Source organism: Strigops habroptila, chromosome 1 (assembly GCF_004027225.2).
Source record: "Strigops habroptila isolate Jane chromosome 1, bStrHab1.2.pri, whole genome shotgun sequence".
Lineage (NCBI taxonomy): Eukaryota > Metazoa > Chordata > Aves > Psittaciformes > Psittacidae > Strigops > Strigops habroptila.
In genome coordinates, this window is record NC_044277.2 from 112,411,375 (window position 1) to 112,483,463 (window position 72,089).

The following is a 72,089-nucleotide window of genomic DNA, read 5'->3' on the forward strand; positions in this document are numbered from 1 at the left end:
TCAAATTTCTAGGATAAACTAGCTTTTATTATCAAAGAATTCAAGTTGAAAAAAGAAACAGTTTAATGTGTTTGATTGTGTAATTGAGGCTACGGATAAAATGGGATCAAATCGTCTAAACAAAGGCACTTCCATGTACAGTAATATTTTCTAAGCATAAAGATGACATCATCTTAGAAGTAATCTTAGAGATATGTATTTCATAAGGCTTGGAAGTTTGCATTCTATTTATAATTGCATGTCTCAGTGTGATAAACCTATCTCTTAAGGTATGCTTATACACAGATGAAGCAGACCAGCCACATCCAAAATCAGAGTAGAGATAATATAGCACAGATAAATCTGAAGTTTGGCATCTCTTATGAGTTCAAAGCTTGTTTTATTCTTTAGAGTATTTAGTTTGTGGTCCATTGATGTTACCAGTAGAGCAGACATAACTTTCCATTTCAAAAAATGCCCACTTTAAAGCTCGAGAAATTTGGCTCATTACTATGGGAATAGCTGTTGCTTTAGCATAGGAAATTGCCATACAGAGTTAGAACCAGTGGTGTGGTTTAGTATTCTGTTGGCAATATGGTCAAAATGAAGAATTTCACCAGAAAAACTTCCCAGGTTTTGTTTGATTTAACATTCTGCTCTACAGAAAATTAGTATCATTTGTACCTTGGAAAATAAAGCATAAGGTAAGGCTCAGGAAGCATATTAAAGTGTGCCCAAGAAATCACATATCCCATTCTTCATTTCCATAAACAACCTCTTTATTTGTAGGAGCTGGCAGGAGGGGACTAATGCACCAGCAAATGCTCCTACGTGTTTGTGTGGGGAAGCACTAGCGTAGCCTTGATGGCAACGATAACCACTGCCCCTCAGGGTCATGCTGGCAAGCAAAAGAGTGCCGAGTCCCTTCTGCAGAAGGCTTGTGTCACTGTGTGTGGTTTGGGGAGGGCCAGTAGGAGGAGAAGATTGCCCCAGGATGAGAAGATGGATGTGGGTAAACACTGAACAATCCTTGAGAATGAAAATTAACAGCCTCTGTTGCAGTTTCCCTGGCGCCGATGGTCTTCCTGCTGGAGCACAGCCTTTGGCAAGCCACTGGGATAAGCAGTTTGTCAGACTGCTTGTCTTGGTGTTTTGGAGCAATGCCTGACTGTGGCTGGCGACGGCAGCCAGATGCCATCAGCCAAACCCTCTTTCAGGCATTCTTTATATCTAGTACATCAAACTGTCCTTGCCTCTCTCATGGATCAGTCCTCCCAAACTACTCACCAATCATTGACTCTTTTTTTCCTGCTGTTCCTCTATATTTGTCCACCGGACCACGTTTCCTATTGTGCTTCTAGTTTATGTTGTTGTTTCTCTTGACATAGACAGAATTGGCATAGTTAAGGTGTCTGGTTTAAAGACTCTTGAAGGCTCAAAAGCATTGCAATGGGGTACAGAGACTTGCCTTGAGGATATTTGTCTGCTTTGCAACACAGGCCAGAGCTTTGTAACAAAGGACATCTTTTAGCATAAAAGCACACAGTTGGTCTCAAGCCAGGTCCTGACAGACATGGATCATCATTATCATAAAACCAATCACCACAATTGCAATTAACTTGGACCTTTGTAAGCAGACACATGAGGTTTGGTAAGTGACACAACCTCAGTCCTGGAAAAAAAAACCAAAAATGTGCTTTAGTGCTCTGCATTGAAGATTAGGTTTCTAACAAAGCCAACACAGGATGTGATAGCTCCCTTTCAATGGGAATCTGCATTTTCATTTTCCCCTTCAAATTTAGTGGTACTAAAGTGATTCTGCACCTTTGCATCACGCAGGTATAGGAAAAAAATTACGTGTTTTACATAAGTAAAGGCACCAAAAAGATGGGTTGAGTGATACACTAAATCCAGCTGTGTAATTACCTCCTTGCTGATGGTCTCAAAAAAAACTTCCCACAGAGTAAGTCAAGTGATGACAAACATGATTTCTCAGGGACATAACACCTTCTTTCATTCCTTGCAAATCAGAGTGACAAGTGAATTATACGGAATTCTCCATAGAGGAGAAGAAATGGCCTCAGAAGGGATCCACAGAAAAGAAGCAAGCAAGAAGACAAAGCAGTAAGGAAAACAACATGCACAAAAACTCTACCGAAGTACCAGAAAACAAAATAATCTAATTGGGATTAGGACCCAATTTGCATACGACACTCCACGCTGAATTTGTAATGAGAATGGGAGAAATCTTGCTAACCCTTGGGCACCTTACACTGCTACCAACGATGATCCCAGTACAGAATGAAAGAACATGCATGCCTGTGTCATGTCTCAGCAGCAAGAACAATTTGGTTGGAGGTGCTGAACGTCTTCAGGTCCTGTGGATACTTGGGAAATTTTACCTTTCAGTTACACTTGGTCTAATAGATATTATGATGAAAATACTTGACTAGGATTAGGTGCAGAAGATAACCCAGCTGGTAACTTTCCATCTTCTCAGGAACATTAAGCTCATTCCCTGAAATAAATTGCTTGTCCAGTCTCAGGTCGCGGGGGCTAAACACCCTTTTACAGTAAGATGGAAAAAGGCAGATTCATCAGCAACCACAGAGACCAGGCCCAAAATAATTCAGCAGAGATTAGGCCTTAAATTGGCACAGTGCCTGGGAGTGAATTGTATCCATGCCACTGGACATAGTGGCCTTTCTCATATGGCCCTTACTATATATTCTATATTCTATTACTATATATTCACTACAGTGACTTAGTATCTGGCTCCTTTTATTTACTCTTTCTCCTTAAATATTTTCAAAATACCAATACTGTAACTATTAGAAAATTTCTAGCGATGACATGTTTGGCAGCCAGAAGGCTCATCCCTCTAATGTAGTTTTGCTTTTATGCCTCTCTCTGCTAGTCATTTTGGCTTCATTTTGCTGTTCTCTTTCTTCCCACTCTTATTTCCTGGTACAAATTTCTATCATTTCGATGTGAACATGGATGTTTGGCCAGATCTCAGAATTGAGAAGACTTCAGTGAAAGTTCAGGAAAGGGAAATGTGCTTAGAAAAGCAGAGCAGGGATCTTTAAATCTGCCTTCTGCTTTTGTTAACTTGCAATTAACACTTTGCATTTGAAAAATAGATCTTGCCATGTGCTTCTACTGGTCTAGTCCTTAGGCTGAACTCAAGCAACCAAAAAAATGACAAGCTGAAAACAAGTAAAACCCTCACAGCTTGTGCCCTCTTGCTCTGAGCCAGGGAAGTGTACACTTCACAGTTTTTCAAAGACTTGAGGCATGCTTCTTAGCAAGAAAATCCCTGAAAGTGAAAATTCCCACATAACTGTAAGATTCCAAGAATCTGTTGGAGAAAAAAACCTGGTGGTGCAAATCTTGCTGTGAACTGGGGGCAGCTGATAACATTCAGATTGCAGGAACCCAGAACCTTGCTGAGCCTGGAATGTTTTGCTTATTTGTGCTATGTACAATGACGACTACAGGCAATGTCTAGCCCATCTCCATCCATTCAAAATATAACTTGACTGCTGTTACAAGTCAGTGATGGTGGATTTCTGTGTCAGTTTATAGATAGGTCTCTTGAAGGACAGCTGGTTTTGGCTTTTGGACAACAGCCAGCACTCACTGAAAGCTCTATACAATCAGTTTTTAGTGAAATGGCTGAGGAGGTTGCCCATCCTGTTCTCAGTGCACACTATCTTTACCACCAAATGCTTGACCACATTGGCAGTATAACCAACTTTCAGCAGGAAAAGACTGAAAGACTATAGACACCAAATTCACATCCCACACTTGGAAATTATTTCTGCCTAGCAAAGCTGGACATAAGAGTTGTGAAGTGCACTGATGAAGAGGGCTGCGCAGCTGCTACCCGTACTTGACATTTCAGTGGAGGAAACCTCACTCCATAGAAGTCACTCATGTCCTGAGCAGCTTTTTCAATGAGGAACTCTCACAGAAATTGCTGGAGCATTAGAAACAGCCTTGGTTAAAGGCAAAGGACAGATGTTTATTAGAAGTCGTCCTAGATCCACTGAAATTACTTGCAAATTTTCACTGATTTCCATAGGATGGGATCTTGGCCACTTTCGATGGAGAGAAGACGAACTCCATAGGATGGTGAGTTGTTTAACTTTTCAGATGGTTTAGTGCAGGAATTTGAAGAAGGCCACTCTTCCTAACACGCACATAGTGAAGCTAAGTCACTGTTCTACTGTTCCAGCCTCTTTATAGCCTATAAATTAGGCAGAAATCTCAGCTGCTATCTGATCTCACATGTTGTCTTTGATGGCCAAGTCATATTACATGACTGAAGAATTCAAACTCATTGGTAATTACAAATTAATTGACACAGATACATAAAACAATTGGGGTTTATGTCAGTCGAGAAACATCTTAATGTTAAGTTTCAAAAATCCCAAGTGACTGTCCACAGTAACACGACTGGAAAGCCCAGTTTTTGCTCTCACCAGTGACAGCTTACAGACCTTTATCCTTATCCTAAGCCTGGTCACTCTTCCTCCTCAGGTCTCCTCATGTACAGCATGCCTTTCTGAAGTCAACAGGCCTCCACATGTGTATCAACAACTGTCCTCCTAGCCTCAACTGCAGAACTGAGCCCAAAGAAAGAAGGAAAGAAAGAAGAAAGCAAGCTGTTCATTTCTGATCAATCAAATAGTCTAATCAAATATAGTGAGGAAAGGCCCTGCAGAAATGTATTTATAACACACAGGATGTTAAAACAAACAAGTCAGTGATAGAGGGAGAATGACTCAAGCAAGATAAGCGTCCAAATAATGCATCAGGCTTTGAGTTGGCAAGAACGCTACAGAACCAGATGTAGGCTGTGAATCAGCAGCTTTGGAATGCCAGCACAGAAAGAATGGCAATAATGATCCAAGGGGACACAAGAGGCATGCAGAAACAGTTCCAAGACCATTTTAGCAAAAGCACATGTTTCTAATACATATACATATATTCCTGTGATGGTAACGTCTCAAACACTTACTAGCTTTGTTCCCCAAGGCATTAATTGAGGTCCAAAAATGTTCCTGAGATCTCGAACAGACAAAAATCTTCTGCTAACCAGACACTAAGGCAAAATTTAGAATAAAACCCCTTGCGCTTTAGACAGGCCTATTTGCTGGAGGGTGGAGGCAAAATGCTGAATTACTGCTGTTTAGTATCCAAAAATCTGAATTTCATGGGCTGACTTCTGCCCTGGCTGGCACCACAATGGGCTGAGGACCAAGAAGAGGGGAGCAATCCCGTGCTCCTGGGAATGTGGCGCCAAGCACAGGATTCCTTTCAGCGGGTGGGGATAAGAGACACGCTGTGGGCAAGAGCAGCATTTGTCCCCAGCTAACTTTGGCTGTTTGCTAAACAGTCTCAGGATAGATGCGGTACAGCGGGAGGGCTTGGCATGTATCCCTACCCTCACCCTGCTGATTGCGCTCTCTCCTTGGTGATGAGGGATGCAGGATTATTGCAGCACTCAGACTTCACTAAAGATCTTTGGGACTCTGTGAAAAGACACTCATACAGGTCAGTGAGAGTCCTTATACCCATTTCTTTTTGGCAGTGTCACTCATTTCTTCTCTCCTATGAGGGATATCAAAACACCATTTGGCCTCCTTGGTCCATCTGAATGCATAGGCCCTGTGCACCCCTAGAGAAAAATCAGATTGGGTTCACTAGAGAAAGCAAATGAAGTTTCTGTTTCTGGAAATAGGAATAGCACATGATACTGCTGGAAGAATTACCTTTCATTTCATGAGATAAGCCATACTTCAGGAAATTTTGCAGGGGTTAGAAGATATCTACTTAACTTCAAATATCACTTACTGATTTGATGATTAATTTTCATCTTCTTCCCTTTTTCATATTGACCATAAAACACCCCCCCATTTATTTATAAAATTGTAAAAATCACCTTTCCTCCAACTTTCAGCCTAGGAAAAAAAAAACCTTTATAAGAATTGGTTACCCCTATCAGCTGACTGACTGAGAGTATCCCCTGCTCTGCTCAGCGTACAAAGAGCCCATTGTCAGTATTCAGAAAACACCTCAACACTTCAAACAGAAATCACATGAAAGGACCTTCATGGTGACCAGATGGGTCAGTTGGCAAGAGGAGGACTGACAGCAATGATAAGCCTACCCTGTGTGTGTTTATAATTACCACAGGCCACTCAGGATATTTTTACTTCTTTTTTCTTGTGGCTCTGCTGTGAGCAAAGTCAAACATCATCATGGCTTCCACAGTCTACCTGAAGATGCATTTTCCTTGAAATCCATTTCAATATTATGAGGGAGGAATAACCCTGTCACCAAGGAAGCAGTAATTAGTTTTTATTTTCAGTTAAAAGTTAGTTCTAGCTTTGACTAGCTCCTCACATTACTTTGGTCTAGTTCAGAATAGTGATGCTGAGTTCCCTTAAGAGATCGGCATAGTAACTTTTGTTTTGTCTATGCTACTGAAATCTCTGGATATAATCTGGATGAAAACAGGACAGGAAAAAAATGAAATACGATGAGAATTTCTAGTGTTCCATTCTGCTCCTCAGCTGGAAAATCCCATCCAAGATGGTAACGCACTTTACCATGTGTTGTAGTCAGGTGGAGAACATTTTTTTCAGAGGACAATTACACAGCACTGTTCGTTAGGCTGGCACTGTACTGTGCTCTGAAGCATACAGTTAAATTACAGTCTTTTCAGTCCCACTATGCCCAAACTAAGACTTAAGGGAAACTTAATAACAGCCTGTGTGGGCCTTCTGCACCCATTGCAATTACAGCTGCAACTGTGTGACTGAAGGGAGCAGCAGCAGCAGCATTCTCCCACTGCAAATGGATCTCAGTCCTGACTTGAAAAGACCACGGGTAGGATGAGCAACTTCTGTCACTGTTCTGTTCATCCATTGGTCACTGCTGCCCAGATTGCTTGCCAAATGCAATGCCAAAATGGTAGTTTGGGGACTGAGGAGAGGCAAGTCTGTGCTGTGTACTGGCCTACTGCTCCTTGCAGAACACTAAGCAAATACCTGGCAGTAACACACTGCTGATGATGGAAGAGTTGACCTGAGCTGTGTGTTAGAAGCATAAGGTTATGCCTCCCACTGCAAAGCACCTGGGCATTTTACAAATTTGGAATAGGTTTTTTTGTACTGTTGAAGCATGAAAGGAAACTGCTCAAAGCTCTGCCTATTTTAGTTCCAATTACTGAATGGGGAGCCTAATCTTGGCCTTATAATGTAAAAACAAAAGCTGGTTCCCATTCAACACCTTTCCTCTGATAAAAGAAAAAACCTTGAAATAATATAAATCAAAATAAATAAATCAGAAAAACTGCCAAGTGTATTTCACATGCAGCTGACCCTGCTATGCCCTGTAAATACACACAGACTGTGTGTGATCTTCTCTGAATTCATCACTTGTTTAGTGATACTTTGCTCTCCAAAGTAAAAGGCAGAAAAGACAAAGTAAAAATGTAAAAAACCCCCAACAAACTCTATGCCTAATGGCTTGTATTTGCAGGTCAAATAAAACAGAACGGTTTGCAACTATTTCTGGAAAGTTTATGGGTTTGGATATTATCTCACTGAGTGGAAAATCACGAAGAGATGAAAAAATGAAGAAAAATTTCATCTGTGAAAGTATGAGACTTCAATAAATGGATTAAAATAAGATGATCTGCATCTTGAACTAGAGATCAGGGGTGTCCCTCTGTGTTTGATTCTTTGCCAGTTGTGCCACTGGGACTTTGTCTTTGCACTTGTAACCCAGGCAGAGAAATGGCATGCAAGGAGAAAAGTGCCGGAAGGCTCATTAATGCCTATGTAAATAGCAGCTCTGGCCTTGTACGGGCACTGGGAAAGATTCGGTGAATACCCCAGCAACCTCAACACTGAAGGACACTATATTGCTTTACAAACTTTATACAGACATACAAGGTAAGATTAAAATGCATCTGCAAAATAGCTCAGACTGTTCTGCAGATAGAATTACCTGATTAATTAACATTTTGATATTGAAAGGTTTTTTCACGTGCACCCCAAGCTAACCACTAGCTGTAAACGCCAATAGTTGGAGTCTGTTGGTACAAAAGACAGCGGATGCAGAGCAAACACAATGATTATGAGTTTGGCTGAGTCTGCATGTTCTTTCCACAATTTTACCTGGTTACATTCCCAAGATGAATTGCAAGATCACAGATGACAATAATTTCACACTGAGAAGCAAAAGTACATCCCTTAAGAAATCAGTTCGTACTTTCCAATATGAATGAAAAAGGTTTCTGCACAGACTCACAGTAGTTTATGCAGAATTGCTCATGGTAAATTGTCAGACAGGCAATCAGCATGTTGTAAAAACACTATAACACAATCAGTTGTACAGACCTGATGTTTGTGATTTAAAATGATATAGCTTGCTAGGGCAAATACTTTAAGTTTTGTCAATAATATATTTGTTCCTCTGACAAAATAATGAAGCATTCTGTTGAAAAGGGCATTTTATTGTGGCAACCTCAGAGATATCAAAACATTTATGATCGACATCCATTGTGTTCATTTGCACAGTTGAAAGGCAAATCATCTGTCATCTGATTGATTATCTCTGTGACAGCCCTGAAGCTCCATTCAGATACATTTCATAGTATCTGAAAATATAAGCAAGTGTAATGCAGTCAGTTTGATTTTTGGCAGTGTGTCATTATACGCATGTCATGTTAAGAGATTATACTTACTCTTTAGTCATCAATTTGACTCATCTGAAAACACAATATGGCAAAGCAGAAAAAAAATCTAAAGGAAATTCAGTCAATCTAAATAATTCTTTCATATTTTTATTTCAGCAAATAAAACTTTCATAGTCATCGTCATCAACTTCCTCCAGTTCTTCAGAAAATTGTAACAGAGTTAAAACTGGACAAAATAACCATAGAGATTGTTTGAATGAGGGCTATTGCATATTGATCAATCAGTCTAGGAGCACTTGCTTCAGGAGTTTGGTATTAGAATACTAAACCATTTCCTATCTTCAAATTGTACATCTTGAATGATGTGGAATTCATTACTTTCACTTACAACTCAATTGCAACAGTGAAAACATTCTCTTACTTGGAAAAATGAACTTGAAAAGATTGCAGAAATTTTCAAAATATTGATACTGCTCTTCTGTTAAATTTAATTTTGCTTGCACATGCTGAGAGTTCTGTGATTTGATTCTAAGTTACTGAAATACATTAAACGATAATAAGGACAATCTCATAGGCTTTCATAAGCTGGAGCTTATCAAAATGAACCGTGTATTTAGATTCAAAAAGAAAACAGCAAAAACATCACTACCATAACATAGAGCAGCTTATTTTTCATGCGATTGTCTTTATTGTCCCTATCAAAAGATGATCACTGATACCTACACAAAACAATATATAAATTAAAAGGAGAATTGTATGCTGTTCTCTGCCAGCGGAATGTAGATAAATTTTTTTAACCCTCTGTGGGTAGATAGCTTCACTACACAATTCTGTACTTAGGGTTTGTTTTTATTCTATTTGACATGCATTCATTGATAATGAGGTTTCTGCTCTCACCTGGTGTGAAAAGCACACAGAAGCCCATTACTGACAGGCTCTTCAGTCAATCTGTAAAGGATTCCATTTTGAAGCTTCTTTTCCTTCAAATATACTGAAGGCATTTGCCCAATTTGTCTCTTTGACGTCAAAGTAAAATGCTTTTTTTAAACATTTAAAAAGCCAGTTTCATTTGGGTTTTTTTAATAGTGAAATAATAGGGTGGACAGAAAAATGGAGAAGTCATGACACAGGGGGAGGCAGGGAGGGATGTGGCACATGTGTGCCAGAAGTGCAGTCATCACAGAATCCCAGAGTAGCTGAGGCTGGAAGCGAGCTCTGGAGATCATCTAGTCCCATCCTCCTGCTAATGTGCCACTCCTTTCACTACGTACACAAATATCATTTGGTAGCTTCTATATGCTCATAACTCATGTCACAGTTTAATCAGCCCTTTCAGAGGGCTAATGACAGAGCTCTTATAGAGAGTACTTCAGCACAAAGTTTGAATCGATAACATTTTAATGGATTCTATTTGATCTTTGCAAAATACAGAGAACCAATCTGATCCTACATCATCAGAACACTTTCCTTCAAATGAATGCCAAACAGCCTCTGCTTTGGAAAAACTGTTCTAAAAAGCGTACTAAATATGTGCAGCACATCCAAGTCTGTAACTACAGGCACATAACTAAAAAGGATGTTCTGAGACTGATACATTGCTGCTATAGGCAGTTTTGTGGAAATGTCCTTAAGGTAGACTCAAATTTACATTTAAGAGCTCCATGAGTAAATTTAAGCATCTGAATAAAAATCCCCTGCTTAGGAGCCCAACTCAGTATTCATCCTACCTAAGCTTTAGGCATCTAGGATTTCACTATGCAAAGCTAAGTTAGTTTCCTTGGGCTCTTTTAGAGTCAACAAGAAGTATATGTCCAAAGGACAATTTATCTGATCTATCTTACAATGACATAGATCACCTTATTGGTGATTATATTATATAATATTACCTTTTTGGGTATTTAAATTTGTCTATATACAATAAGAAGAGAATAGAAGACTAGACTAGAAGCTAGATTAGATTCTAGATGCTTATGAGAGGTTAGGTAAAATCTGCTCTTGGTTTTAACTGTTGTGGTTGTTCAACACTCTAAGAAGCCTACTGCCCAGACAAAAAAGAACGTAACACCTCTCTGGCAGACAGAACTTCCATCTTTTTCCAGTCCAAATGCTGAAAAGGCTCTCCTGGACACCATCCAGAGTAGAGACCATGGCTACCAAGGTTCCTGTATACTACGGTATATGATGGTTCCTTAGAAAATATGTTTTCTCTTGATATTTCTCAAAACCAGAAAAAGGCTACAAGCAGAAGAGCAGTATTCTCAGAGATAAAAGCTTACTATTTTGGCTTTTTTTTGTTTGTGGGAGCAAAGTAATCTGGAAAAAAATAATAATCAATTAACCAGTTGACAGCAGGTTTAAAGTCTCGTATATACGATTTTGTTTATTTTTATGTTGATCCTTGAGGAGAGATCAAAGCCATGAACACCAGTAATCTCACGGGAAGCCCGTCTGAAGCAAACCAAACCTTTGCCCCTTTTTCAGTGTTCTCATGAAGTTACATAAATATACTTGCTAGCAATGCAGTGAATTCTGTTGACCATGTATAGAAAGGAACAGAATTCAGCTTATTACCTAATACATAATTACCATGTCTAACTAGAATAAAAAGCAAAGCAAAATTACTTTTGACACTTGCATATACAGATAAAATCCTTACGGACAAGGAAATGGATTTACTAAGTAATAATCTGTTGTGTTCACTTCTTTTTTCCTCCGGACAGAAATGTTATTTGAAGTTAGAAACATCTATGCTTCAGAACACACTGGTGTGAGGACTCCACTGTACTTGCATCAACACATATGAGATTTTCTGAAAGGGTTTCCTCTACAATCTTGTGTATTTCATAAAGCCTTCACTAATCTTAATAAAGATTTATCCCTCATTGGATTTTATAGTTAATTCTAAAGTGATGCAACCAGCATGCTAATACTTGTCTTTTTTTAAAGACCAAGTTATGCTGTTATGCTCTGAGGTACAAGAAAGAAAGGGAATGCCAGCCTCCCAGGCAGAGCTGTGCCACTTCCCACATCTACATGCCAAAACAGAAATGTACTTCGGACTGGTATTGCTCTTGCTACACATTCAACATCCACAACATGCTCAGTTGAGATTTCTCAAAAAATCTTTTATTTGGCCAAGAAAGAAGTGGTTCAAACGGCCAACCTTCCAACCTTAAAAGCACTGCTTCTCATTCTCTGGGTTCAGATCTTATCACAGTCTACTGAAAGAGACTACTTAGGTCACTGAATAATGTCCCAGGCAATCCAAGAACTGCCACAACAGATAGTTCATCTTAAAAGAGCCATACAATCATTATATCAACACATCCCAGGTGCCTGTAGACCTGAGACACAAAGGACAAAAGCTGTACCTCTGATGCACCATGAGAAGAAAGCAGGAGTGATCATTTCCCAACATCCTTACATTAGTAAGAATTGGAAGTAAATTGACCAAAAGTTTCTAAGATGTTCCAAGATCTTCTCACACCAGAAGTAACAGCTGCACATCTTGCCAGGCACTAAGCCCACCACCCGCTGCCTGACTCCCATATCTAAGCAACAGAAGTCCTGTAATGGGAGGCTAAAACACTGCAAACACACAGAATCTCCTCTCTAACATGCACTTGGGTATCAGCCCTACTAATAAATTGTATACAAAAGAACACTTATTTCAAGCTTTAATTCTAACTTCAGGGTCATTCTTATCTGGTTTTGCGATCGTCATCCATAAACTTATCAACCTCCATCTTAAAACACTTTGAGTTTCTTATAACAATGTACCATTGTTGTCTACCTTTTCCCAGGGAAATCTAGCTGTGGGTAATACAACAGGAATCTAATGCATTTTTTTTCTATTAAAACAACATGAATTTGAGTGTTAACCCTTACATTATTCTGTTAAAATTAGACATCTAAAATAATAGACTGGTCCTGTAGACCAGGCTGTACCTTCCAGCAATGGAAGCAGGATTGATGTATCTGTAATCAATGTAATCTGTAATCCTTGCACAGAAAGGACAGCTGCTCCAGACAGTCTTCCATAAAACACTAATACAATTAACCTTGTAAATCCTAGATTAAATGCAAAACACATATATGAGTAATTTTTTTCAAAGCATATTAGGTCTGGTTCTCACCTATGCCACTGAAAACCATGAGATGCTGTTGATGTTAGAGGGGGAAGATTTCCAGAAATTGTGAGGGATTAAAGAAGTATTCTTTCCTCTCCCATTTTTAAATTATTTACTTTGGAATAATGACAAAGGTACATGACAATAGAAGTGGAAACTTTCTGCACTACAATTACTTCAGTGTATTGTTCGTGCTGTTGATGATGTCTCTATCGTACAGGAGGATTAAACTGGTGAAAATGGAAAACACCAACAGTATTGACTTGGAAGTAAAAAGGAAGATTATGTTGATGAGGCTTAGAATGAACAAGTAAACAAGATGGAATTTTACAACTAAAATATAGAAGGATCTGTTCTAGGGAAAACACCTGAAAAAGGACTGTGATATCCATACAGATACTTGTTACAAGTTTGCTCACTCTGGCCAGCATTAAGAACAATGTAAACTGGGCCTACAGCATACATGGGCTGTTGATGTCTCATACTAGAAGTCTGACGTTAACTTAATCAATTTCAAATACATCTTCACTTTTGAAAATATTCCGAAGAACTTTAAAGTCCATCTATTGAACTATTTTACAAGTTATTCTAAAAGTAATTCCCTGATTAAGGTGAGTGAAAATATTTCCCATCGAAGTTTCATTTAAGCTTTTTCCAAACATTATAAATTTATCTACATCAAGATGCTCCTCCATCCCTTTGGGAGCCAATATCAACACAAGATACCAGTACTGGAAGGAAAAAACCATAATAGTTCTTATGCAAATGAAAATCTCACTGTAAGACTTTAATTTCTGAACAGGCTACAAGCCAGTGCTCACCTGCGCTATGCTGCATATTTTGAGTATGCATGTATATACACCTCAAGTATGTGAGCAGCAGCTAACTTGGATACCCCGAGCGATTGCAGTGTGACAGCGCAAGCTCCATGCAAATTATCCTGCTGAGCCACAATCAGGTAGAGGTCTGGCGGATGAGGCAAGAGGAACTAAAGGCCACACAAGGCTTCAAGTTTACAGTGGCTTTAACAACCTTTTACAAGCTGATCTGTAAAGTTGCAATGGCCAGCGAACCATGTGCTCCAGCTGCCTCCCTCTCAGCTACCAACTCTCTTCTTTTATCCTAACCCTCACATACTCTTGAAGGTAAGGATCCTGCATCACTGAACTGTATGCAGAGGAATGGAGAGAACTATCAGCCATGTGTGCTGTCTGTTAAATGCTTGGCCAGTGCAAAGGGCATATAGAAAATACTAATTTTGATCACATTATGGTATGTAATTTCCAGCTACTGCAAGGGGCACTGTTTCCCATTTAAAGGACATAAACCTTAGTGAAAGCTTTATTATGTTTCCTTCCCTTATAGTTGGTGGCAAGTCTAATGTTTCTGGGGATTCCAAAAATGGAGCCTATACCAACTGAGGAATCCATTTCCTTATTTTTCCATCTAAGTACAAGCCCTGTCTTCACAGCTGTAACCACGGAAGGAAGCATTCTCTGCCAGGAATGATGATACTATTGTTTCTGAAAGAGGTACAATCAGAATACAATTATTTAAGAGGCATGGAAATCACAAAGGCAATTTCAGTTTCACTGTTCTATTTTTTCTCTTTATTTCTGGCAATGCTTTATAATGTTCTCCAAAAAATTAGGAAAACAACAAGGTTGTTTATGTCTAGTGAAGAAGAACTACTTAGAAGTACTGCAGGCAAAAAGATTAATAGCTTTGAAGATTAATCCTTGTCTTCTTAATAAAGGAAATAAAAAGAGTTTCAGAAATTGTTCTCACTGGTCTTTTGTCCTTGCCCACATTATTTACCATTTTGGTAGGCATCACGACAGAAATATTTCTTCCAGACGATTTGACAGCTGGAGTGATGCAGTAGAAAGTATTGTCATAACTCTGGGAGAAAAACTGTATCCTGACATCAGTACCAGAGAAAAGAGGACATGAGAGCCATGAGCACTGGCAAGGAGAGATAAACAAACAGCGACAAGGTCATAGAAATCATGGAATGCAAAAACAATGATCTTTAATACTGTGAAGGTACTTAAGGAAGAGTTAATTAAACATAATCAAAGCAAGGAGCAAGGGAGGTTATATTAGTAGCTATACTTTTTTTGAACTGCTTGAGATGCCTGCTGGACATTGGGAAAGCAACCAATGTACTAGGGAATACCATTAGAATGCTGGATAGATAGGGCAAGGCTATATAAAAGCTGAAAACTGACCACCTGCACGAATGAATATGGATGTGACGGAAGTTTACTTAGGATCACAAAAGTTCTTTAGATGTTGCCAGAAAGTGATTAGTACCTGTCTCATCCCTTACCTGATTTTCTTTTCTTTACTCAGCCACTCCTTAGTGTGCTAAATCAGCACTTTAGCACCAAAGCTTCTGAATAACTACCAAGAACTGCTGCTTTCCCACATAGTAACTCTATGCCGTAAGATCTGGCAAACATCCAGAGTAAAAAAACAAAGACAGACTTTTACTAAATGTCTCAAAGAGCTGATGAAACCTCTGTACTGTACCCAGTGTAGTAAATGAGCTTGATGAAAATGTGACTCTGAGCAGACAGAGAAAACGGTATGAATTGCACTATGACAAATACATGTGCATGCATGCACACCTCCCCCCCCCACTCCTTCCACTTAGGGCAGCTCTCCAGCTAATGAAGACTCCCTAAGTTTTCTGTATGCAAGGCACACATCCATTTATGGGAAGAGCAGAAATCAGGATGGTGAGTCTGTGTGAGGTCAGCAGGAACTTAATATTAAAGGTTGATTTTGAAGCACAGTTGTCCCACCCTCTCACTCCCCATGAGTGGTTTGTTTACCATTTCCAGAGAAATTTCTTCACCATGCAACACGACAAAGTAATTTCAAACTGGGCTCTGAAGGTCAGCTCTGTTCTGCACATCTCATGTGCTGTCACCAACAATAAATGTCATATTTTAGATTATTTTCTTGATAAAAGAACTAGAAAACGGTTTGAATTCCTCTCCTTCAGCATTATTTCTGCAGAGCTTATAAAGTAGAGAGTCATTAAATATATTTTGCCAATAGATTTCAGACATGATTTTGAGTATAAGCACATTTCAAATTTGCTGAGTGAAATGCTGTGTATGGTCATCTTTCTAAACAGAATGGCACTTGAAAAATAAATATGGATTGTACAATCACTTTGTGTGTGTGTGGTGACTTAAAACCACCATTTCCTTCAACAGCCATAGACCTTGATGTTTTCTGATGTGTGAACTAGACAAAAAGATGCAGCCAGGTATAATCTTTTGAAACTGTACCAGTGGGAGGCAAACCCCATACATCTGCAGCTGATTCTGCCTTTACTTTTCATTGGCTGATAGAAGCGTGACAACCTTGGCCAGTTAGCCGCAAGAATTAATAAACAAGAAGGAAGGCAAGATGCTAGCTCTGCTCAAGCCAGCTTTTAAGGTCTTTCCCTACGAAATCCACTAGACCTTGCCAAATACTAATACTTTTGAGCTCTAGCTTTTGAAGAAACATATGAAAAGATGGGATTTGGGGGGGGAAAAACCAAACCAAAGCAAAAAACCAACACCAAAAACCAAAAAACCAAACCAAAACAGAAAGACCCAGGGATTTGTTCCTCTACACCCAAGATGGGGCATTGTATATGATTTCTGATACCCTTATAGCCAGCTACATGAGACCACTGGAGACACTGTGATGGGCTTTAAAGTACACAAGATATATGACACTAATGTATTTTGATAGATAATATATATCATACAGATACATGATCATTATACATATCTTGAAATTTCCTTATCATTCAACCCACTTTCTGTTCTCTCCTTTCTCTGAGTCTTGGGTCTGAAGGAAGACAAATAAGCTATGATCTAACCTGGATTATATTAGAGTGGTGGGTTTTGGCACATAAAAGCACTTAGATTAATAAAGCAAGGTGATCTATACATCATATCAATGAGGAGTTGTGATTGACACTTTAAAGAATGCACAATCTTTAGATCTATTATTGATTGTAATGTTCTCAATGTAACTTATTTCCCCCAATTTTTTTTCTACCATTTACAAGTGAAGAAATAAGCACGGCTATATTTTCGAATGTAAATCTCTTATCCACATTTTTGCTACTTCCAGGCAAGGTTACTGGCTACTCTCTTTCAGAAGAGCAATCCTGCAGTGAAGAGGAAAATAAAATCAAAAGCAAATGGAAGAAAAAGAGAAAGCAACTCTAAAATGGGGACAAAGGAAAACATTACATTCTGAATCACTGGTGTTGCATAGTTAAGGCTGACTTCCATTCTGTTCTTCAGGTCTCTGCTTCGTATGAAATCTTAGTTGCACCACCAGCTAAGTATGTGGCAGAATGATCATCTCAGAAGGATTTCTTGTCATTTCTGGAGGCAACCTAAGATGCAAAGTAATTATGTTCGTAGCCATTGGTGGCTTGAAATCAGGCTCTTGTGAGATCACGTCTCCTATCAAAACCATATCTTTACGGCTGGATCAGCCAAGAACAATTTTGTGTCCTTTTCAAACATTTGGATGGTAATTTTTGCAAAGCTTGCCCAGTGCATAATTTTTTCATCTTAAAAAAAAAAAACAAACGACAAACCCAAAACCTGGGAATTTCTCTATATTACAGTATCCTGCCATCAATTTTGTTCTGCAGCACCTGAGCTAACTCTTTTCTGGAGTACCTCAGTTACCACACAGACACCCTCTCGTGCTTGCACTTCAGGTCCATTGCTCCTGCCCCTTTCACTAAGAAAACATATGGTAGCTGTAGGGTGGAATCTCTCTCTGTGTGCAAAGCTCCACCTGCTTTACTGAAGGCCTCCACATCTGCTTGCTGACAGTGGAAAGTGAGAACTTAGATCCCATTCTTGATGCTGAAGGAGCTCCTGCAGCAACCGCAGACTTCTGCCTGGTTCTTCTATGTCCCCAAACTTGGCTCCTCCACTTTGTCTCTTCTATTCCGATTACTTTTCTTGATTCCTTCTGTGAATAAAGCATCTTCCTTCTTTTTGAATTCAAGAAAGTCATGCTCCCTGCCTTCAGCTCCAGCTCCCAGATCAAACAGAATGCAAGAGGAAAGCCTGCTAAGCCCCTGTTGCCTAGACATGGAGCAAGTTCATTTGTTCAGTGACTCGTATATACACATTAGTCACAGGCAGTAGCTGTGATGGGATGGAGCAAGTCTAAAGAAAATGCTCATATGAGTTTTTTTCCCCAAGGTCAGTCTTGAGTAGTTTTAGATAGTAAAAATCAGAGCCTTGATTCCCAGGGTTTCCCCACCCAATTTTGATCCTTAGGTTCTTTACTATAACTCCCACATGAGTTTCAAGAGTTTTCCTTCAGCAACAACGGCAAACAATGCATGTCTAGTCTCACTCTTCAAGAGACCTAAACTATTTTGCCACAACTATTAAAAAATCATTTCAGCCAGGCACCCAGGAAGCTAAGATGCAACCCAGTGATGAATTTAGTATGGGTTATAAACAATGAAAAGCACCTGAGAATAGGGGTTTATGATGGATGTTTCAGACAACAGATGCCAGATGTTTTTAATGGTTAAAAATACAAACAAGGTCCAAAAGTGTTCCTTCTTCAAAGAGAATTCAGAGTCAATGCTTCAGGTAGTGAGCTGACAAAATCTTTGCATGAATTTGCACAAATTAGCCAAAATAAACATCTAAAATGTGATAATATTCCCAGAGCTTTCTTTTGCTTTTAGTAAGTCCAACACTATAAGAAATAACGTGATCTTGGTGATTAGCAAGAAACAAGGTTTTTCTGGGTTTTACTGATTTCCAGTTAAAAAGTAAAAGTAATACTGATTTTCAGAATTATTCATAATTTTTGTTAAGAAGAAGTTAATGTGTATCAGCAGAGGCATCCTCAAAGTATGTTTTCATCCTTCTACTTCACATAAAAGCCTAAACTTGATTGGCATATGAGGTACATTCCCCATCAGACTGTTTGCTGAAGTGAAAAGAAGCTTTAGAATTCTGTAACTGAATGAGAGCTTCAGACAACCAAGTTGGACTCCAGTAGTATCTCAGGCCACTAGACTCCAACCACCAAACAGCTAATCTCAATCATTTAGTTACTGAGTTCCTCAAGTGAGTTGACCAGATGCAGTCTGTTGGTAAAGACTTTAAAATGTATCTGATTAAGCTGTCTGAACATAAAATTCTGTTACTTTTAATTATGCTTTTCCAGTGTCAGGCTATGATGCTAGACTTCATAAATCATCCTAATAGCCTTTACTTACAGAGTGTGTGACAAGCCGCGAAGAGTTTTGTTTGAGGTACCGTACACCATATCTGGCAGATTAATCACTCTTTTGTCCTATAAATCGACTTGCAAATTCGGAATAAATTTGACCCAGAATGCACCCTAAATTCTCAGAAGCCATCTGCTATATTTTCCCAGCACACTGCAAATTAAAATGAGAAGAGCACTTGTGTTTGCATTAGGAACACCAAATGTCAACAAGTACTGTCGAGTGATGAATTTCAGAACTTAATTCTTTATAGGGCAGCAGGAAGCAGCTTTAATTTGCTTCTCCACAAACACCTGTTTTAAAGATTTATTCAAATATGTAATATTGTTTCAAGACCAAATCAAGATCTCTTTAACTCTGCTGGAACAATTCTGATGGTTCATTACATCATTATCCAGATATAGCTTCACTGTAAGGCTCAGGTTTGCCAGTTTGCTTAACACGCGTTTATTGCTGGGAAAGACTGGAGATCTAAAGGAGCTGTAAATCATAAAAGAATTTCTAGAGGTTTATTGCATAGGTCACAAATGGGAAGAAACATGGTTAGCGAACTAACGAACACAAATTTGGTAGATAAATCACTTCTAGTAAAACACATGGATCTTTATTGAGAAACTTTAGCAAACATATTTGTCTGATAAAGAAAACGTATTTGATTTATACGGTCATACTAAGCTTAAACACCAAACAGAAACATTCACTTTTTATGACAACTGATATATCATTTTTTCTCACTACATTACTTTCAACACTCTTTTACCCTACATTACAAAAAATGCATGCTACAGACATTACATAGCAATATATAAGACAGTAAATACATTCCCAGTTGGCAAGGAGCCTTCTTTAACTGCAACGAAACAGGAAACTTACCAGGATGTTTGGTGTCCATGCCATTTTCCAGAAGGTGACACCACATCCTCAAGAGTGCCATTTTGACATATGTTAGCGCCAGCAGAGATAACATACTGCCCTCTTTGAGCACACTGTATCGTTGTGTCAGACTTTAAGTAGGTCATGTGAAAAAATAGCTGCTATTTTGAACAGCAGATCAGAGAAGAGAAACTTCATGACAGAACCTCTGAAACGGATGTGAGAGCATGTATGTTCAGTTCAGCAGCGCTCGTTTAGCATGGCCTCCCCCAGCCAGTACGAGAGATACCATCAGCCAGTTCTCCTATGAGTTCGTGCAGAGCCAAGAGCTTTGAAGGGCGCAGTTTCTTCTACATTGCTCACACATGCTGACATTTTCTGTTTCAACATAGTTGAAATGAGTAATTACCTACTCATGTGTCTGTGTTGTCTTTGTGGAGTGCTTGACATTTGAAACATTGAACAGGTAAGCAAGCCCAAGCATCTTTTTTCTTGAGAATCATGTCATTAAGACGTTTATTCCTCTACTGAGTTGTTCTTACATTGGGTACTGTATGTCAGCAAATGTAGCTAATGATACATCCCTCTGCTTTGATTAATCAGAACTAGGAGCTCCTGAAGTACACTGGGTAAAGGATGTCTCAGCACCTGAACGTGTACTTCTGGGAGTAATAATCATGAAGTTGTTCATTTTGTACCAAACATTTCTTTTTCCTCATGTGTAAAAGCAAATTAATTGAAAAAGTAGGAAATAATTTACACATCTTTCATAAAACTAATAACCTATCATAGGAAATCTGTGAGGATCCAAATCCAGCAGCTGTATATGAACATCCCTAGCCACCAGCTTGCGAATAATCCCGGAAATAGTTCTTAGGTGCACTAATATATCCTGCTGACTGTGATACAAATAATTTCTAAAACAGCAAACAATAAAAATATGCTTTCAGACACTTAGAAGCTAATAACAATTATGTTTAAAACATTTTATTGGAAACACAAACAGAGCTGTAGACAGATGTCTATGTATACGATATCCTAGATGTTGTGGACTGGCACTGCACCTTCTGCAGACTGAGTATGATTCTTGGCTTTACCAGACAGCTATTTCCACATGTACTGATAGGTGGGGAGGTGTAATTGGTGCTGCCTTGGATAAGACAGCACAGTGCTGCTGAATTTTTAATCACAGCGGAAAACCAAACATGTTACAACATGAACTCAATTGAGAACACTTAGCTCACCTCATAAGATACACGAAGCACAAAAATATTTTTCCTATTACTGTGTGAAAAGAAGCTGCAGATGAAACTAGATTAGGTAATACTCAGTCGTGGAGTAGTTTGAAGCAGTGTTAACCTCACACCCCTATCCTAAGTGAACACATTGAAATGTGTTTCATTTCAATGAAATGAAACTAAGAAGGCTTTGGAAAATGGAGAATGCCTGATTTCAGATGGGCCCTGTTAAAATTCACAATCTTTCCCCCCTTTTTTAATGAAAAGGACAGTACTTTTAAGTGAAGGACATTGCTATTCTGAGTCATTCTGGCCCACTAAAATTCACTGATTAAAGAGAAAGGCTCCTTCTTTATTTTTTTCCTTCAAGGCTATTTGAAAGATTTCCAGTACAAATCACGATTTCTGTCAGGAAGCAGACTTAGCCAAGCTGTCAGTTTGTACTTTGTCCCAGTTTGAAAGTTCAAACCTGGATGCAGGAGGTACAGTTGTAAACACCTGATCATGACTCTTGAGAATCCCTGCTGTTATCTGATGTTTTTTGTCTAGGTAAGAGTCCATTAGTTTTGATTGCCCAGAATTCGAATCCCCTGTAATAAACAAAACTTGAAATAAACTCAGCTTAAAAACAAACAAACAAACAACTGTGCAGACTCTTTATTTAGACGGGGATGAGAAGGTGATGAGAGGACCTGTCACCGAGCTGACACCAAAAGCTGTGACCTGGAATGCTCCTAACCCCCTTGCCCAAAGAACGCTGCCTGCTTCCCAAGTATGTGAGACAAGGTTCGCGGGCACTGTAGGAAATACTGGCACTTTCCTGATGCCTGTGAACACCTCATGAAGTGAGGAAAAGAAACCCAACAAAACACTAAACAACAACCAAAACGAATAGCAGAAGTTTCTATCTCAATCGTCCGCTTTAAGCCTTTACTTCACAGCCGGCCTCTCCGTTCCCAGACGCGCTTACAAACCCGGGCTCTAACCGGGCCCGCGCAGCTGGCGACAGGCCCGTGTCGCGACCCCCGCCCGCACCAAGGCCGGCGAGCTCCAGGTCCCGCCGCCCCAGACCGCTGCCGCCGGCCTGAGGCGGGAGTTCCCCCCGCCCCATCTGGGATACAGCGGTGCCCGCCCGCTCCCCCTGAGGCGGCTGGGCGAGGTTTCACCGCTGCTCGCAGCACCGCAGCCGCCGACCCGCCCCGCTCCAGCAGAAAGGAAGCGGAGTACGCGCCGGTCCGGCGGCAAGCAGCCCGGGGAACCCCCCCACCCCTCCCCGGCACCTCCCGCTGCCCCGGGAAGCCCCGCCCCTGGGAAGCCCCGCGCCTGCGCCCTGCAGCCCCGGTGGGAGCCGGGCCGGGGGCGGGGCTGGGCGCTGCAGCGGGTGACGTCACCCTCTGCCCCGCCGCCGGCGCCGCCTCTGCCCGGCGAGAGGGGGCTGGGACTTGCCGGCGCCGCCATGGCTGCCATATTGGGGAGGAAGTGAGAGCGGGAGGCGGCGGCCAGGAAGGAGCCCTTCCCTTGTCCCTTCTGCCTTGGCGGACGCAGGCTTCCCGGCAACGGCGGTTTGCGAGACCCCCGGAGCGGGCGGTGTACAGGCGGCAGCTGGCGGTGGCGGAGCTGAGCGCGCCGGAGGCGGCGTTGGCCTAAGATGGCGGACCCGGCGGAGTGTAACATCAAAGTGATGTGTCGCTTCAGGCCCCTCAACGAGTCCGAAGTGACCCGTGGCGACAAGTACATCGCCAAGTTTCAGGGCGAAGACACCGTCGTCATCGCGGTGAGGGGCCGCCCAGGCCGGGAAAGGCGGGGGAAGCGCGGGGGGGAGGGGGTGTCAGGGGTCGGCGGGGTCAGATACCGCGGGGATGGGCGCGGTGTGAGGCGGGAGGGCAGGGCTGAGGCGATCGGGAGCGCCCGCGGGCGGGGACGCCTCGGGAAGGGGGGTGGCCTTTTCTTGGGGGGGCTGAGGGGGAAGGGGAGGAGGGCAGGCAGAGCTGTGGATGGGGCCGGCCAGCCTGGATCGGGCAAAGAGCAGGGAGCTGGTGGGGGCAGAGGTCCCCGGGCGATAGGCTTTGAGTTGTGGGGCTTGTCGGAGGTTGCAGATTGGGAAACCTCTGACAAAGGCTCTAGCGAACGGCTTGCGACTTGAGGCGAAGCGTGAGGTTTCGTTGCCGAGCCCGAGCCACAGGGCACGCTTCAGTGTGCCCGCAGAAAACGCGTGTATTACGAGGTGGAGAATAACAGCCGAGTCCTGCAGTGTGTCCCCCGGCTGGGCTGTCCCTGGTGTTGGCGATGAGGGGTTTGACCGCCTAAATACGTGCCTAAATAGGAAAATGGGGCTACTATCGAAGTAATTGCCTACAGAGAGTTTTTTGGGAAGAAAATGCAAAACTGCAGTGCAGGCTTCAGTTCAATGGTGCTTGTGATCTGTAAATCAGTCTTAGGCTAATAACTTTTTTTTCAGTCAGAATAAACAGTCCCTTTGGCTTATTACATGTCTGTATATGTATTTTAACCGAAGTCACCTTGCAAAGTATGAGGCCTATTACAAAACAATCTGGATGTTACAGGGGATAGGATAATCCTTTCCTTTTTGTTCAGTGTGTCATATTTAGCTACAAAGTGGAGCTGGAATATAAAATTACAGTAGTTTATGGCCTGGTTTGGTCGGTATTGTACAAACACACTTTATTCCCAGTGTTTGTTTTATTCTTGCTGACTTCTAATTTGTGTTTTAATATAAATACTTCTCTGTCTAGGGTCAGTGGTGGTTCTGCATTGCTGAAAGTAACTTAAATGTCAGTTATCCGTCTTCAAATTTTGTTTTTTATATTGTTTCTTGAGGCTTACCAGTAAGAGCTTTTTCACACAGTATCTGAAGTTGAGGTGATTTAATAAAGTACTTTTTTTTTTAGTATGAGTTATTAAATACTAGTGCTCTAGTCAGTTAATATTCAGCTGAATTTCTCAATAAAATATGGAATTCCGTTAGTCTGGAGCTACAGGAATGATAGCATGCTTGCGAAATGAGGTAATTTGGGTTTATTTCATCTGGCAAGTTAGTATCTTGGAGTACATCTCTTCTTCCTGAGGTTGTACAGGTAAACTCCTCAGAGTAAGGAACCAAATCTGGAACATGGAAAATTTAACCAGAACAAATGATCTCACTTCCATCAGTGAATACCCATTCATTATGATGGTGCGTATTCTGTTTCAAATCCACAGTTAAGTTTAGAAACCTTGATGTGTTTGCACTTTTTACAAACATTACATTGTTTAAATACTCGTTAAGTACATTTAAAAATATCTAAAATGTAAATTGGGCTGAGGTGGTACTGTGTCTAAATAGAACAGTCAGATGGCATGCTCCTGTGAGAGCGTGGGGGGGGCTTTATGCTTGGGGTTAATATTTAGCGTTACAACTGTACTTGGGTGTTTTCTGCATTGATAAAAATGACAGCAAAAAGTCCTTCAGGGTCCTAGGTCCAGGACTTATTGTGTCTGACTTTTGGGAAAATGCCCCCAGAAATTACATTGGGTAGCAGTGGCAGTAGTTGTGTTCTGTTTCACAAAATCTTAACAAAGGATTGACATTCTGTGATCTTTGTTTTTATAATGATGGGTATATGACTAGATCAAGGTTCTCAACATTATGAATTGATTCTCTAAAACTGTTGAAACAATTATTTTAACTTGATTGGTGGGTTTTTCTGTTGGTGGTTTTAGGGTTTTTTGGTTGTTTCCCCCCCCCCCCCCTTTTTGTTTTTAACAAGCTGAGTTTTTACAAAGTTGTGGACCTTCCAGCCTGAGGCTGTAGCCAGCCACCTCCTGTGTTTGTGTGTGTGTGTCTGTGTTGTAGAATTGTCCGAGGGAGGATAGGAGCAGAAACAGCCCTTCTCATGAGACAGTTTCTAAAAACATTCCCCAATAAGCTGTGTGTTTGGTTTCTTTCAGCTTTTTGATTTCTGCCTTTACTGCTACAATATCATATTGGCTGCCTGTTGAACAGTAATTGAGCCACTTCTTTTTTTTTTTTTTTTTTTTTATAGCTGTTTCCCTCAGCTTCCTGGAGGACTCACACCCTCTCTGTGTGCCCGGATCTGTGCTGAAACAGTGAAGGCGTCTTTAATAATGCTTGGGAGTTGCCTGTAATGGTAGAGAGGAGGTGAAAACTGGGAGAGGGTGGAAGCAGGGCTTGTACCAGACTGCAGATTTGACTCCTCTGTGGAGGAGGGTGGGAAGGGAAGTCAGTGACTGTAACCAAACCCTCCTCCTTCCTTGACTCCCCTGTCATCTCTAAGCTATCTATCCTCCCTTCTTTTCCTACCTCCTGTGTAGGAGGAGTCACTGACATGATTGTCTTTCTGGACAAGTGAGTTGTTTTGATTTGTGTTAGATAAAATACTGGTTTTAATTGTAGCTAGTATGTAACAGCAATTCAAGGGGACGTATGGTGCTCCTCTCTTTTAAAGAGCAGACTCTGAAAATGTATTGTCCTTCCACAGGACAAAACTTTTTTAACTTGTAAAGAGCTTTTAAATTATTAATTAAAGGTAGCTTCTTTCCAGTTTAATATTTTATTTTTTCCCTAATGGTTCTTCCTGTTAATTAAAAAGAAGGGATTTACTAAAACAGATAATAGGATGACTTGTTATGAGTACATGGCTTTTATGTTAAACATTATAAATGTACCTATTTACAAAAATTGGTAGCAATTTGCTCATGGGTTTCAGGCTTTTGAGAAAGAATGAAACAGGAAGGAATAGCAAGCTTATAATGTATATACATATATGTATCCTTTATTCTTTTCAGATATGAACCTGCTTGCAATTGAGTAGCTTTATAGTTCTGCATAACATCTCTATACTTCTTTCTTAAAAATATTTCTATACCTAATCTTGCTCATCTTAAAACTGTCCAAAAGATGAGGTAGATTACTGAATACAGTGGCACTCAAAGCCTCTAGACTGAACCCTAAACTGAACAGTACTGTCAAATGTCTGAAGTGGTGAGATGTTACAGGCATTCACACAAATGGGCAGTATTCCTCTGTTATCCAAATCTTTCTAGTAGTGATCATAGTATATTCCTTTATTTCTATGACTTTTAAGAGAAAATCATGCCTACCTGTCTGTATTTTCATATCGGTTTAGAGTACTATTTTTTTTTTTTTATATGTAGGTGTAACCCCTGTGATCCTGGAAACAGCTTGAGACATTTAGCTTTCTTTTTCATTACCTTTTAAATTAGATAGTAAATGAATGCAAGGGTAGGTTGAAGTTACATTAGAAGCAGGTTAATGAAGATCACTTGCTCTTAATGCAGCTTTTGGCAGCAAGTTATTGGGAAGGAAAATGTAATTCACGTGTGTTGCTGATAGAAAGGCTGTGCTGGCCTGTATGAATGCAAGAAGCAAGGTACACTCTTAAGACAACTTTTGGCATTATTTGCTAGTGAAGGAAAGCACTTTTTAAATTAGAAACACGCAGAGGGAAATGCTTCATGGCTACAGTGCGATTTTAAACATGCATCAAAAATAGCAATCTGCAGCTGAAACAATAGCATTCATTCAGTGTTACTCTGATTTATATTTTTTTACTTCATTCCATGAAATGATAGGTAATAGAGACATTTTACAGGTGATACTGATACAATGATTTAACAGAAAGCAGCTATTCTAGCTTACAGTAGTGTGTAAAGGGAGAACTGTACTCCTTGACTGCTGTGCCACTTACTTAAAAACACCTTGGTCATATTTGGTTTTTGTCTGATATTCAATGACAATTTTTGTGCCAGTAGTGCTTGCTTTTCTCTTTATTAGAAACTTTAGGAAGTAAGTAAAACTGGCTGAAACTCTTGTTCCAAAATTCCTCTCTTGTTTTGATGCTGGAAATTGAGTTTCTAGTCACAGTTTTTTGGTTTTGTTTTTTATAAAATTGCGTGGTTAGTCTTTCCGTAACAGTAAATAATGCTGTAAAAGTTGATACTTGAGTTGCAGTATTTGCACAGAAAAATAGGGCAGAAGGAGCTGAGATTCACTACCTGTTCTGCATTGGCTGCAGTTTTGTATGCATAGAGATAGGACAAGAAGCAAATCCATTTTCGTTATCCTAAAAATAAAATACTTATTTGGAGGAGTGCCTTTTCACTCATTCACAATGTTGGGCTCCGTTAGGTGTGTCAAAGCAGCAATACCTTAGCTTACTAATAGGAAGAACTGAGTCAAGTATTTGATGTAATAATTTCCAGAGATTATTCGGTGTGCAGTTTTTCTTTTAATGTATTTTGTGCCAATAGGAAGAATGTTTTGTAAGAAAAATGCAGAACTTCAGGGGAAGATAAGCTCAGTACTTATTACTTCAACCTCTCACCAACAATAAGCTAACTTGGACGGTATAACACTGTTATAACTGTCCATTCTAGCAATAAATAGTAAAGAACATCTGGCTATGTTGTGGTAGGAAAATACGCTACTGATTTTTCAAATAAATTTTCATTAGTGCCTTTGCTGCAGATACTAATGCATAAAAAATAAGGTGAATGCAGGTAATGTTACAAATAACCAATTCTGTAGTTTATAGAAACTTAGAACAGGAAGATAAATAAATAAATAATTTCTGTGGAGATAACCTTAAGTGTTTCTGGGCTTCTGAGGTAGGATTTCAGTCTGGTTTTGATCACAGATTTTTGTGTAGAAATCATTGAAGGAAGGTACTGTACAAAGCCTAACTTTTATGAAAAAACTCATGCATGCTCCAATTCTTGTATAATTTGGATTGAGCATCCTTTTATATAAGGATAACTGGTAACTAGTCTTCAAGTTAACTGCAGCACTGTGTTCTTGAACATAAACACTTCATTAAGATTCAGTTTTAACTACTGAGAAATCATGTTGGCAGATGTCCTTTTTTGAGGGCTGTGAGAGTCCTTGCAGTTTTTGCTATGGGATCACATCCCTTCAGTACAAGCAACTGTAGGAGCTGAATTTGTCTTGCAGTTGGTTACTGTCTCCGCAAGGAGCAAATGTAAATGTTGAATTCTCTCTATTCAGAGAAAGGCAGAGGCTCTGCTTGTTCGTTTGATATTTTGTGTTGCTTACGTCATGTATGTTAAATTGTCACCAAATCTTAATTGTTATTAAGATTTGAGCAACACTTGCAGAAAACTTCTGGAGTGTGTTAAAGCAGCATCATGGTAGTGATAGTGTTGCTACCACTGTTATGGACACCGTATAGTAATGTTACTTGGACCTTTTGTGTTTTCAGTTCATAGTATCTGATTGTTTACTACTTGGGGAAGAAAAGGCATCTGGTATAGAAAAAATATCTGATGCTTTAATCTTTCTTGATTAATCTCTTAAAAGTAATGAGGAGGCTTTCTAGGGCAGGGTAGTCTGTGTAATACTGTTTTAGCTTTGTTTACAGGAGAAAGTAGACTGTAAAGAGAAGTGATAAGACATAGATGTCTTATGTCAGACATGTCAAAGATGAGAAGCCATGCTGAGTGGGAGTAACTTGTATTCCTAAAACATAATTATCCTGGGACCTGCTTGGCTAAACCTACTTGATTAGATACTGATTCAGTGATGATAGAGCAGGGACATGCCTCTAATGTGGGTTTTCATAGGTGTGATAAATGAACTGTGACCTGGGAGAGGAAGGAGATACATAATTGGGTTTTTGAGTGCTTTGAAATTGTATTGTGGCTTCATCTACAAGGTATAATAACAAAGGCATGTAAACAAATATTGTACTTTCCACCTGCAAAGGATGGGGAAGTGACAACTGGTGTAAACATGACCCCTCTAAGGATTCATTGGCCAGAATTACTAAATTTTGTAGATATGTTGATAGCAATTGTTAGCTTGAGGGTAATTGGAATTTGTCATGTGCCTAGCTGCTTTCGCTGTATAAATAAACAAGATCAATTAAAGGCATTACTATATGAGTGAAGTCCTTGCAGCTTGGTTTTCTGTTCTTACTAGTCCAGGGTATTCTTCATACGTGCTATTCTTTATATTAACATTTTGGAAAAAAGAAAAAAAGAGTATTCTTTATATTAACATTTTGTAAATATATGGGATACTGTAATTTGGCTCTCTTCTCTCATGAAGACATTTAAATGGTGATTAGCAAGTAGATAGTCTAAAAGTATTCTGTGTTTATGGATTATTCTCAAATGAGTAAATGATTTTCCTTTAACACAGATAAAGAAGAAAAGTTCAATTTGGTCAACCTTTGCTTGGCAGAAATAAAAGAAACCGAACCCCCAACCCTCTAAACACTGTTTCATAATTTAGAGGAGGAAAGGTTTTTCAGAACCTGCTGCAAATACCTGCAGATTGCAGGTTGGCCGAAGGCTGGGGCAGGTTGGGTCTACAGTTCTTTCCAAACTCCTGTACCAGAAACTAGGCGTGAATGGTTGATTTATTTATTAAATTGGATTTCTTAGAAGTAAATAAAAAAAAAAAATGCTATTTGGCATCAGAAATATTCTGTAGTAATATATAAATACAAAACAATGTGTGTATATATATGCACACATTCAAGCACACACATCATGCAAAATAATGTGTGTGTTTTAATTTACTTTTCTGTTGGGAACAGCGAAGATCTGATCTGTTGATCTGTGAGAAATAGTGAGTGTTGTTAACATTTGCTGCATAGACTGTCAGAAGATCGTATCCAGGAACTTTCCCTAATTCTTCCAAAATCAATTAAATTGGAATAATTGTCATCTGAAACAGTAAGTCTTGCAAGTATAAGCACACAGACTGCTAATGCTGCACAGATGGTTTGCTGTGACGTTGGACACTTGTTTTTCTTGCTTTCTTTTTCCAATGTGTCATGGTAAATATGATCCTCCAAAATGGCATTATTTCAGTGCATATAAATATGCACTTGAGCATGAAGCAGATCTGGTTAATGTTTAGTGATGTAGAAGAGTTGCAGTGTGTAGCATAGCTGATTGGTATTTGTGAAGTTGGAGGCTTTTTGGAACTCCAGCTGCTAGTGAGAAAGAAAATGTATAGCTAGTGTTATCTTTTCTAGAGTCACCTTTTTATGTAACATGTTTTCAGTCTTCATTTTCTTACCTCAGGGTTACTTGAACTTGTTTGTCTCCTGGTGTGTGTAATGGCTTCAATTCTACCTGTAGAACATACGAATTTGAGGTGTATTTGAAGCTAACATGAGTAATCAAGGTGGCTTGTGATTTCCCTGCTGTGAAACAAGCATTCTGACAATCTTCAGCACCTTAGGGATAGTTTCTGCCTACTGAGTCTTGTGGTTTCTTGAGTGTATTTACACAGTGAATGCTGTAATTATTTTTTCCAGGAGGGAGCTCATCCACCTGAATTCAAGCCCTCTCAGCAGATAGATATGTGTTGAACCTAAAAAGCTTTGTTCTGTGTTACACTAGATGTTATTAAAAGCCAAATGGAAGGTCAGGCTGGGGAAGGGAATGTCGTGGGTGGATGAAAGATGGAAGCTATACTTGCTTCTTTGCCAGGGAGGCAGTTCCAGCATATCCTTGAGGGAGGATGATAGTGAATTAAATTTAGGCAAAATAGAGCACTTAACAGTTGCAGTGAGTTTAGCAATGGTAAGTGACCTAGGTCCCTTGTAAACCTTGCCTATCTGCTTGCCTGCCTACTAAATCAAGCTCTGAAATTGCTGCAAAAATCTGAACTTCATAAGATGAGCGTAATAATTCATATCCTAGTGGATGGGCAGCTTAGAACTTAATGTAGCTTAAAACTACATTATGGAAATCTCTTCTATAAAGCAAAGCTAAATCCAACATTCCTGTCAAAAAGCTATGTCAGAGCTTTCTTTTGCAGCATCTCCAAAATGAGTCTTCTGTGAAAGATTCCCTTCCTCCAAAGTGGCCTTTTCCTTCTGCTTATGGAGCTTTATTTTAAGCATATCACGTATGGGGAAATAGTTCTTGGGCTGACGATAGGTCATCTGAATGTTTCTTTTTGGTTTGAGGCTTTTAACAAGTATTACCAAGACAGATAGTCTGTGTGATGTGGTATGAGCTGTTTTTAATAATTTGGGTTTACCAGAATAAACCTGCTACTAGAGCAGAAGAGAAGAACAGATTCTCAGATGTACAGACTAGGCACTGGCTTGCCCTGTAAATCAAGTAAATTGAGGTCATTTGGCAGAGTAGTTTTGGAGAACTATTTAGATAGCACTTTGAAAGCAAATACATTTAAGACCTTACTTATAGGCAAGCACGTGAAGATTTAGGCAACACTGTATAAGCTGATTTCCTTGCTGCGGTCTTCAAGTGCTTAAAATAAAACAAAAGATTGGGCTGAGACAGTACAGGCTGCTTCTATGTGAGCAAACACCTTCCAGTTCTACTTTCAGCATCTGTTTTTTTAATAGCTCTTCTGTGTGTTTTTTTTCCAGTCCAAGCCATATATATTTGACCGTGTATTCCAGTCAAACACATCACAGGAACAAGTATACAATGATTGTGCTAAAAAGATTGTCAAAGGTAAGGTGGAACAGCAACTTTAACCATAAGGAAATGTCTACTATTCATAGGGATTTCAATGGTGAAAACTGATATGTCTATTGTTCCCTTTTACTCTCTGAATGTTTAATAAGAGTCAACATGGATCACAGCACTATAAAATCATCCTGTAGTTGAGCTGATAAATTATATCAATTCTTAACAACTGTTTGTTGACTGAAACAGCAAGTTTGACAACATTTGCCTGTTATGTCTTGGGTTTTTTCAGTTCTCTGCATAAGATTGTTTAAAACAATTTGTTAGTAATTAATCAAAATAATTCTTATGAATGAATTTTTACTTCCCCCCCCGCTCAAATTTGTTGGTGAAAACATTCTACATTAGTTTGTTTGGAGGAATATAAGAGGAATGGGCTCTTGTTAAATCATGTGTGTGCTATGGATCTTTTCTAAGCTTGTTTATTTAATACACAGTTGAGGATTTTTTCAATATGATTTATAGTTTCACAATTAAAAGTTTAAATGTGAATTATCATTGTGCACATCAGGGTGTACTGTTTCTCCAAACTTGAATTGGCCTAGTAACTTCAGAAAATCCAAGTCTCATCATAAGGAAGGTTATGCCACAGTATGTTGCTGTAGTAAGCTGTTACCTTGTTTCCTGAAGATAAAATTGATTATTTTCTTGAGCTCAGTTTTAAGTTCTAACTGACACAGCTTTCAAAACAACTTTAACACAGCCTTGCCAGAACCCCCTGAAATATCAGCTGTTAGTGACAAGAGATGATGAGGTAAATGTGGGAGTCTTTTGGTCATTAAAAAAGTGAATTACTGTGGAAAATCTATGCTGCTGCAAGTGTTTAACCCTTTAATGAGTTAAATAGTAATCGGGGTTAGATCAGAGGTTTGCTCCTTAAAAACTGGAGGTAGCTAAGAGTTGTAATGCTGCCCCCTTTCTCCATCTAGAAGTCTGATCTCTGTGTGGCATTTCTAGGCCATGCTGCATCAGGTGGCAAATGAGCTCTGATGGTGGTAGAAATGGATGATGGGGTGTCAGAGACTTCCCCATTTGGAGTATCTCATGCTTGTTTTTGGAAAATAGAAATTTTGCTTGCAGGATGTGATTCTACAGTAACTGACTTGTAAACAAACTGACCCACCAGCCCCTCACCCCTCAATCTAGATTTTTGGGTTGGTTCTTTCATAATTTGAACTATAAACTTACGGCCAAAAGTAAGGTGCTTGAAACTTACAGCATAGCCCATTCTCTTCACAATTGGATGATGAAACTTTCCTGAAGGCAGAAAATATTACTGCATTCTTGTGTATGGTTTCTTCTTAAGAGTTATCAAAGACTGTCTTTTCAGCATTATATCGATTTCCTTTTTGCTTCTGAATTTGAAATCCTGATTTTTTTCTGGTTGAAGGAACAGCTGCTTCTTAGACAGTAAGCTTCTAAAACACAGTCAGTGATGACTTAATGCATTAAAAGGGGTAGGGAGGAACACCCTCCCTTCTCCCAACTATAGCACAGAGCTCCCAAACATTGAATGATTTAACTTGCTGAACATTTTAGGAACTGCCTACTTGCATTCTATTTCCTTCTTCTAAAGGAAAGTAAAATGAAATGAACTCTAATGAAAATACTCTTTCCCTTTAGACGTACTTGAGGGATACAATGGTACAATATTTGCTTATGGGCAAACATCGTCTGGAAAGACACACACTATGGAAGTAAGAAATCTTAAAATAATTTTTCTCTTCATGTCACTGTCATCTCTCTTTTGTCACAACAGTCTTATCTTTCTCAAAATAAAGATGTCTGCTTGTTTTTATCTTGCAATTGTGATTTTCTTTTCCTTTCCATTGCAACATTTTGATACCCAAAATGTTTTTTTAGGACAATGACAATGGCAATTATTCTACTACTTCAGCCCTAGGATAAGAAATGGAAGAATAATGTTAACAGTACATTTTCACTTTTAGTAGTTCAGGAGATTTCTGAGGCTGTTCTTTTCACTCCTGGCAAATGCTGGGGCTAAATGGATGGTCAAGTCTTTTTTTTTATAGATAAAATAAGTGCATCCTACCTGTCAGCGTTTTAAAACTAATTTATCTGTTAGCTGTTTGTTTTGCCTTTGTATACTGTTTGTGATGTTGGATTCAGTATGACTGTTTCATTTTTATTGTATCCTTTTCTAATAAGGGGAAGCTTCATGACCCGGATGGAATGGGAATTATTCCAAGAATAGTGCAAGATATTTTTAATTACATTTACTCTATGGATGAGAATCTTGAGTTTCATATTAAGGTAAGCTTTTCCTCATTATTACTTATTTAATCTATGTTAAAACTGGAAGTAGTCTGTGGTTAAATGGATGTTCTATATATGTTTCAAATGCCTGTAATTTGGAAATGTGATAATGTGAGTTATTTCTGATGTAACTGACTTTTCTTAAGAATTATGTGAACACTTCAATTGTATTTCTATTAAACGTAGGTGTTAGCTATCCTGATAACGTATAGCAGTGCTGATAGTGTTTGAAGCTTTTAATAAGAATTTTTTCTTCTTAAGGGTGTATTTTAGTTCAGCCTTGGACTTGAGCTAGATGTGTTATTATGTGGGAGATTATAGTAATCATGCTGGATCTTTGTGATCAAAAAGCAAAGCAGTTTTGCTTTCTGATGCTGTATCTTTATTCCCCTTTCCACTTTTAGGTGTCATATTTTGAAATATACTTGGATAAAATAAGGGACCTTTTGGATGGTAAGCCTTTTATTTATATTGGACATGGAAAATAAGTTGTTTTGGAGAGAGATATTAAAAACAAATCTTATTATGATATTAAGATAGGTATGCAGTATGCTAATCTATAATAAGGGTACATCAAAATGGGAAAGCATGGAGGTAATCTCTATGATACTACTAAAGCTGCAGTAGTGGTTGTTTCATGTATATTAATGTATATAAAAGAGCGTTGCTGAGAAATAACATCTATGACTTGAATGTATGTTGTACACGGCTCATTCAGTTTGCAAAGAAATCATACATACCTTAGCTTTAGAACTTTTTCTCTTCCAGTTTCAAAGACCAATCTTTCTGTTCATGAGGACAAGAATAGAGTTCCCTATGTAAAGGTGAGCATCAGTCTGATATGCTTTTATCTTGCACTTCTCTAGTGTAACACCATTTACTTCTGGCTTGTTGGTGTGGTGATGTTTTGCCTATGTGTTTGTTGGTTGTTTTGTTTTTCTTAAAGGGTTGCACAGAGCGTTTTGTATGTAGTCCAGAAGAAGTTATGGATACTATAGATGAAGGAAAATCAAACCGACATGTAGCAGTTACAAGTAAGTATCATCTTTCATCTCCTTTTATGCTTTATCAGTTTGCTTCTGGTATGCTTTAAAAAAAAAAAAAAAGAGAAAGATGACGTGCATGCAAAATAATACTTCTTAGCAACCGAAGTGACTGTCAGAACTCTCTGACATTGTCAAGTTTTGCAATCTTCCTGTGTCTAGTTCTTTATTCACGAAAAGAAAGAATATGCAGTCATCAGGAAAATAAAAGATTTTTCATCTCATTCTTTTGGTTAAGGATCGGGGGGGGGGGGAAAATGTTTCTTTTAAGGAATGACTCAGTCCTGCACTTCCACTTCATTGCTCCTAGATAGTAAGATTCTGAAGTGGGAACCAGACTAACGGAGGAAATAGCAGAAATTTGGATGGAAGAATATTATTCTATGTTGAGTTGCATCTGTGGCATCAATGAGCTGGTCCTTTTAGGCTTGTGAGGGAAGTATCTTTAAAAGGAAGAAGAAATAGGCAGATGTTCTCAGTCAGCTTAAATTTTGTTACTGAATTAAAATCTATCTTTAAATTGAATGTTTCACAGCAGAGGGAACAGTAGGTATTTAAATGAGAAAGGGTTGAAAGGCTATGGCCATCTAGTTCAAGTTTTCACAATATGATAAAATGTGATACATTGTAAATCTACCAAAAATATGTATGTTCTGGTATCAGAATGTAAATGTGCTGCTATTCTAATAAAGTAAGTTATGTGAAATACGTAGTTGACAGGCTAGCAAATCTTATCCATGAGCTCAAGGGAAACTAGATCTTTGTTACTCAATTAGATGATACTATTGGGTTTGCTGCCTCTGGTTTTATTGTCATTGAGAAATTACTCTATACTGCTTCATTACCTTTAGATCTGTCTCTTCACTGTGGGAAGATGCTGTTTTGTTAAGATAGTTTGGTTGTACAATTATTTTTGACAATTTATTTTGGATTATAGATATGAATGAACACAGCTCCCGAAGTCATAGTATTTTTCTTATTAATGTAAAACAAGAGAATACTCAAACAGAACAGAAACTAAGTGGAAAACTTTACCTTGTGGACTTGGCAGGTAGTGAAAAGGTAATTCTAAATTTCCTTTTCTGCTCTGAAAAAACTCTGGTTATTATTTACAATCAAATATTTTACATTAATACTGACTGTCCGGTTGTCATCCCTGACATGTTTTCATTTTTACTTTGGAATGTGCTTTCTGAATCCTGGTCTGGGTTGGCTATTAGATACTACCTCTTTAAACTGCAGTGAGGGTTTGTAAATAGGGAATAGGGCAGGGAAATAGGCTAGAGTTCAGTCTTGATATCTGTGAGAGCAAAGTGTACAGGTATCTCAGCTAGCCAGCTACTGGAGTAGAGTGAGTTGTATGGATGTGGAATACCTGAATTTTCTTATGTAATGGTATCAAGTTTCTTAATTTGAAACTGAGTAACATTGTTTAAAATGACAGCTTGCTTTCCTCTGTCAGTGACTTAAAGCAAGGAAGGAAAGATGTACATTTTGCTTATTCTGTATCACTTACAGACTGCAGTCAGCCTTTTAAGAGCTGGAGATTTGACATGCTTTTCATTTTTGCTTCTGGGTTTATCCCTATCTTTTCTCCAGTTTTTTTCAGTCCTTTCTGCTTGCTGTTGTCTTTCCTTGTGTCATTGTTCTCTGGCCTATTGTTGTCTCTATACCTGTGTTTTTTCTGAAATGTGTTTCTTACTAATGGTCTTTTTTTCTTTAATGAGTATGAAACTAGAAGCATTTAAGTGAGAAAAAAGTTAACAGTAAAGGGCTGGTTGCAGGTCTTCTTTCTCTGTAGTTTTTTTCCTTTCACTGTTTATTTCAAACTTTGCTTTTGTGTTTCCCTAGTTGTTTTTGTTTTTTTTAAATACTTGAGGTTTTCTGATGCCTTGTTTTGGGTTGGTTTAAACGTAGGCAAATAGAATTGCTTAGCTGTAGTCATGAGTGCAGCTTGAGGAGACTAGTAAGGGGAGGGTTATAAGTCAAATTCAGCCCTTGAGGCAGAAGAGCTAAGGTAAATAGAATGGTGTCAGGGTAGATTTTTGTCACATTTCTGCTGATATCTACATACATTTCTAGAGCATTCATGTAGGTCAGATTCAGCATCTAAAATCTGTTCTCATGAATTCTTGCTAAAAAAGACTCTGGTATATTTTTTCTGAGCAGGCGGTGTGTCTTCTGGGTTTTGATACGGGGGTTTGGTTTTGGGGTTTGGGTTTTTTTTCTTGTTTGTTTTGAGGTAGATTTGTTTGTTGGTTTGTTTTTAAGGATGACCTCTGGACAAACTGTTGATAAAGGTTATTTCCTTTTAAGGAATTCAAACTTTCTGACAAACTTCAAACAGCTTTTGAAGTTCGACGGAAGTTTGTAACTATACACTTACCTTCTGTAAAAATGCATACTTTGCATGTAGAATACTTAGTTTAAAAAATCGGAAGCATCTTCAGACTCTGAGTTTTGAATGAAAAATAGATGGAGAATCAGGGAAAGAGTGAGGAGGAGTTTGCTTTTTTTTAATCAAACTTGCTTATGAGTACCTCATAAAGTCAGGGAGACTGCCTTGATTACTTAAGACTTATATTGCATTTGGAAGGTGTCTTTTGAAGATGCATTTAGTAATTTACTGTAATATATAGGTTAGTAAAACTGGAGCAGAAGGTGCTGTGCTGGATGAGGCCAAGAACATCAACAAGTCGTTGTCTGCTCTTGGAAATGTCATTTCAGCTTTGGCTGAAAGCAGTGTAAGTATCCTCTTTCTTATTTTTATACTTCAAGGTTAAAGACTTGCATCTCTGAACATATTATGCAGGAACACTGTACTAATCTCAGAGATACACATGGAGTCTTTGAAAGTAATCCAGTTGCATCAGCACATTGCAAATGGCCATTAGTCTTGTACTGTGTTGACATAGATGATCAGTAAACTTGCATTTAATGTTGAGGGATCTAAGCATCATACTGAAAGTTTTCTGGTGCTTTAAAAGCTACCAGCCCTAGAAGTACAGTTTTATGTCATCCCATGTGTGTTCATTTTTATGATTTATAAGCTAAAGTAGAATTTAGTGTCTTTCTAATGAAGTTATGCATAACAAAATCTTAGTTCTTATTTTGACAAATTAAATGTGTCTGAAAAAATGCGACTGATTCATTTAACCGTTTTCTTGATAGACTTATGTTCCATATCGTGATAGCAAAATGACGAGAATCCTTCAAGATTCACTAGGGGGTAATTGCAGAACCACTATTGTTATTTGCTGCTCTCCATCCTCATACAATGAATCTGAAACTAAGTCTACTCTTCTGTTTGGCCAAAGGTGAGTAAATGACTTAATATTTTGTACTTACTATGCTCAGAAATAAATGCAGAATGAGAAATAAGTTACTCTTAAGATTCTCAAACCAAATTAATTAGAGTGTTTACTTTCTTTCTGTAATTCTTCAATGCATGTGTGGTGAAGTGTTGTTGTCTGTCTTATCTCATACTGTATAAAAAAATCTTGTTACATCATCTGGTCTGTTTCCTGTATCTAGCATTCCAGTACCATTTAAGTTAATACTTCTACATTCCTGTGTCATTTGTAATTGAATTTATAAGTACCCATTTCAAATTTGGTATTTTCTTAGGTATCTCTTCTTTACCACTCTGTTATTAGTGCTTCATTGTAATACTCTGGTTCCTGACCACTAGATTTAACCACTTGATTTACTGGAACACATTGCAGGAGCTGTCAGCATTTTACTTAGTGTTCATCTGGTTATCGATGTTAGTGTACGTAAATAACTGTTAGTCTAACTAACTAAGTGGAATCACTTTAGTTCAGCAAGATAGTTTTTTACTGGTCTTTTCAGAGAAATTATTATGGAAAGTAGACTAGATGGCTTCAGGAGTTCTTAAAAACCTGGCAGAATATGGGTTATTAGTGGGTGTGGAGTAATGACTGCACTCTGCAACAGTGGAGGTTTATTGGTCTCCTTTTAGAATCTAGGAGGTCTTTTGCCCTTCCTCTTAGTATTTCTTGAATGAGCTATTGAAAAATGTCTTCCAGCCATAGCTCTGTAATTTCATTGTCTTGTGCTCTTGACTTCTTCAGGAGTTAACAGAGTACTCTTCTATCTCGGCCACTGTAGTTAGTCTGGTATATTAATTCAACCTTCTAGGGATTGAACCTTCAACCTTCTGTATTGAAACCCTCAGCTGGTAATAACTGAAGCCTGTGTAAATATCACATAACTTAGTAGAAAATCGTGTGTCTTTTGGTAGTTACCAGCCCCAGTAAGGCTTTGCAGAAAGGTGCCTATAGGAGTTGTAATAGTGGGGGGAAGATTTCAGACTACCATTAAGCTTATTACCCCTTCTAATCTTTGGTGTGGGGAATTTGTTAGCAGGAGACTGTACAGAAAAATTACTGAGGTGAGGTATGACACTAAAGTAAGACCTATATGTTGACTTCATGGATATATGTTCCTAGCGTCTGTAGTTTCATCTCCAAACCTAATGTCTTTGGATGAGATTCACGTGACTGAATGTAGACAGTCACATCTGAACTTTCTAGCTTGTAACACCTTTTTGGTTAATGGGAGATCTAAGAACTTCATGGATTTTTAGGTTAAAATGAGCTGCTGCTTAAATAAGCTAGCATGGTTCATACCCTGAAGGTATTATGCTCCCCACTGGAGAAATATTTGCTAGGTGTGGTGAATGCTACCCTTTGCTCAAAGCTGTGAGCTATAATACTGATTAGAATCCTTTCAGGTCAAAGTATGTAGCCAGTTTTTTCCAACTCGACCAGCTTGAGATATTTCAGCCTTCCCAAAGTTTATTTTATTGCTCTGTCCATTAACAGTTATATCAATCCAACTGAAAGAATAGTGAGTTGGCAGGGAATAGAAATAATCTTTTCGGAAGAGGTGGGAACATTTACACTTTCACCAGTGCTCTGTAGAAACTTTATTAAATAGCCTTTACTTCCTTTCTTTAAAAATGAAGTTTCAGATCTTTTTGCTTTTTCCGCGCAGAGCGAAGACCATTAAGAACACAGTTTGTGTCAATGTGGAGCTCACTGCAGAACAGTGGAAGAAAAAGTATGAGAAGGAAAAAGAGAAAAACAAGACTCTGCGTAACACCATACAGTGGCTAGAAAATGAACTCAACAGGTGGCGGAACGGTGAGAAGCAATTAGACTTTTATTCTGCCAACTTTAAGGAAGACAACAGACACTGAATTAGTCTTCTGGATACTAAAAGTAAAAGGACTATGTAAGACAGTGATAAGAATATTAAAGCCAGGATATTAAGTTGACATTGGAACTTCATATTTTTCACTGTATTGCAACTGGAACAACTTCACGTAATCACTTAATGGCACAAATGTCTGCAAGTATATTGGTGTTAGGTTGTTCAAAGCTTGGTTTTCTAGCAGAGCCAGAGTTACATACATTCTAAAAAATTTTATTTTGGGGGAGGAAGAATGATCTTAATTGCAAATGCAGAAAATAAGTAAAATATTTCCTCTGGTTCAGTTTTCCAATTCAAATTAATATTATAAGATCTTGTCCTGGTTTAAAACTCAGACATGTTAATAACCAAAAAACCCACCCAAACCCCCAAAATTGCTGACAGCACAGAATGTGTGCCCATTCTTTCTTCCTGAATAATTAACTTCTTACCAAGTGTCGGAGAAAATGCAAGTTAAATATGAAGCCTTAAATTCAGGGAAGGTGGAATGTGGGTCATATTAACAGACGTATTCTAGAGTTCGTCAGCTATGGAAGATGATTTTGCAATCTTGTGGACAAGTGCACGTATCCTGATGTAAATCTGAGAAAAATGAGCTTACTTAAACAAGCTTAATAGATGTGGGGTTCTGTTTTGCTTGTTTTTTCCTGTCTGGTTGGTTGGGTGTATGTTGGGGTTTTGTGTGGTTTTGTTTTTTTTTTTTTTCTTTTGGTTGGGGTTTTTTTTGTTAGTTATTAAAAATCTTCTATAGAGACGGCATGAGGCCACACCTGAAATGTTCAGTATCTTGTGTCAATATTCTGGAAGAACTACACTTGAGTGTTGGAAAGAGCCTCAAGGAGTGCATAAAATATTTTGTAATAAGGCACTAAAGAATTTAGTTTCGTTTCCCAGAGAAGTGCCTTGATAAGCATGTGGTATTTTTAATGCATTAAGTTAGTAAAGTGTTCTCGTCAGAAAAGGCTTAATGAACATAAAAGGGTAAAAGTGTAATTGAAAAAAAAAAAATTAAATTAGAAGCAAAGCAATTCAAAGTAAATATGGTTACCTAGCAAAATAGACTGCCAAGGGAAAAGAAAGGATTTTCTGTCTTCGGGGCAAGTTAGGTGCCTTTCCAGAAGATAGAGTTTGAGATTTGGAGCTCATAGCAGAGTAACTGCATGAAATATAATGTTCTGTGGTAAGCAGGAGATAGTTTGGATGATCTAGTGGTTGATTTTTTTACCATCTAATCACATGAACTCGATTGCTTGTTAAACATGGAGCAGTACTGTTAGTAGGGACTATATAATAGTTCTCAAGGCTAACTTTATGGAAGATACCACATGGCTGACCATACTAAAACCGAGTATATTCTTTTCTTTAAGGGGAAACTGTACCAGTCGATGAACAGTTTGACAAGGAGAAGGCCAATTTGGAAGCTTTTGCGGTGGATAAGGATATTACTGTTGTTAATGATAAGCCAGCTACCACAATTGGTGTAACTGGCAATTTCACTGATGCTGAGAGAAGAAAATGTGAGGAAGAAATCGCCAAACTGTACAAACAACTGGATGACAAGGTATGCCATTCTTATTTAATGTAAGACCTCGTGGAAATATATCTTGAACTACATTACGTAATATTTAATTTGACAGTCTTCATTTGTTAATACTACACCTTGCTTAAGTATTTGCTGAGAGTGCCTGCTCCAGTTCTGAAGCTCTGATTGAGAGAAATCAAAATTGTCTTATCTGGTGCTACTAAAAAAATGTCCTGAAAAGTAAAGTATCAGTACGTAGGAAAAAAAAGATAAAAATGAAAGTTAGGAAGGAAAAGTTAATGCAAATCTTGAATGGTATTTCTGGGTGTAGAATGTTCTTGACTTTTGGAACAATACCAGAAAGAGGAAAATAATGAGAAAGCAGGGATATGTGTAATTTGAAAACAGCAGGTTTTTTTCCTTCCATATTATACCTATTTTATTTGAACATAATTTTAAATTTAAGCAATAGTACTAAATTTGGAGAGGAAAAAAATCCTTTAGTTAAATCTTAATTCTTTCTTGGAAGTTAGAACAACTTGGAGAAAGCTTACAAAAGCACACGTATAGGAGTTTTGTCTTTGAAGCATGGTGTTTTACACATACGTGCCAGGCTAAGAGCCTGATGGATCAGCCAGTGAAATCAAAAGGTTTACTTTTATTGCTTTCAGTTGTGTAATTGTCTCAGAATATGGAAAAGTTAAATGTCTAACATCTGCTGTTTCTTGGATTATTTTTCCTGAGTGGTATTTTTCAGTTTATTGAACACAGTCTTACTTGAACTGCAGGATGAAGAAATTAATCAGCAGAGCCAGCTAGTAGAAAAACTGAAAACACAAATGTTGGATCAGGAAGAGGTAAGTTTCACTCTTGCATCTTTATTTTTATTTGTCTTTCCTTTAAAGAAATTTGAGATGTTGTTGCGATTAGGTCACAGTTTATGACCAAGGAGTAGAAGGACGGCTTACTACTTTACAATAGTTCTCTTATTCTTTATCTAAATGTTCTGCCTATTCATTCCTCCCACTTACTCTGTACTAATGGCTAAACTTAAACCAGTTTCCTTGAACCTTAAGTATCCATGAAGACTGAAGGAATTGAAATGTTTTATGCAAAGATATTGGCAGTTGTTTTCCCCATGCAAAGTTAGCAGTTTGTCAAAACTGAATATATCTTGATTTACTTTAAGCAATCCGTTTCAGAGTTTACTTATGGTCGGTTGCTGTACAGAGAGAGAAGGGGAAGGGAAATGTAATGGTCTGTAATGAAAAATGAAGGATCAATGTGTTACTTGAAACCATACTTGCTAGAATATTCAAATGATTTCTGTACACGTTACCAGTGATGTAACTTAATTAAATGGGGAAAACACCTATTAATAATGAAATTGTTAATTTCCTTTAGCCAAGATACTAGAAAAAGTATTTCTGTCTAGCACAAAGATTAAAAAATTGTAATCATTGTGTACATGGCAAGAAGAAAATGGGTCGAGGACTTGGGAAGTTGGAGCTACCGTTTAATCTTATTTAAATAAATTAATCTGTCTCTTTAACAGCTATTCCCTTTGTCTAGTTATTCTTGAGCACCCAGTGGCTAAAATGCTGGAAGTTTAGTCCCTAGCCTGTTGGCAGTTTCAGCCTCATGAGTAGTGTGCAGTGGCTTTTTTGAGAACTCGCAATATTCCTTTTCCAGTTGCTGTCCTTATGTGTCTTGATTTGTAATCACTTCTATTTTGAAAATACTTAATATAGATGATAAATACTGTCCTGGGTTCAGCTACAGCAGTCATTTTTCTCCTTTTTAGTAGCTGGTGCAGCGCTGTGTTTTTTAACTTTCAGCCTGGGAACAACAATGTTTGTGATACTCACAACACGACAATGTTTGTGATACTCACTGTACCTATCCTTGGCATCCTTACTGCATGATGCTAGGTACTAAAAATGTAGATATAAACTATTGTAGTAGCTACAAGCATTAATAAGATTAAATTTACACGTAGGATTTTCATGATGATTATTTGTTGTAATTTTATACAAATCTCTATCAATGTTGCAGCTTCTAGCATCTACCAGACGGGACCAAGACAACCTGCAAGCAGAGTTGAATCGCCTTCAGGCTGAAAATGATGCCTCTAAAGAGGAAGTGAAAGAGGTGTTACAAGCCCTTGAAGAATTAGCTGTCAATTATGATCAGAAGTCTCAGGAAGTAGAAGATAAGGCAAAGGAATACGAATTGCTTAGTGATGAACTCAATCAAAAATCGGTATGAAAATGGAATAAGAAATGACTGACAGTCTCCAATATAACTTTTCTTGCCTTACCTGTATTTCTTGCTTGAAGTCATTTAAAGGTTTTTCACAAGGGAAAATGGGAGCTTAAGTCTAAAACTCCTTTATTTTTAGCAAAGGAGGATTATTTTTTTTTTAAAACCAGTAAGCTTGAGCAAAATGCACAGTGAATGTTGACCTTGATAGCTCTCATCTTTTTAGCACCTGTAGCATTTTACTACCTGAGGGGTATTCAGAAAAATTCTAGATATCTGAAGTTAACACTTTCATTACATGCAGATGATCTGACTCCATTTTCTTTGTCTTTCTGGTGCGGTTGGGGTAATCCTCACTTAAGAATCTGCTCCTTCCAATCTTGAAATTGCAGTGAACATGCTACAGCTTTTCTTGAAAGGAATGTGTATTTGCATGCTGCATTTATGGCACCTAAAATACCTTAATCTTGATGCCTTCAAAAATAGGCTGTTTGTTGTACTTTCTGAAAGGAATAGTCCTGAACATTGAGGACTATTCCAAAAGATTGCTCTGGTTGAAATACAGATGAAGCATCGGTCCCATCAGGATGCATACCATATGCCTCCTTACATACCTGCACAGTTTCTGAATTGACTGACAGTTTTGGTAGCGAATCGTTTGACAGACTTTGGTCAGTTTTAAACAGTTAATACTCTACTTAGAATTCTAAAATTCTAAGTACTGGAAAGTATCAGCGTGTTAGTTGGCATTGCAGACAGAATATGTGATGGCACAAGCCTCTTGAACTCTGTTCTTGAAGATGGAAATTGAGTGGGTCTGGGTCTCCCTAGTGAGTGTGGCTTTCAATTTTCAGTTAGTAAGATTTGACTAGATAGAACACTGGCATTAAGTGATGTTCACAAGATCATGAAACTTCTCTTTAAACTTCTAAGTATTTTGAGCTGTGTAGTCTTCATTGGTAACTTACATCACTTGAAGGTTGGCTGAAAGTCAGATCTCTGGTCTTAAGCAGCATTTAAAACTTGGTGGAACAGGCTAGCTGTATGTGTGTATCATAATGAAGTGTGGTTGGTTTGTTCTTGGTGGTGGTGCTTGTTTATTTGCATCGTAGTTTTTAACTAGTTTATACATAGTCAAGTGATTCTAGATACTACGACTAACATCCATTGAGTATCATGAATAACTCAATCCTCGAGAAAGCAACAACTGTTCTGAGATGTAGTAAAATTAAGACATTTCAGTGTTCTCAGTCTGTCACAGCTAAACCATGCAGCGACCATCCTTTGGTATCATCACTGGCTGAAACTTTCCTGCTGTAAAACTTCTGGCATTTTATTAAAAACTGGAGAACAAAGAGCACACAACTTCTGAATATGCAAACTGCTCAGCTGCAGCCATTGCAACCACAGCAGCTCAAAAACTTAGCTCAAAAACTGCTCTAGAGTAAGTGTAGTGCTTATGAACTCTCAGAACTGGGTGTCATTTTGTGATTTGAGAGTAGGAAAGAGTTAAGAGCTCTGCAGGAAAGGGTGAAATGATTCCCCTTTGACAAAATATAGTGAGAAGTGTTGGACTTGCTCTTCATGTACCTTTTCCCTAAAAAAAAAAAAGGGGGGGGGGGCAATTCTTCGATATTTAGCTATATATAACTCTGATGTTAAACAATGTTGATGTGATTTTTGTTGCAGAGTTATAAGATTATATTTTATGAGCTGAAGGCCTCTGTCTCCAGCACTTGACAGTATTTCTTCTGAAAGAAATATACTCTAGGACTTCTAAATTTTTACTATATGGTATATTCACATACATTGGTACCAGACTGGTTTTAGACATGAAAATAGGACATTTCAGTAGGCAACCACATGTTGCTATTTAAATAGTATGAAGCTAGTTCTAAATACAAGAGTGTGTTTTGCTTATTGAAATGTAATTTCTTTCTTTCTATAGGTCACTCTAGCCAGTATAGATGCAGAGCTTCAGAAACTTAAAGAAATGACCAACCATCAGAAGAAACGAGCAACAGAAATGATGGCCTCCTTACTAAAAGATCTTGCAGAGATAGGAATTGCAGTAGGAAATAATGATGTCAAGGTAAGGATTAGTCAGTGCAATTTTTAATGCCATGTATTACACACATACATTGTGGATACTGTGGGGTCAGTTTTCTTAGTATGGTAAAAACCACCGTAGGAAGCCTCATGTATACTCATGGTTTGGGCATAAGCTGATCCATTGCTTATGCTGTGACTTAATCAGGTCCCAAGCAGAATGTGATTATGCAAAGACAAGAGCAGGTATGGTTTTTTTTCTAAAGTAGTGGTTTCATTCATATTATTAAACCTCTACATGAAGTGGTTATAATCGACAGCATCACCTTGGAGATCTAGTGCTGACCTACAGTGGCAATCAGGATGATACTTACATTAAAAACAGAATGAGAAACTGAAACGAAGTTAAATCTAAAGACCACTGTAGGACAAGAATGTAAGCAGTGTTAGAAAGCTTCAGTAAACCATATTTCCCTCTTCACGTGACTCATTACCTTTTTGCAAACTTGTGAATAATCAATCTGAAAAAGTTACATATTTGTGTTTAAATGCTCTGTCAGTTAGGGCTGGGGATGTGTGTTGGGCACTAAGTTGCTTCAGCTCGTCTTTAATTTGTTTTCATTATCTGAGCTTTCTAAATGTGCCATTCCACACTTTTCAGCAGCCTGAGGGAACTGGCATGATAGATGAAGAGTTCACAGTTGCAAGACTGTACATTAGCAAAATGAAATCAGAAGTAAAAACAATGGTAAAACGTTGCAAACAGCTAGAAGGCACACAGACTGAAAGCAATAAGAAAATGGAAGAAAACGAAAAGGAGTTAGCTGCCTGTCAGCTCCGTATCTCCCAGGTAAATGTTTCTTTACAATACCCTTTCTGATTGTCCTTAGGAATTCATTAACCTGCTAGGGAAAAGAAGAAAGTTGCAATTTCTTCTTGATACCTAACAAAGTATATTGTGAGTGATCAGCCATAAGATTCTCTTCATTTTGGATGCTTCTGAGTAATTGTGTGACAGGAGGTCAGAATTTCTGCAGTATGTCTGTAGCCTGAGAGTGCTTTTGTGGCACTTGTATTAAATAGTAGGGTCCACATGTTCTCCATCACAGGCTTCTTTACAAACACAAGTCTTACAGAACCAGTGGCTAGTGAGCACTCTGCCTACTAATAGAGTAAGTTGGAAGTGGGAGAGGTAGCAACAGCACAGTAAAAAGAGAGTAGGCTTGCATAGCACATTAGATTTACTTCTAATGCAAGAAAGGCCATTTTAGTGCAATTGTTAGAAGAGATCAGTAATGTGACTTCTAACACCTCTGAAAATTGTGAGCTACATGTGCAATTTAATTTTTCTATATTTTGTTTTTACATACAGGTGGTAATCTGTTTTTTTAAACTGGGAGATGTATATTACGGTGCCCTCCTCTAAATACAGTGGGCTGATAATATTTAACATTAAAACATCCCTTCTCCCAGTCAAAAATATATTCCATTTCTATCCAGAATAAAGACATTGTCTTACAGGCTGCATTACAGATCTACTTGAGTAGTCATATACTTAAAGTTTAATTGGTATTATTTTTGTTTTGAGATCAAGTTCTTTAAGTATGAACTGTTCGTGCAGATGTAATTCTGTGATACCTAGTTCCAAAGTAAATGAATCTTTCCATTCTCAAGCATGAAGCAAAGATCAAGTCTTTGACTGAATACCTTCAGAATGTGGAACAGAAAAAGAGGCAACTGGAAGAGTCTGTGGATTCCCTTAGTGAAGAATTAGTTCAGCTCCGAGCACAGGGTAGGAATTACCTCCTTACACCCCACCCACCACCATTTTTAAAGTATATAGTGATAAATACACAATTGTTCTATTCAGATTGAAGGGAATTGCTAAAAAGTGGCTTTTTGCTACTGAACATGCAGAATTAATCAACGAGAAAATATTTGCTGTTGGAAAGAACTGCTACGGATAGGGTTAAATTAAAGATGCTATTGCCTTAATTAATCTTTGTGGTGGGAGGGGACTTTTTCCCAATTTTAAGGCATTGGGAAGGGGGAATTAACTCCATCTTCCCTGTGATAGCCTGGTTACCAGTTTTCTCTCCTCTATCCCTACTAGAAAAAGTCCATGAGATGGAGAAAGAGCACTTGAATAAGGTTCAAACCGCAAATGAAGTCAAGGTAAGTTAATTTCATTGGTTTTTTAGGGTTGGTTGTTCTTTTTTCAGTTTTGCTTTAAGTATGGCAACTTCTTAAAGCGTATAATACATACTGGTTTTTCTAATAGCAAGCTGTGGAACAGCAAATTCAGAGCCATCGTGAGACACATCAGAAACAAATCAGTAGCCTAAGAGATGAAGTTGATGCAAAGGAGAAACTTATCACTGAACTTCAAGAGTAAGTAGTTGTCATTATTTTAGTAGTGCCAAATGTCTCTGGACCGTGTGAGTATAGAAGCACAGTATAGCGGGAGGGAGTGTGGAAGGCACACTCCTCCAGCAGCCTCTTTCTAACTTATGTTGCTTTACTGAATGTGATATCTGACAGATTCAGCTGATATATATATATAATATGATTTACTTTCTGTGTTCAGCCAAAACCAGAAGATGATGCTTGAACAGGAACGTCTTAGAGTTGAGCATGAGAAGTTGAAAGCAACCGATCAGGAGAAAAGTAGAAAACTGCATGAACTTACGTAAGTGATAATGGTGCATAAAACAAATGTGTGTGGGGACACTGACATTATAAAAACTAGTGACCTAATAGGATGAAGTGGCTCTCACTGTATGATATACCTATTAAAGAGAGAACCTTTGCACTGCCCTCGTGTTTAAAATTGGAAGTAAAATTATGAGGGCTAGAAAATGGATAGAATGCAGAGATATTCTTTAGAGGACTTTATTACCTCAAATGTTCAATAATTTAGCTGCGAACTAGTAGTGGAACTGGCTGAGTGAGGAGAAATTTCAAGAGGAAAAGGTGGCTTTTGGCTACTTAACAGGAATGCTTCATTTTTGTGCAGTGCCTGGCCTTCCTATTCCCAACCTCGAGTCATAAAAAGTCCACATTCCTTTCATCTATCCTGTCATCTGAGTAATTGCACTGCCTTGTAATTCTGAGAGAGAACATCAGCAGTGCAATAAATGCCTTCACAGTAGGAAGACAGAAGCTCTGTGAAATTATAATCATTAGGTTATATTCCTGTAAACTGAGATTGTTTTTCATGATGCTAGCTTGGCAGCTCTGTTGGGGTGAGGCGGTAAGAACAAAACAAAGGTTCTTAATCTCTCATGGGATACTTGTCAGCTCAGGTGGTCAGAGCTAAGAACATGTGTAGGGTAAGATCTCCCCTCATATTCATCTAGGACCTGCATCTGAGAGTCTTTCTTTACCTACTCTAGAAACTTACAATTTATGCATCTGAAGGTACTTGTTTGTATTCCTTAGAAGTACTTCCCTCTTTTTCTCCTGCAACTCCCTTACTCCCACCCCACTCCACATGGATTTCTGAGGGTCATATCATCTATTGGCTACATCTTTAATTGAGGACTTCAACTGAAGGATATTTTTCATTTGTACCATATAGTGTTCATCACTCTGGTCTCCTGAAACATTAAAACTTCCAGTTTTGCTCAGATGTTTCAGAATGAATTTATTCTTTTTTAGGGTTATGCAGGACAGACGGGAACAAGCGAGGCAAGATTTAAAGGGTTTGGAAGAGACTGTGGTAAGATAGAATATATTCCAAAACAAATACTTGTTTGGGTTGGGTTTGTTGGTTTTGTTTGTTTGGTTTTTTTCCCTTCAGAGTTATTTTTTTGAGGGGTTCTGGTTTGGTTTGTGTTTTTTTGCTTGTTTGTTTGTTTTTTAATTTCTTGTCCTTAACTGTAGGCAAAAGAACTTCAGACTCTTCACAACCTCCGGAAGCTGTTTGTTCAAGATCTGGCTACTAGAGTGAAAAAGGTAATGTGGTGCTGTAGCGAAACTTGGTGTTTCTGAGAACACTACATAAACTTCAGTGTGGAGCTAAATTGGAATTGATGTTTATGCGGTGTAAGTTTTCTGGCTTGATCTTAATATGCAAGTTCAGATTTGTACTCAGCCTGCTCTCTCCCTCCCCATGACTTTGTTACCGCAGAGTGCTGAGATTGATTCAGATGATACAGGAGGCAGTGCTGCACAAAAACAGAAGATCTCCTTCCTTGAGAATAATCTTGAACAGCTTACAAAGGTTCACAAGCAGGTACAATGAAGCTTAATTTCAAGTTTTGATTAAAAACAAACTACTTTAGGTGCTTTATAAAGTGACCGAATGTATAGTAGTCATAAAGTAACATTTATAATTAAATACTTCTATATCTTGAGTATGTCTCTTGATAAAAAACAATAGGCGAAAGTTTTCCTGTAAAGTAAACTAATAGCTAAAAGTACATGTGGGTAAGTAATAAAATAGCTGCTTTTAAACTGAAGAAAGATCCAAGTTAGCGTTTAGAGTCCGTATCAGTCTTGGGGATGTCTGACTGAAGAATGTAGACATAAAGTGCCTATGTTGGGTAGCATGTTCTTCCACAATAACTGATTTTCAAATGACAAACTTACTGGTGAACTATTAGATTTACTAAAAGCTTAGGCAAAAGTAATACAGTAGCCCTACTGCTAGGGGTGAGAGGGTGCTTGGTTGAAGAGAGATACCAAGAAAATAATTCTGGTTTTATAGCTGGTACGTGACAATGCAGATCTTCGCTGCGAACTTCCTAAACTGGAGAAGCGACTTAGAGCTACAGCTGAAAGAGTTAAAGCTTTGGAGTCTGCACTGAAGGAAGCCAAAGAGAATGCTTCTCGTGATCGCAAACGGTATCAGCAAGAAGTAGATCGTATAAAGGAAGCTGTAAGATCCAAGAATATGGCCAGAAGAGGACATTCTGCACAAATAGGTTAGTAAAGAATTCCATGCCCCTGAAGTTTCATCTGTGTCCTCCTTTTTTTTTTTTTTTTTTTAATCTTTGTGCATGTGTGCATCTTTCCATGTTAGTTGGAACTGTGTGCATGAACGTGATCTGGTTTTTATCATAGAATGGTTTGGGTTGGAAAGGACCTTAAGATCATCTAGTTCCAACCTCTCTGCCATGGGCAGGGACACCTCTTAGACCAGGTTGCTCCAAGCCGTGTCCAACCTGGCCTTTGAACACTGCCAGGAATGGATCATTAAAACTTCCTTGGGCAGCCTGTTCCAGTGCCTCACCACTCACAGTAAAGAACTTCCTTATATCCAACCTAAATCTCCCCTGTTTAAGTTTGAAGCCATTGCCTCTTGTCCTATTGCTGCAGTCCCTGATGAAGAGTCCCACTCCAGCATCCTTGTAGGCCCCCTTTGGATATGGAGTTATATTTTGGTTAATACTGTAAGTATGTGTGGATAGTGGTGTATGGTTGTTTGTGTTTTGGGGGTTTTTTATTGATTTTTAAATGGGTCTCTTCTTGGTAGCTGGATTTTTGTACACGCTGAGAAAGGCTTACGAACCTAGAATTCTAGCCTGAATGTGTTCCATTTCCTAGAACAAAACAGTACACTGAATGCGAGTCTTAAGTCTGTAACATAATTCCATTCCAATTTGTAAGACAAAGCAGGTATTCTGAAGCAAGGAGAGAGATTAAGCCATCACCTTAAACAACAACAAAACTCTCTTGCTGCCCATTGATCTTGTGGGGGAGAGGGGCAGACAGAAACCCACAACTAACAGCCCATGTTCCCTAATTACCCTTTCAGTTCTTTGTTCCAAAACATATAGTACTCCATAGCCCTCCCTAGGAGAACAGAATAGAAAAAAAACCCCCAGAAATCTGTAGTAGCGGACGGTGTTTCTCAGTGTGTGGTGGGAAGATGGTCATCTTGCTGTGATCCTCCACCTGCCACTGCAGGGTCAAGTGTGGGGGGCCGAGAGAGTGTGTGACCTGTGGAGAACTTGTCTGTGCCTCTTACATTATTACTGTAGAAGTAACTCTGTGTTCCGGCCATTTTGCTTTGCTGTGTCAAGACTCCACACTTCAATGCTAATGCAACTGAAATGAGTATTTCAGTTAAACCTTGCTTATACTCTGTGGGTCTGCAAGGACCTGTTGCAGAATAAAGCTGTAACACTTTTTTTCTTGGTCACTTCAAGTGGTGGTTCAAAAACAAGTACTCTTCTGTCTTATCTTTCTCTCAAGTGATCCCTAAGAAGACAAACAGAATTCTCTAGTGAGCTTACCACACGTATAAAGCCTTTTGTACTTAAATAACTAGATGAACTAGTTATGTCTTACTGGAGATCAGCTTCCTATAAGGCAGAATTTGAGAAGTGCTTCTTTGATGCAGTTGCTACCTGTAGGTACTTTATATCCACTCTTACCTGCTGAAACTTTAAATGCTTCTGTTTAATGTTACAGAACTTTGTAAAGTCATACGGTTGTGCATGTCCTGTTAAAGGCTAGTGCAGAACTGATTGAAAATATAGTTTGTTTGTCAAAGTGTATGCAGCTTGTGAATTACCTGTCGAAACTACTGTTCTTTTAATTCCGTACTAGAGCAAGTTTTAGTTTTATATGGTTGTAAGAAGTTGATGAAGCAGTGTTATCTGTGGAGTAATCTGTATGGAGAATTAGTTGCAGAGCAGAGTAATAGTGGCTTATCAATCAAGTAGATGTGGGAAATACAGCAGGGTGTAATGATTCCTTCCAGGAATATAAGCCTCATGAAACTTTTGTCTAGCAATGTGTCTTATTTGAGTTCTTACTGCCACGAAACAGGACTCTCACAGGGAAATATATTAGGTGGGGCAGATAATACATGTGAAGATAGTGGTTATCTAAAGCTTTTCTAGCTTCAAGTCTAGTAGGGACGATAAAACCGAAACCTTGTCTGTTCTTCAGGGCTTGTTATAGTTGACACTAATCTGTTACGTTCTCAGAATGCCGTCTCCTAAACTTGTTTCCTTACTCAAAATGCATTCAACTTTGATTATTGCATTTGGGATACTGTAAAATAAAGCATTAGTAAATTTTGAATAATCAAGGGTAAAATTGTGATGTATGTATTTGTAAGTCATGTTTCCTTTCATGCAGCTAAGCCTATCCGTCCTGGCCAGCATCCAGCAGCTTCTCCAACTCATCCAAGTGCAATTCGTGGTGGAGGTGCATTCACTCAGAACAGCCAGCCAGTTGCACTGCGTGGAGGTGGAGGACGGCAAGACAAAGTGTAAGTTTGTCTTGCAGGATGACTTTTAATTGTGTGATTAAACCACTTTGGTTTTATTACAGTTCATTCTGTGGCATAAAATTACTTTAATGATCAGATTAACTTTTTAAACAGAATTTTGTAGTAAGAGGAATACTGTTCATGTGCATGTGACTAACGCTGCTGCTTTTGTTATAAAACTGGTGTTGTAAAATGGTAGTTCTGGAGTTGTTCTGCTGGAGTAGGACAAAATGTGAAAGCACTCAATTGGAGGTAGTTAACAGTCATGGCCGTTGGCTACCGTTTGGGAAAAGAGTGAGCATTTTAAATTCTTCTGGCTTGCTAGTATCTTTTTAATACGATTTTCTTCAGAAAATGTTCAGAGATTAAATAAAAAATGACCCTATTCTTACGTGTTCTTTATGGTTTTTATTTGCTGTTTTTACTACATTTGCACACTGCTTCATGTGTCAGTAATTTGGAAGTATTTCATAGAAAGCATCTGAACCTCTGGTTAGAGAAGAACTTTTGGTACAGTGAGAACATGAAGTACTGTTCTACATACGGAGACCACCATTTAATGAATTATTCTGGAAACATTAAAGAAATACAGATAAGATAAATTGTTGTTTTCCTGTGCAAATCAAACTTTTTTAGGATTATGAATGACATTCCCATTTCATCTTCCCAAAATAGCAAAGTTAAAACTTTGCAGCAGCTGGTAGGTGGTATCCAGGCAGCTCTCACTGGCCTGGAAACATAGCAACAGTCATGGGAAGTGGAGCTGGGTTCTAATTGTGTTGTGTTTGTAATGTTTACTCCATTAAAGCAATCAAGATTGGGTACCCAGTCAGTTTATTGTGCTGTAAATCTTTTGCTAACAGACAAAATTGCTTAAATGCTAACAAAATTGCTAGCAGACAAAAAGCATTGCTTAAATGCTTTCCATTGTGTAATTTCTTATTCTAAAGTAGATATTTTATTAGCACTTAGATAAGTGGTCTAAGAACTGGGCTCTTAAAGGCTATGTAAATAGTGAATACGGTCTACTGTAAATGTAAATAACTTGGCTTTTTTTGGCTTAGGAGGTACAAGCACTTAACTCTATTATTTTTCTCATTTACAGTTGCTGAAAAGTGAATGCAGCGTGAGGAGGATTGGATATCGTGTAGAGGGAGTCATTCCATGACAATAATCTTTCCCTTTGGGGACTGTAGGATTATTTTTTGAAAATGTATAAATTATACCTGGCCTGTACAGCTCTTCCCCCTTCTACAAATTCTGCTAACTGATTCCCAAAAAAAAAAAACAACCTAGAGTGCAATTTTGGCGTCTTGAAAAATGACATGTTACTTAAAGTGTAGCTCTTCTCATTACACAGTTTGTCTTTCATGTCTTAAATTTAGTCTGCGCTGTGCCAAGCTGAATGTACGTTAAGAAAATCATAGTTCCAGTTTTCTAGCTTAATTTGTGTACATCTTACTGTCTTAGGGAATGTGCAACAGTGTTTAAGTATACTTTCATTTTTATCACTTCACATAACACTACATGTCCCACTGAATTAGAACGGCACTCTACATTACAGTTTTCTCTTGGACTGCTGCATAGAGCATTGGAACTAAATTTGTACAGTGTAAGAATACTGAAGTGTGCTTACGACAACTGCCATGAGGCATTGCGATGGCTACACCACAGAACTAAAGAGTTCAATATGAACAAGGCTGTTTAACTGTTATCTCGTTAAATGCCTGTTTATCAGGTTATTTAGAATTAAATATTGTACAGTAAGAAGAGTAAACCTAAGTTTACTATAAAGACTTTGGCAATGGATTATCCCATCTGTCCTGTTCCCGATTTCTACACACAGTACAGTCTGGTGGAGTGAAAACATTCTGCTTCATTCTGATGAGCCTGTCTGTCCATTTATCTGTACCTGTGATGGTTCCCTTTTGCTACTTTACAATAGTGAAATGAGCACCATCTAAAACTTAACTTGATACTCCACTACATATACAGTACTGGAATTTTTTGCTAAACTTTTAACTTTCAATTTAAAATACTTTTTTCAGCAACTGGCCAATGAATTCAGATCCACTAATAAAGGATACAACTTTTAAAAACTGATGTATCTGGAAATCCCAGACACATGTGTTTAAAAAAAATAATAAAGTGCTACCCTGAATTGTTTTTGTAATCCATTTGTAAGTAGGTATATGAAATGTCCAAAGTAGTAGTTGTTGAATATTTTTCTTCTCTTTGCAATAAAGTCCTGTAAAGTGGCTAACAACAGGAAACATGGTTGGTTTTTTGTTTGCTTTGAGCTCCAGTACTCCCACTGAGTTGAATTGGGGGTTTAAAATTTTATAGTGTAATTTGCTTAACTTATTCATAGGGTTTAGCCACTACCATGTTTAGAACAACTGCCTTCTGGATAGAAATTAGTTGCCAGGTCTTTGAGAAAGAAGGAACTTGATGTTATTGGAGGCATTCGGTGAGCTTTTCAGACCCAGTCGGTACCACTTGATGTTCTGGCTTGAATTCTTTGCTGGGTATTCATCAGTTATTGTGGAAACAGTAGAGACTCTTGACTGTTCAGACAGCAAATCACTTTCAACTTTTATATTACAGATAGACAAAATATTTATATTATGAGGGAGCGTAGTCAGAGTTTAGACCTTGAACCACTTTTTTCTATGTCTACAGTAGTCTGAATTTTTAATAGTTTGATTTTTAAAGGTTGAGTGTATCAGTTGGAAATCTCACTATTTTGGAGTTTTCAGCTTTTAAGTCTGTTCTGTTTATTAAGGCTGCCAAGCACTCCAAACTTGCAGTGGTTTTAGAGCACGATTAAAGACAGCATACTAAGGAGAGAAAAATAAAGGAATAGCAAACTGTTTTGAATGAAATGACTCATAATGGAAATAGCACTGTCTGTTATCTTAATATTAACTACAGGTTTTCAGATCTTCATTTGTTAATATGCAATCATAGAAGCAAAACCCCCCACTTTCTTTAACATGCATTCAAATGAAGCAGGATTTTTTTTCTCATGCTTGTGAATGGGGGTTTCATTCCTGTAGGTAATTATCATGGATTTTGGTGCTGAAAATTGCTGTGTTTAAAAAATAACTTAAATGGTAACTAGCCTGTAGCTCAGTGTACATCACCTTTTTGTATTTAAACTTTTTTTTTTTTTTTTATTTTAAACCTTTTACAAAGTTTACCAAGAACTGCCTCTTAATGTAAAAATGGAGAAAAAAAGAAAAAAACACAACTTCAAGTTTTTTGCTTTCTGGTTTGGCTGTCATAGGTCAGCTGGACAGGACAATTACTGCTTTTTGTAAATGAAAATCTTCAGTCTATACAGGAAATGTTCAACACTGCTGTTTCAACTTGCAGTCTTTGAATGGTTCTTATTTTTATGTTCCTCTAGATCATATTTTTTAAAAGATGGTTTAGGGTAGGAACTTGGTGAAATAATATTTATTTCTGGTGAACAACTAAATTATTTACATAACTTAAATGCTGACTCACTACTGTGTGTAACTCTAAATTTGACATGAGGACAAGTCTACCTGTGGAATATGATTTAACTTCAGTACACTTAAGATGCATTAAAACGATTGGTTTGGGGAAGACGCCATTATAGTTTTAACTTACCTGCATGCTGTAAATGTATTTGTGTTTAAATAAAGACAAGAAAAATCTTTGAACTTTGTGCATTTATTCAGTCTCCACACCTGCTTGTTAAATTGTCTCCATATAATACTGTTCACTTCGTAGGTTTCGTGACCAGTTACCTCTGTGTAAATGGTGATCACTTGATGTCTCTAACCTCTTATTCCAGTGTTTGTTAATACAGGCAAGCTTTCCCACACACAAATATGAATATTTAAGTCTTATCCTTCAAAAGACTGTTCATGATAGAAAAAACACACAAACAAATCCCCAACCCAAACAGAAGAACAAAAACCCAACAGTTGATGCCTGTGGAAATGCTAGAAGTTGGTAACAGCCACAGTATATCAGAATTTGAACCCTTTCCATCTAGGATTACTTTGACCTCTCCCAAGGGTCTACGCTCTGTGTAGTTCATAAATATGCCAACTCAATAGCCATTTTTAATGGCTTCTCTTGGTTATATTTTTTTGTTTCTTCTTTACTTTTTAAGCATCAACTTCCACCCTATCTAAGATACAGTAAGCGACACACTTGAAAGAATTCTCCCTTGGCATAGTGTGTAGACACCTGCATTCTTTCTGTTAAAGGGGAGATTTCCTCTTTTGCTAAAATCAGCTGTTCTGCTTCCAGGGCACTGATCTCTGGTGTAGTAGTAAGCTGCTTTTCAAAAAAAAAAGGCCTGAAAAATAAACCCCCAAACCCTTGCCAACACATCCAACCCTCCTCTCTGAAGCTATGTCTGCACATTATTTCTTTGTGGTTTTGTTTTTAATGGTCGTACTCCAGAGTAAGTGAAGTCAGGCTAGAGACTGCTGTACTTCTTTCCAGGAGCTGACTCCTTTTAGTGTTTCATTATGAAAGCTGAAGGTGCAGAGGGTGTCTCAGTCAGCTAAGCTATTCAGTGTAATGAGGAGAGGGAGAGTTACCTGAAGAAGAAAAATACAATGCAAAAGAAAATAATAAAAATACATGCAAAATGAGACTATTGTGATAGAGCATATTTAGCCTAGTTACTTTTGTAAAGGAAAATAAGAGGCTAATATCTATAAAGGGGAAAGAAAGGGATGTTGCACAGCATGGTGTGGCATACCTGCACGCTGGGTGCCTTGCAAATGTACCTTTCAGCAGCATACTTCCTGCAGGGTCTGTTGTGCTCTACGCAGTTTAGGCACACGGGTATTGCAGGAGGCAGCTATACCCATCAGCTGTCCTCACCTAAGGTACCAAGGAAGTGTTGATATGTACCTCCAGCAGGTAAGGAGAGCAGCATCACCCACATTCTTTGCATTACCTAATCCACAAACCTGGGTGTGGAAATGACTCAGAGGTGCCCTCAGGTGTGTGTTTCAGCTATTTCCACGTGTGTCTTGTGAGTAACAAATACCTGGGAGCCCCTGCCCTGCCAGTCAATTCAAATTGTCTCTTGCAGTTGGAGCAAACACACTTCACAGCTGTTAACACCACACTGGAGATACCTAGGAAGCCACCTGCTGTTCCAGTCAATGCATGATTTGGCTTTTGTCGGCAGCAGCATTAAAAAAGTGTGTTAAAAAGTCAATTAGCTCAGCAAAGTGTAAATGTTGGTGTTATCCTGTCTGCTTACCGCCTTTATCAGCAGGGCCAGTTCCGACCAGCCCCGGGCTGTTGTGCTGCCAGGACAGGTGTTTTACATGATCACTCGGCATCCTATTAACAAACAGGTATTTGCAGAGTATTTTGTGGCCATGTTTTTCTGAGAGGGTGTAAATGATTCTTTAAATGCTTTTACTGCAAGAAACCAAGACAGTCTGCTGCCCAGGAAAGCCGGTTTCAACCACAGCTTACTGCAAGGCCGTTCTTGCAGTTTTTAGAGCCAGCCATGTGCAGCAGCCTGGTGGCTGACTGTGGTTTCTAGGGCCGCATTTGCACTCGGGATTTGCCAGCTGTACGCTGAGCAGTATCGAAAAAAGCATCGAGAGAGGTGATTCTCCCCCTCTACTCTGCTATCATGAGACCCCACTGGGAGTACTGCATTCAGCCCTGGGGCCGCCAGCACAAGAGCAACATGGTCCTGCTCGAGTGAGTCCAGAGGCCACAAAGATGATAAGGGGGCTGGAGTACCTCTCCTGTGAAGACAGGCTGAGAGAGTTGGAGTTGTTCAGCCTGCAGAAGAGAAGGCGCCTGGGGAACTTAGAGCAGCCTTCCAGTACCTAAAGAAGGCCTACGAGAAATCTGGAGAGGGACTATTTGGAAGGATGTGTAGGGATATGACAAGGGGGAATGGTTTAAACTCAAAGAGGGTATCTTTAGATTAGATATAAGGAAGAAATTCTTTACAATAAGGGTTGTGAGGCCCTGGCACAGGTTGCCCAGAGAAGTTGCAGCTGCCCAATCCCAGGCAGCGTTCAAGGCCAGGTTGGATGCGGCTTTGAGCCAACCTGGTCTAGTGGAAGGTGTCCCTGCCTGTTGCAGGGAGTTAGAACCAGATGATCTTTAAGGTCCCTTCCAACTCTAACAATTCTATGATTGTATGATTGCAGCAGGGTGACCCCCTTCCTGCTGCTGATGGGAGGGTGAAGCTTGTTTGGGAGAGCATATCCTCTGTACTGGCTCTCAGAAGTGTGCCTTGTTGGGTTTCTACATCCTGGTGGGTTATTTTGCAGAGGCAGAGCAGCTCCCTTTGCTTTCAAGCAGTCAGACAGGAGCCCTGGTCCTGCCGCCACCAGCCTCAGCTCCTTGTCACCTTTCCTCTTGAGACTTGGGGGCTTCCCCTGACTGCCTCGGGATCCCGAAGTGAGTGACTTGTCACTGTGCTGGGGAAGGAAGGGAGGAGCTGCCTGCTTTTCCTGAAGGAAATTGGTATTCCTGCTCCCACAGGTCTGTTTTCCTCTCTAACTGTGAGGCCATGTGCAACAGAGCAATGTAACGGGAGAGGAGCTGAAACACAGGTCCTTGAGTGGAATTAATAGAGGCCAGGCTGTGGCGTGATAAAAGTTTCAAGTTTGTTTGTGTTTCATGTTCTGGGTGTGAAGTTCATCTCACTGCAATAAAAAAGGAGGAGTTCTTCCTCTGTCACTGCTGGGGTTGCTCTAGCTGCCCAGGAAAGCACTATTCTGCTGGTGAGCCTACAAGGCCATGAAGAAGGGTGAGCCACGCTTGTTGTGCAACTGCTTGGGGCAGTAAAACCAGGATCACCCAGCTGGGGTTAAATCTTCAGTTATGCAGAGCTAGTTATTAACAACCAGAAACTAACCTGCCCCATGCAAACCCCTTCTGTGGGTGCTTCATTAACCCCGGACCACACAGACGTGAGAGAGGGAGGAGAGGGGGAGAAGGGATCCAGTGATTGACGGATCATCAAGGCCTTGCTCTCTCCCTCGGCCTGTGCCTCCTTTCTGCCTTGGACCCGCAGCCCTAACCCGGCAGCGCTGTGGCAGCCGCGGAGGGAGCAGCCCGCGGCGCGGTGAGTGCCCCGCTGCCGGCGAGAGCTGCCGCCGCCGCACAAGCGCCGCTAGGGGGCGCGGTGGGCCCGCGGAGCGCCGTTGTGTGGGCTCCCCGCTCAGCCACCGCACCGGGCGAGCGCACCGTCTGCGCTGGGCAGCGCGGGGCTCTGTGCGCGGCGCGCTGCCGCTGGCGGTCCTGCGCCCCTCTCCCCCGCCGGAGAGCTGCGGTTTCCCGCAGTGACCTCCCGGCAGGCAGGCAGCTGTCCCCTCAGACGGCTGGAGCTTTGCCGGGTTCCCCCAACCTGCCGGCTGGTTTTCCTCCTTTAAACGTGTTTATATAGTTCGGTACCGGCCCTTCCCACCCCGCAGAGCTCTTCCCCATCTCTGATCTCGGAGGGGACACTTCCCCAGGTAACAGAAAAGCCAAGTACGTAAGAACACTAACGGCTCTGGGCCTGCTGTCCCTGCTCTCCTGTTGTACCCCAGGGGGCCATTCGCCTGTTCCTCATGTCGTTGGCCTGTACAGAGCCTCGCAGCCCCTGGAGCCCCAATGTCCTTTGCCTCAGAGCTCAGTGCCAAGGCTCCCAGCCCTGGTACATCCACCCGCCTACCTGTAGGGAGAAACCGATGGGCTTCCTTCAGGTGCAGCGTCACTGAGGACTCCCTTGATGCGTAACCTCTATAAAGTCACTTAAAAACTGTGAAATGCATTCTTATGCTAAATACCCATCCAGCTCTACTGCCATCATAGAATCACAGGATGGTTTGGGTTGGAAAGGACCTTAAGATCATCTAGTTCCAACCCCCTGCCACCAGACCAGGTTGCTCCAAGCCTCATCCAACCTGGCCTTGAACACTGCCAGGGATGGGGCAGCCACAACTTCTTTGGGCAACCCATTCCAGTGCCTCACCACCCTCACTGTAAAGAACTTCTCCCTTATATCTAACCTAAACGTCCCCTTTTTAAGTTTGAACCCTTTACCCCTTGTCCTACCACTACAGTCCCTAAGGAAGAGTCCCTCCTCAGCATCCTTGTAGTATCCCTTCAAATACTGGAAGGCTGCTATGAGGTCTCCATGCAGCCTTCTCTTCTCCAGGCTGGACAGCCCCAGCTTTCTCAGTCTGTCTTCATATGGGAGGTGCTCTAGCCCCTTTATCCTCCTCTTGGCCCTCCTCTGGGCTTGCTCCAACAGCTCCATGTCCTTCTTATGTTGAGGACACCAGAACTGTACACAGTACTCCAAGTTGGGTCTCACGAGAGCAGAGTAGAGGGGCAGGATCACCTCCTTCGACGTGCTGGTCACGCTTCTTTTGATGCAGCCCAGGATACAGCTAATCATGCAGAACAAGAGCCATTTGTCACAAAGAAGCGCATCAGGAGCAGATCCTCTGTGTGTCTTTCTATATCATGATATGTAAAGCATTAACTGTAAAACTGCTATCCCACAGAGCTGCATGGAATTGAATAATGACATTAAAATATTGTGAAAAGCTGCATATTATATTTCTGAATAAGTACCAGAATATTCTCCAAGGCATTTTCCACTCTTTCATTGAAACATATTTTTTTTCAGGGAGATACTTGGAAATGTCACAAAATTTGCTATCTTTGTTTGAACTGCAAAATAGCAATATAAGATGTAGAAAGTCAGACCTGTGCAATGGGTGAATCATTATCAAATCCACTCATCGGTGAAGCTTTGAGACATTTTGGTATTTTTCTCTCATTTCCCTCTGACTTGTCTCCACTGATCCACAGACACTTGAGCAGCACGAGAGAGGCAGGAAGAGTCATTCCTGATGAGAAATGGATTTTTTCCCCCCATGCTCATTATTGTAGAGGACTGTCAGTTTCCCTTGGCAGCCTGTACAATGGGCTTGCTCTCTAATAAATGCAGATAGCATTAAATTAATGTTTTATTCCCATGGTGACAAAGAGTGGCATCCAGTTCCAGCGCAGGATAATTCAATGACAATATGGCCACAAACAAGTACCTCGCCTGTTATGAGCTAATCAGAGATGCACGCTGCTTGAATTTGACTCAAAGCATCCACGTAGCTTGGAGTGAGTTTATTAACCTGGAGACACACTGGTGAAAATGAACTGGGAACCTGGAAATGAGAGAATACGCATAAAAAAGAGCCAAAGCACATAAAAATAAGCATAAAAGCATGAGTCAGTTTTAACGACAATTTTCCTTCTACTCTTCATTCAGCTCTAACATGAGCTGTCAGAGGAAGAGAACTGCCTCCACACCTGAGTGCAGGAGTGTAAGTATGTGTGGAGATGAAGAGGATCCTTGGTTTGAATGCTTGGTTAATGAAGCTGGTAGACATCGACTGTCAGCCAGGCAAATGGTGCAGTTTGGCTTTGTTGTGTTCTTTGGGCAGAGTTTGGCAACCTGTGTAAAGGCCGCAGAGAACCAGCCCCAGAGGTATTTGGGAACTGTTACATGAAAGAGCTCCAGCAGATGAGCAGATCCACAGCAGAGAAACTCTAAGGGCTGCTGAAGGCTGAAGAGCGACCCGAGCTCTCCAGCACCGGGCCGTGCTGCTGGGAAGGGAGCTGCTGACCCTCAGGCAAGACCTAGCTCCGGGGCTCCTCTCTCTGCTTCTCTGCTGCTTTTGTCCCCTCCCGCTGGATGCATGGCTGATGGGCTTTCATTAGGCCCAATAGTGAATGCATCCTTCTTTTGAATTTATAGTACACATGGGTAGATACTCTGCAGGGAACAAGATACAGAGTTCTTTGAGACAACTTGCAAAGAATCAGAGATTTTGCAAGGACAAGGAATTCAGCCTTCATTATTATGGCTTGCCCCAGGGTTATGTTCTGCACATCAGCAGTTCTGCAGCAGGGGAAGGATCAGCAGCAGCCTCTTAGAACTGAGGGTTCCCCTTTCACTTGTGTTTAGCTGTACACATTGCATGTTTCTGAAAGGCTATTTTGCTGCATGTGTTCTCCGTGTGAGGTTGGGATAAAATCTCATGTGGGCTAGTTGCTTTTTTCTTTTCATCAAATTAGTTCTTTAAAAGCCTCTCATTCATGTCCCCTAGAATTATTCTAAAGATTCTCATCACACTTGGGGTTTTTTCTTAATGAAAGCTCTTGGAGCCACATCTGGCATGTTTTATTGATCATAATCTCATGGCTGGAAGCTCATCTTGGTAACTATAGCAACAGAATTTTTTATGTTTTTTTCTTCAAATGTCAATGTAACTCCAACAAAACTGGAGTAAGGGGGAGCAGACAATTTAAATTACTAAGTAGCCAATAACTCTTTTTTTCTGTAACCAATTCTGAATTTTCTAATTTGATACAGTAAATAATGGATAGGAACAAAATCTTTTGACAGCTGTATCTGCTGCAGAAGCTCCTGAAAGAGAATGACATGGATGTAAATGGTGTCTCGAGAGTCCTTCTTGCTGGCCATGCGTTGCTGCCACACTCCACTGGGTTGCAGGCGTCGCAGGCAGACTGGGGCATGGACCCTAGAGAAGCGGCACCCAGGAGCATGCATTTGCAGCCCTCCCTCTGCTAGCCAGGCAGCCAGGCAGGGGTCTCAAACACTGCCCATGCCAGCTCTTGGAGGCTAGAGGCACTCCCAGAATGTGCCTAAGGGTTAAGGTGAAGTGATATAGACTGAAATTATAACTTTCTGTAAATGCACTCTGATGCCTAAAGACTCCTGTGAGGTCGGCACCAACGTGTTGTTCTTATCAGGGATTTTCTCAGGCACAAGTCACCTCTGAACCAGGGCACCTGCAGGTAACCTGCCCTGTGTTGTAAGGTTGCTCTTCCCTCTGCTTCCAGCTCCCCTGTATGGCTCTGAGAGCATTTGGGGCAGTGTTCCGTCAATCCTAACTAATAGCGGCATCCTGCTAGCACTTCAAAACAGGATGCTGGGACAGTCAAATGAAGCAGTGGGTGGATGCTGTTGACTCCCTTGCTTCCCCTTAGGGCTTTCCAGCAAGGCAAGTGGAGAACCGCCCTGAATCTCCAGCCAGAGCAGAAAGTCAGATCCAGCTGCAGCTGCCTGCCTTTTTCAGGTCTGCAAGAAACTACGTCCGGCTATAGACTGTATTTCTAAAAAATTTCTAGAGTTTCAACCTTTGACATCATCTTTTCAGTAGCTGAAAAAAAATGGCCCTTTGAAAGGGCTGGAGAGCACAGCCCTGAGAAAATGGCAGAAGGCAAAGGGCCCTCCCTGGGGCCTGCCAGTGCTCCCCAGGTAGGGGCTGGAACCTGTTACCATCAGCTCCCAAGTGGGTGATCAGTGTAAAACACTTTGGTGGCCTTGACATGTTCCCCCAATTGGCACTTGCATCCCCAAGTCCCACTCCGGGCATGGGAGGTGCCCCTGGGGCGTACAGCCTTGGGCAGGGCTGAGATTCTTGGCAGCAGCCCACAAAAGGCCTATCTATATTCATTATTGTTATTGAAATCAAGCTTACAGCTGGAGGGCAAGTCATCTGAAGGCTCTGCTGCTCTAAATATTACCTATTCGACCCCTCCTTCTATGCAGTCCTCCTCCCCACAGCCCCACAGCAACGTGCTGCAAGGCTTTCCCTGCAGATGTCCTTTCCGCCCAAGAAACCGCATAGAACAGCCTCTTTATCCTGCTCAAAACGCAGGCTAGGTTGGTGTTTTTTTTCCAACGTCTTCCCTGCGTTATGTTAAATGTCCATCCATCCCAGCGGATGGCTGTGGCTGGGTGCAAGTGGCCACTTATGCCCGGCTGCAGCCCTGGCATTTTTCCCCTGCGCAGATGATGCAGCCGCTCATGCGCGTTAATCTCAGTGCCAGGTCACTGAGCGGGAACAAGGCGAGGATTGTTCCTCCAGAGTCCGGGGGAAAGCGGGAACACAAGGCTCAGAGAGGAGAGAGGAAAGATGCGCCATCCCATCCCAGACAGGAGCAGAGGGTGAATTGTGTCTCCGTTTTGCTGTGGGTAATACCAAGGTCTGATTGCTGGAAGAGGTGCTTGTTGCTGCTGAGTAAAAGTGTGAGTTGGCACGGGTTGGCGCTGACTTGGTGAAACATGTTTCCCTGTGTTGCACCCAGAGAGCACTCCGGGAAAGGAGATAACCATCAGGAAAACATGTAGCTACAGCGCTGCCAGGGATTTGATGCAGCAAAAATACTTCTGCTGTTATGGGTTTCTGCTGCTTGAAGTGTACCTCCCTGCTGGGGCAGCTCCCTTGCTGCTTTAACGCTTAGAAATTCAGAAGGCGAGGTGGTGGGCACACCACCAGTAGGAAGGACCGGTCTGCCTTGTGGTTAAGGATGGGCTCTGTGATGCTTTGCTTTGAGTAAAGCCAGTCAAGTCCACTGCTGTGAAGAGTTTGCAATTTTATATAGTGAGAGCAGAAATAGAAAAGTACATCCCTAAGAGCAGACAAAACAAATGTGCCTGGAAAGAATTTCAAAGACAAAAGGGCTCCTGTGGCTGGGGGAACGTCAAGGGGTCTTCTTCGAAGAAGGGGGTGTTGTGTTGGGCTGGAAAACATCAAATGCATATCGAGCTTTTCTTTCCTCAATTTCATTTCTTCCCTGCTCCTATGTTTCCTGAATGCTGTCTCAGGAAAAGCCTTTCACCTTAAGCGTATATTTTTTTGTATTAGCACATGTTAGGGCCTCTAACAGAGCAAAGCTGGAAGAGTTTGCCTGGTGCAAACTAGCAATAGGCAGTGTCATTGGCAGGATCATCAACAGAAAATTCAGCATCCACTGGGAAGTTCTGAGCTCATACAGACCTCAGATATTTCAGAAAAGATTAATGAGGCTGCCTTTAATTTTAATTTCTGTTGTATCTTTACAACAGTGCAGAAGATTACACACTACTACACACATCTAAGAGGAGCCTCAGACAACATTGTAACCCAGCATTTAGGTGTACTCACAGCAACCTGCCCTGACCCTGTAAGGGTAGTTCTGCCACCTCCTGCTTTTCCACATCCCCAGTCATCAAAGCCCATACATGTCTGTCACCTGCCAGGCCACCGCAGCCAGGGACAAGGGAGGTGCTGACACCTCGTACACCCAGATTAGGAAGTTGTGGTGGCAGGGAACATGCTGTAGGGAATGTTTCGGTGTTTGATATTCAGTAATTGTAGGAGTGAGGATAGGAAAGGGCTTTTTGACCTCTGCTGATAAGTGGTGACCTCTGAGGCCAGAGGTTCTCACTGATGTGACCCAAGAAATATTTACGGACTCGGTACAAAAAAGGGGGAGTTTCTGCAGGTGAAGCTGAGAGGGCAGCAAGAGCCTGCAACTGCCACTGGGCACGGGAAGGGGCTGGATCAGGGCTTCCCACATCTTGGCTGACTATTTTAACCACTAAACCAGTGGGTGAAAGTAGCAGCAATGAAAATCAAACCCGACACCTTAATGAACCAAAACAGAAAGTCATGATTCATATATGGGTCTACAGAGAGGATTCCCTGCTCCTGCTTCCTGTATACCTTCGAAGAACTGAAAAAACACGCCTTTTATTTTCTTTTTAAGATGGGATTAGAAAGAATATTTGCGAAGAGTGTTTATAAGCCCTCGTGGGAGCAGGCCTGGGCTCTGCCCTCCCCAGCAGTTTTTCCAGCGGCTGCCTGGGGCAGGCTGCGCTCCCTGCATTGGCTTTTCATCTTGGAGGGAGGTATCTGCCTCTTCTATGTCTCCTGTGTAAATGGGATGCTACAATGCCAGCTGAAAAGTTAAATAAATAACAGAGTGTTACTGCAGCCTAAATCATCCTTGTGACTCCAGTCCCTGTTTGTAGCTAGTCATGTGTGATGATTGTAGCAGGATTGTTTTCTGGGCTTGGAGAGTGAAAATGCCAGCTAGAGAAGGAGAACTGTATTTAGCTGAGGAGTTCGGTTTATGTGCTGAATATATCACTGATATGATCATTTGTATTTGACTCAGTCAGCATTCATTTAATGACTCATTCGCATGTATTAACAAATACTTATCAAAGTCAGATAGAAGCTGACTATTGTCTAATAGACAAAATACTTCAGACTACTCACATCACTACACAATGTATGCAGTATTTAGGTATATATATAAAATATATATTCAGGTGTGTATATATATATAAAAAAAGCCCATATGTATGTACACATACATGTGCGTGAATGTATGCATGTAGATGTATGCGTGTTTGGATTTCTTATTCCCCGAGATGCATTCTGCTGATCCCTTGACACAGAGGCAGCCTTGTGGATGCTCTCCAGTTGAAATGACCTAATTCAATTTACGCTGTGAATGTGGGGTTAGGCAGGGCTGTTCTGTGACGTGCATGCAGCCCAAACCCACACAGCCTGAGGTCAGCGGCAGCCCCACCAGTGCCTGGGAGGCTGCGGCCAGAGTTCCTCCTGCTCCAAGGAGCAGAGCAGCCGCAGGCGAGCATCCCTCTGGCCGGAGGGCAGGGAGCAGCTACTCTGCCCCAGGAGGGCATTACCTGCACAAACCAACTCGGCGTAGTTCAGGCCTGGTGCCAAGTGTCAGAAAAGCTCATGGCTTATTTAATACAGCTGCTTCTAAAGCAGAGCCTGAGTCCGCGCTGTGGGCTCTTTTCCTGTGAATATGCTGCCCACTCCAAGAAGTCCAGTGAGTGTTTGCTAAGGAGCACAGAGCACTCAGCAGTGTGTCACCCTTTTGATGCATCAAATGGAGCATGGCCAGCATATTGAGAGAGGTGATTCTCTCCCTCTGCTCTGCTCTCATGAGACCCCACCAGGAGTACTGCATTCAGGTCTCGGGCCCCCAGCACAAGAGGGACGTGGACCTGCTTGAGGGAGTCCAGAGGAGGGCCTTGAAGATGCTTAGATGGCTGGAGATTACACAGGCTGAGAGAATTTGGCTTGTTCATCCTGGAGAGGAAAAGGCTCTGGGGACACCTTAGAGCAGCTCCAGTACTTAAAGGGGGCCTAAAAGAAATCCGGAGAGGAAGTTTTTACCACTGCAGGTAGTGACAGGTCAAGGGGATACTGGCTTTAAACTGAAAGAGGGGAGATTTAGATTAGATATAAGGAAGAAGTTCTTCACTGTGAGGGTGGTGAGACACTGGCCAGGCTGCCCAGAGAAGCTGTGGCTGCCCCATCCCTGGCAGTGCTCAAGGCCAGGTTGGATGTGGCTTTGAGCAACCTGGTCTAGTGGAAAGTGTCCCTGCCCATGGCAGGGGGGGTTGGGACTAAATGATCTTAAGGTCCTTTCCAACCCAAACCATTCACTGATTCTATGATTCTAACACTGTGGTTGGCCATACCGGCATTGCTGACAGCAGGAACACACTGGCTGCTCGTGCCAGCAGTGCGAGGGGGCAGCCGGCGGTTCAGGCACCTCACTGCCAGGTAACATCAGTGGCTGCTGCCACTTCTGCACCAGGGCAGATGGTGGTAGGAAGCTGCTTGCTGTCATGTCTCTTCCTGCACAAGCATCCCCAGAGCATCAGTAAAGTGCAAGATCTTGTCCTGTACTCAGATTTACTTGGAAAAAGATATGTCACTACATATTGACTCACTCTGCAATGCGACTAATGCTTTCCAAACAGCTGCAGGTCTCTCCTATCCTCTGAAATATTCTTGTGGGGGAGTGACATGGAATATGTTCCCCTCTAAAATAGTGTTTTCATTTGATGTGTGTACTAATGCAGGTGCAATACTGTCACTGAGATCACCACAGATTGTCACAAGTTAGAGACTATGTATCATTTGTTTCTATAATGGCACTTCTTACTGCTAGTATTTTAAACTATTTTTTAAAGATGAAAAGCAGACAAACAAATATTGGGCAAGTCTTGCTTGAGACAGGGAAAACAGCTCCTGAGGGAAACCCATTTTTATTGCTCTTAGTTTATGAAACACTTCACAGAGGTCAGACTTCTTTTCCGTGTAAAGATTGCACACGGGGGTACAGAATGATATTCTGAAAGTCTCACAGTATGTTAGTGGCAGAGGTAGAATATCAGTTATTAATTAAGCATTATATAATTAATGTTAACAACTAAGAGGCAGATAGAGGGAAGGGGGTGGTAGGGCTGTGTTCAGACTAAAGCACCTTGCTGTTACTCTGCCTCTTTAACTGCCCTGAAACAGATTTATACAACATCTTGCCTCTGCCTGTACAGCCTGTTAAGCTGTGCTAGCTGAGCTGTGCCCTGGCCCTCCCTATCACCCCTTGCAAGGGAGAGCAGGCCTTTGCCCACAGGAAAGGGAATACTAAAAGGAAAACAACACAACCCCCAAACCTCAGGAGAGGGCACTGTGCTTTGAAGGGAGCCAGCCTGCTCACCTGCTCCCCAGTGACTCATGGCCTTGGTGGCTGTGAGCAGCAGCCCCGGCACGAACCTGAAGCAGGATGTTGATGGATGCCATGGGCAGCTGTGGGCATGTTTAGACTAAATGGGAGGTTTGGGTCTCGAGTAGTGAGGCTGTGGCACACATTGCCATTCCTGCAGCAAAACAAGCATGTACCAGACTCAACAAATACCAGGTACCCGACAGGAACGCCGTGTTTGCTTTGCAGGTACTTCTTGAGCACCCTTTGCTGTTGGTGACAGTGATCAGAGCATCAAGAGGGCCATAACCTTAGTTGCCCAATGGTTGGGTAACCGCAGAGGGGTGTGAGGCAGTGTTCAACAGGGAGGAGCCTGTGACAGTGGGGTGCTGCTGGGAGCAGTGACTCAGAGGAGCGTGCTGCCATCCCTGAGGTATCTGGCCACCACTGAGTGGCTGCACACGGGCATGTGCCAGCTGCCACGCTCCTTCCTGAAGAAGCCTCTGCTGCTGTTCCTCTTTAAAAGTGATGAAATTAGCTGGTTGGAAGGAGTATTATTCATAGTCATATTTCACTAGGTAAGCCTCCGAGGTGGGTGTGATGCCAGGGAAGGTGCAAGGTTAACCAGTCAGGGTGTCAAAATCTGCTCTTCCTACCTGACAAAAGCGTGTATGAATTTCATTCTCGCACTGTGACATGGTGATGTACTTCCAGCTGGCCCTCAGCCTTTTGCTGGCACCGCCTGCCTAAGAGTCATTGCAATTTTATACTTCTTGAATGACTGGCTTGAGTAGATCATATCTTTGATGTGTTCCTACCAACCCTGTGTGTGTGAACAGGAGGAAGTATAGGAACAGTTGTCAGGACAACAGTAATTAGTCGCAACTTCCGAACTGAAACGTACAATTAATGCTGTGTCACATACTGAGTATCAGTATGCAATGAGAAGGTTGTGATGGTAATTAGGAATTCCAGAGTTTTAGGGCAATTGCTGTGCCAGAAATCCTGCTCTGCTTGTACAAACTGTCCTGGGCAGTCGTGGTTTAAACCCAGCTGGTAACTCAGCACCACGCAGCCATTCACTCACACTCCCCCTTCCCCCCTCCCCAGACGGGATGGGGAGGAGAATCAAAAGAATGTAAAACCCCACGGGCTGAGATAGGAACAGTTTAATAACTAAAGTGCAATATACTACTACTACTAATAATAATGGAAATAACAGCGGGAGAGAGTATAAAAACCAAAAGGGGAAAGGGAAAAAACCAATAAACACAAGTGATGCACAATAAAATTGCTCACCACCTGCTGACTGATACCCAGCCTGACCCAAGCAGCAATCTGCACTTCTGGGTAACTCCCTTCAGTTTATATGCTGGGCATGACGTGCTGTGGTATGGAATACCCCTTTGGCTACTTTGGGTCAGGTGTCCTGTCTCTGCTTCCTGCCAGCTTCTTGTGCCCCTCCTCACTGGCAGAGCACGAGAGACTGAAAAATCCTTGATGAAGGTAAGCATTACTTAGTGACAACTAAAACATCGGTGTGTTATCAGCATTGTTCTCAGACTGAAGCCAAAACACAGCACTGCACCAGCTAATAGGAAGGAAATTAACTCTATCCCAGCCAAAACCAGGACAGTGGTATTAATTCATTGTGTAGCATCAAGCAGAGGGGCTGTTTGCATCTCACAGTAACTCTATTGCAACCCTACCTCCAAAGAGATGGCAGTTCCTCTGTCACATAACGTATGTCTAGGTGGTAAAGTAACCCTGAGCCCAGCTGAAAGACAGCTCTCTCCCTGCAAAAAACAGTGAATATTGAAGGTCCTCCTGCTCACCTTTCTTTGCTTGAAGTCTTTGCAAACTTCAAGAGCTCCCGTCCTCCCTCATGAGCTTCTTGCCTTCCACAGAGAGTGAGGAGTAGACATGCAGGAGGCAGACCCATCAAATAGCAGTGGCACTGTGATGGCAGTGCCTGAGCAGCACTTCCCTCCACCACAGACACCACCACCTTCTGTGAGTATTGCTCACACAAGACTGACAGTGGCTGTCTCTCCCTGATGGCACTTGGGAAGGGACATCCTCACCTCTCCTACAAACATAGAGCATGGCGCATGGAGAGCACCACAAGTCTTGTGCTCTGCTGTGCTGGAGGGGCTCGAAGCTTGAGAGCTTCACAAAATCATGTTTTCCTGCTCTCAGAGACAAACATGCCAGTTTTACAATTGCCAGCAGCACTTGCCCGCTGCCTAACAGTTTGGGGAAGAGATCTCAGACTTGCCCATGCCATCGGAGATGTGTGAACGAAAGGATCTGTGCCCGACTTGTTACCTGTGGCTCAGCAATACATTCCACTGAAACCACC

The 72,089-nt window shown here is 40.5% G+C and overlaps 1 protein-coding gene across 3 annotated transcripts; it reads left to right on the forward strand.

Annotated features, from left to right (window-relative positions):
• Window positions 1-22,645: 22,645 nt before the first annotated feature.
• On the forward strand, window positions 22,646-57,063 carry KIF5B (kinesin family member 5B). Of its 3 annotated transcripts, none has more exons than XM_030504173.1 (26): window positions 22,646-23,008; window positions 31,650-31,737; window positions 33,376-33,449; window positions 33,922-34,026; window positions 34,434-34,482; window positions 34,798-34,853; window positions 34,976-35,063; window positions 36,010-36,134; window positions 37,712-37,816; window positions 38,244-38,389; window positions 40,092-40,240; window positions 41,678-41,871; window positions 42,621-42,689; window positions 43,888-44,094; window positions 46,043-46,186; window positions 46,805-46,993; window positions 47,818-47,935; window positions 48,257-48,318; window positions 48,425-48,534; window positions 48,731-48,832; window positions 49,804-49,864; window positions 50,029-50,100; window positions 50,276-50,380; window positions 50,855-51,071; window positions 53,239-53,371; window positions 54,477-57,063. In XM_030504173.1, exons 1-26 carry the CDS (start codon window positions 22,883-22,885, stop codon window positions 54,481-54,483), a joined length of 2,901 nt encoding a protein of 966 aa, XP_030360033.1. In that variant the 5' UTR covers window positions 22,646-22,882; the 3' UTR covers window positions 54,484-57,063. The 3 variants fall into 3 exon arrangements, with proteins under 3 accessions (XP_030360033.1, XP_030360014.1, XP_030360024.1); XM_030504154.1 differs by having other exon boundaries at window positions 22,652-23,008; window positions 31,626-31,737; XM_030504164.1 differs by having other exon boundaries at window positions 22,652-23,008; window positions 31,626-31,737; window positions 46,808-46,993.
• Window positions 57,064-72,089: the final 15,026 nt, after the last annotated feature.

Coding starts and splice junctions, on each gene's coding strand:
- KIF5B (XM_030504154.1), top strand. CDS start 22,883: ATGGCGGACCCGGCGGAGTGTAACATCAAAGTGATGTGTCGCTTCAGG. Junction 37,817..38,243: donor CAGCTTTGGCTGAAAGCAGT/GTAAGTATCCTC, acceptor TTTTCTTGATAG/ACTTATGTTCCATATCGTGA. Junction 48,319..48,424: donor AAACCGCAAATGAAGTCAAG/GTAAGTTAATTT, acceptor TTTTTCTAATAG/CAAGCTGTGGAACAGCAAAT.